We start from the raw sequence: 66,915 nt of genomic DNA, 5'->3' as shown, positions 1-66,915 counted from the left end.
ATCAAACACAGAGTCCGTAGTCTGCTTTTACTGGCTTTAATCTGTAAGTAGTTTTAACTGGCCCCAAAGAAAGCTACAACCTATATGGAATAGCTAAGTAAACACTCCTGCCCAGTAAATACATGAATTATTTTTTAAAACTTCTCTCCAAGAACAAGTGATCACATTCAAGTACAGTTGTTCTAACTCCTAATTACTAATCTTTGACTACAGAACTACCCCATTAGCCTACACAGACTTAATTTACTTCCTTGGTACAGCAAAGATTAATGTGGAAGAAAGAGCCTCTACTGTGGAAATAAAATGGTTTCTATAACATGTGAGTTAAATCTGCCTTTATAAATATTATTGTTCTCTCATGATCTCACTACAAACATTTTATTTCTTGCAGAGCATGCTATGTAAACATAAACCTTAGCAAAACAAAGTTTAATTAAGGATCTTCTGACCTTCAGTAGAACAACACACAAGCAACAGATTTTCACAGCAGTTCTGATCCATGTTATAAAAATAGCTGTATTGACAAATATGTGTTGGGAGGAAAGTATTGTAGTAATGGAAAGAAAAGTGCTACCTTACCAAGTAACCAGGTTTCTGGCCATGTTAAATACATGTTTACATGTACAACGATCTTTGCTTAGAGGGTGTGGCAAAGACTGAGTGAGGTTCTGCCAGTATTTTATATGATACAAAGGGGTTTTTTAAGAAGAAAAACAAATCTTCATTTTTTCCCAACATACACGGCATGGGGTCTTTGCAAATAGGCAAGTGTACAAAGCAGGCCAGAAAACATTTTAGATTTTTCAAATTCTGACAGAAGGTCAAATAAGAGAGAGGAGAAAAAGAGTTCTAAATTTCATACCTAACACTCCTCTAAAGCATTCATGACTCACTTATGTGGAATAATCTACCTATCCATGTCCTGTAAATCAAGGTTCACAGTAAATTAATTGGTAATCTTTAAAAAAAAAAGTCTGGCCAAATTCTGTCTTCTGAGATGAATGCATACCAGGAAAGAAAATGTAATTTCAGAAGTAGTATGTATGATAGTGTTAAGATTAAGGATGTAAATTCTGCACTGAAATACACTCAAGTGCAAGTGCAGTAAAGACAAAGGATTATGTCGTTTATATATCAGAATTTGTTCCTCATGCTTAACTGAAAACTATCTACAGAAAAGGATTTTTAACAACAGATTTTACTGCATCTGCAACCTTCCTGGCATCGCCAAAGTTAGGAAATTAGGACAATATGAGACTATTGTTCTAATTCCAACACTAAAGCAAATAACAGTTCTGACATAGGAGCCAGATTTCTGTTGGCTTTTACCATGTGGAGAGGCAAGGTGAGACAGTATTTTTGCCAATGAATTATTCACTTTGCTTCTTGGACTGGAATTTCATATTATCCACTAAGTCACCGTATCTAGACAATAGCACTGAGATACCATCAATTCCCCATCAATCACTCTAAATTTGAGATTTTAGGGTAAGCCTTTCACTCTCATTACTTACCCAGTCAGTCTCCAGCTGCTCCTTGTCAGCTAAAGATGCTTGACACGGTAGTTAATTCCCAGGGTACATTGATATTGAACAGTGTATTTATGTCATTCCAGAAAGGAATTGTTCACTAACCACAGCAAACTCTTCCTGTAAATCCTTCACAAATCCCAGAAGTTCCTTTTTAAGGACTTTCTGGATGAAGTACTTCTGCCCTAGGATCAACATCCAGTCACTTTCCAGACCAACATGTTCTCAGCCAAATTCAACTCAACTCTCTCAATGAGTTCTCAGCTGAGTTTTCACAGATTCTTTGAACACAGAACTTCTTAAATCTCAAAATTCATTTAGTAAATTCAATTATATTCCAGTAAGCAATTACTCTGACAAATATATCCAGAGGATCAGTACACCACATAGATTCAGTGAAAAAAGAAACAAATGTAAAACAAACCAAAAGGAGATAATGGACGTTTTGTGCTAATTACACGTTAGCATGTTTTATGTGTAATGTAGGACCTAGACAATACATAATTTTAAAGAGCACAAATTTTGCTACTTCCAGATCTTCATAGGTGAGATTTTCAATACTTGTATTATTTTTACTAAAGTGGTCCACATGAAAACATGCACAGCTGAAGATGTCCCCATGGATAGGGGTTTCACATCTTAAATGTGCATGTCAGCACTAGCTATGAAATTTTAACAGGTCCAGAATAAATAAATGAGTCTTACTGCACGTTACTGCCTTGAGTTATTCCTATCAAGTCTCAAATAAAACCTTCAGCTGAGGCAGAAGAGGAGTAAACATGAAAATTGGTATTCTTGGAACACTAGTTGATTTTTAACTGGTAAAAACTGAAACTGTTTCTACAGCAAGAGTGCTTTGGATCCTGACTTTCAATAGCAACAGAGCTTTTGACCCCTCTAAATCACATTATTCTCTTTTAATTGTTCATTTCCTCTCTACTGTTTTGTCCACAAAAATTGAACAGATTATTATCACTCTAAAGAGTTTGCTTTCTATAGGAATTCCTCAAGAATTTGTGATGCAAAGACGCATTTGCCTCTAGCATACATACAAATACTTAAAAGCAAGTGAAAAACAAAGAAAATTTATGTAGAGTTGCATGACATCACTTAAAAGTAACTTTTATACTAATGTGAAATTTTAAAATCATTGTTATACATGTTGTATTTCATTCCCTCACTGTTCTGTAAAGTTGTTGCTCCAACAGCAGCTGCTATGGTCCTGTCAACCTTCATCTGTGTCATCCTCATCCTTCATCTGCTCTTCTATCATCTCAACATGTCAAGAAAACTAATCTTGCAATAGTGATTGCAATGTGTCAAAATGATAGTCTATCCCATGATTACTTGTATTTCTTAGAATACTTCCTAACAAATGAGCAGACACTTCATTTTTAGTGCAAAAGCTGGGATTAGTTTTCCACTTCTTAATAAGTTACAAGAGAGCATCAGTGCCCTGGAGAGATTTTCCAAGAGGTTGAGCAGATCCAGCCTTTTCCAGGTTTTGAAGGACATGACCCACAAAGAGAAGTCTCCCTTCAGTAAAGCTGGCTATGTAACAACACGGTCTTTACTACTTGCAAGAATTTTTATAACACAGCATGAAGTCTTGCTGCAGAAAGAGTTATGTTGTGATTCACTGACCAATGTAAACACCATGTGATTGAAATGAGACATTGCTTTAAAAAAAAAAAATCCCCCACTATTTATTGAAAACAGAACACTTAGTATCTGCTGATTAGGCAGTTGCAGGATTTGTGGTTACATTGCTGATATCTTCAGTGCTTAGACAGATCCAGGTCTAATAATTACCTAAAAAGACAGCTCATAGCTTTAGGGAGCAATGGATTCAAAGCAATGGAAGTAAGAGGTGGTAATTTTCTCACTCTAAACAAATATATTAAATACCATGTGGAAAACAGCTCTTTACGATGGAGTTTTCTTATGTATCATTCCGTGTTATATTGTTACATACATTTAATTTACTATCTAGCTCTTTGGTACTACCACAAAGTTTGTATTTCCCTGTTGGGCACAACAGAGTGCTGGTAAAACCCAGGAAGCCCTACTTTTCCTTTCATCTCATATGTATTGCAAAGTCTGAAGTGACAATATCTCTTTTGAATGATATGCGAAGTAGATCATGAGTGGCATCCCTGGGTGCTCTGTTAAAAGTAACTCCAGTGCTTCATCTAGATTCATTTGGATAATTACATGGCCCTGATGTGAATTTAGCCTGTTAGTTTCTTCTCTAAGAGTTCTTATTTAATTCAGCCTGCCAGCCTTTTCATGTTTTTCCCCTTTCAGCAGTTACTGAATTTCAATGGTAGTTGAATTACAAATTTTTCTTTGGGGAATCAAGCACACAGAGGATTGTGACAGAGCAATCTACTATTTTAAAGTTGTGTCAAGCAGGATGAACCCGTACTTATTTAAGAAATGCATCAAAGTTGTATATTTTTTTCATACTATCGTGATTTTTTGCATCGTAGATTTTTGCAATTTAAAATACAGCTTTACTAGGACGGCAACTTTAATAGCATCACAGAATCATAAAAAAGGTTTGGATTGAAAGAAACGTTAAAAATCATCTAGTTCTAAGCTCCCTGCCATGGGCAGGGATGCCACCCACTAGATCAGATTGTTCAAAACCCCATTCAATCTTCCTTGAAAACTTCCAGGGATGAAGCATCCACAATTTCTCAAGACAACCTGTTCCAGTTTTTCACAACCTGCACAATGATGCGTTCCTTTCAAATATCTAATCAAAACCTACTCTCTTTCGATTTAAAGCCACTCCCTCATGTCCTATCACTACATGTCCTTGTCCAGCTCTCTTGTAAGCCCTCTTTAAATACTGGAAGGCTGCAATAAGGTGTCCCTGGAGGCTTCTCTTCTCCAGGATGAAAAACCCCGATTCCCCAGCTGTCTCAGCCTGCCTCTACAGGAGAGATTCCCAGCCCTGTGATCATCTTGCTGTCCCTCCTCTGGACCCACTCCAGCAGCTCTATGGAGCCCCTTTCCTGCTGAGGACCTCAGAGCTGGATGCAGCACTGCAGACAGAGGGGCAGAATCCCCTCCCTCCACCTGCTGACCACGCTACTTTGGGTGCAGCCCAGGACATGAATCAATTAGTTTTTTTTCCGCCACCCCCTTCCAAAATACGGAGGCGGTAGTTTATATCAGCGTGAGGGAGATAACAGCCTTCATCGGGCGCTGCCTGCCGCAGCGGGGCCCGCGCCACGCCGCTGCCCGGCCTCGCCAGGAGATGGCGCTGTGCCCCGCGGAGCCGGCGCCGCGCGCTCCCGGCCGGCCGTGCCCGCGCATCCCGGCGCGGTCCTGGAAAACCCGCGGGAGAGACGGACACCGAGGGACGGCGGGGGTGCCCAGCTGCCGCTTCGGAAGAACAGCTCTGCAGTGCTCTGCCAGGGCACCCGCTGGGCAGCACGGAGAGAGGCCTTCGCAGGAACGGTAAAATCGGGAAACAAAACCTGAGGCGCCGAGCCGGTGATTTCGGACATCGTTCCTGCTCCAGACGGATCAGCTCTAAAGGTTTAAAAAGACCAGGGTAATCGTTACTAAAACGTACTGCTGGACTGAATCCTGCTATAGGTATTTGAAGAGTACGGCACCGTAAGCATCAGAAGTGCCTGAGCGCCGCAGCACAGCACCCACGTGTAAATTTGAAAGCCGAAAATGAAGGGAGTTTGCGTGTTCACTTGGCATATTCCCCATGCTAGTAGCAAGGAGATAAGAAGCATTGCGCTAATTCACGAGCCCACGGGTGACAGACTGAGAGAAGGGCCTGAACAGAGGAGAGGGCAGGATGGGAAAGCAGAAATAGGCTCCATGGCTTCGTTATCAAAATCTTTCTAATTTCTTGTCCTACAGAGCAGAAAGGGATCCTATAGCCTCCTGCAGGATTTTGCATACAGCATGAATTTAAAGGGCATTCAAAGCATCTTTCGTGCTTCGTAAACCAGGCAGTTTCAAGTATGTTTAGCACAGACATTTGAAAGACTAACACAAGTGTTTCTGGGAATAGATACAGCTGTCCCACAGTGACTTGCAGTGACATGGTGACTTCTGTTTTAATTTGAAATAGAAGTATGGGTAAGTGTATATTTTTCTGGAGAGAATGGGAATAAATAAAACAAAAAGTGACAGATAGAAGTGATATTCCTGTACAGTACGTTTATTAATGAAGTGCAAAATTGAACTATAACAAGTCAGGCTATCGACACAGAATTGGGGATGGGACTACCCTACCGCCCATTAATTAGGGACAACAAGAGTTTTCACCAATCTGTAACAGCATAATATCAAAACTGGCCAGGAATACTGCTTCACCTCAAGGTTAAAGCTTCCTCATCAAGTGAATCATTTGCTAGCAAAAGAGAAAACAGGCAATGCTTCGGGTTGGTTTTATCACTATTTTGGTCAGTCATACATTCAGAATTGCAGTCTTAAATTATTTCTGGAAGACGGTTTAACAGGAGAAGAGCCAATAGTTAAAGTAGCCTAACTCTCCTTACAATACCCCTCTCTCACAATACTCAGCCAAACAACTGGCCATTAACATAAGTTAACATGAACTTTTAATGTCCTTACCTTCCAATGCAGCCTTTCTTAGTTTAAAATAAAATGGCAGCCTTAAAGCTTTAATTACACATACATCTGGTAATCCTGCCCTGCTATTAATGCAATAAAGAAGTCAATATCTGGTAAGCATTGAGGTTTAACTGCCTCTTTCTTCATTACTCCATTAGCAACCAAAGATCCCATATTAACTACGGTAATGGAACATATAAGGACGAGAGAGACACAACTCTGAACAGCAGCCAAACAAGAAGGGATAAAAGTATCTTATTTGATTATTTCTACCACTAGGGTAACTCTTACTGCACTAAAAAATCTTCACCATCAGTTGCCATAACACATTCTGCTTTACATTACCAAGCTCAGCTAGAGCAATTTTCTAGCAAACATACTAAAATTTAGAAATTATTTTCCCTCTTCATTGCACTTTTCTCTTTGCTCTTGTAAAATTAACTATTGACCTTTGTAGACACTATCTGCCCTGCAACTATAGAGTAGCAAGAAGATTACAAGCCAGGGGTTGTAGAAGCTCCTTCTCTAGAGATATGTGAAACCCACCTGGATGTGATCCTGTGCAACCTGTTCTAGGTGAATCTGATTTAGCAAGGGGATTGGTCTAGATGATCTCCAGAGCTCACTTTTCTTCCCAAACGTTTTGTGATTCCATAATTACACCTCAGAGAGCCTTAGAGGTCATCAGTCCTGCTTTGCAGACATATGCAGTAGATGAAATCACAGGTTCAAGCTGTTAAGCAACAGATGAAAATTACTGGGACAATGTGATAGCATTAATGATTTAGAACTGTCTTTACTATGCTGCTGGGGGAAAATAACTCTGCCCTCTGAAACGTGAGCTTTCATTGTAGCTCTCTCTGCACACTTGCATCTGACTGCCTGACATGCTGGAGTTGTCTCTGATGTGTTTGTAGGTCACCAAGATTGCAGATTCAGCCTTTCAGGCTCCCCCTTTTTGGGCAGAGATGGTTCCCTCCTCCCACCAATAACACGGTGACCATGCCCAAATTTCACGGATGCACAGCTTCTGCAAAAATGTCCAAAGCAATTGCTAACTTTACAGTTTAACTAACCTGAAATCTGCTCCATTCCTGCTCCCAAGATAATTAAACTTCTTTCTTCACTAGCTCCATGTTTCAATTAGAAGAAATACGGTTTGTACTTATTGCCACATATCCATTGGAAAAACAAAAGTATTGAACTTCCATTTAAATAAAAAAAACACCTTTCACATTATTTGTGTAATCATTATTCATAATTATAAACTGTATAATATTGCAATAAGAAGAGGCACGTTAAGGTTTTGCTTTTACTACTCCTGTATGAAAGCCATGCATGTGTTGAAGCCACTCAAGACTGCAGTGCTATAAATAGTGCTCTATTGTTAGTGGATAAAAGACGAAACAAGCCTCACAGCACTGGAACACAGGACACTGTATTAAATGTTAAGCTCTGCCTGTTCTAAAAGTGAAAGACGACATCAACAGATAGACTGGTCTGTGGGTAAGACACACGGCTGGGAAGAGCTCAGTCTGACTCGGCAGCTTCCCGACAGCAGGAGTAGCAGCCGATCTTTCCGCCTCAGCAATGGCAGAAGCTGTCATAAGACACTGGGTGGAAACTCCGGTACGCTACCAGGAGCAGTTTGTTGACCAAGAGCTGGAAGCACATAAACTGAACCACCTTTTATATGCTTTGCCGGGCCCCACCACCACTGCACCGAGCAACCAAAGGAGCGCCACAGAAAGCATGGCTGGGACCGGAACGAGTGGCCAGGAGGAGGAAAACACACACTTTCGGGTCTTGCTGGACGTTGTGCAGTTCCGCCCCGAAGACGTCATTATCCAGACTTTCGAAGGCTGGCTCCTGATTAAAGCTCAGCATGGACCCAGGATGGATGAACATGGTTTCATATCCAGAAGCTTCACCAGACAATACAAATTACCTGATGGAGTGGAGAACAAAGACTTGTCTGCGCTTTTCTGCCACGATGGCATTTTGGTTGTTGAAATGAAGAACTCAGTGGAAAAGAATTAGAACCATGTCTATAGTTATCGGTGAGATAAAATCGTTCTTAATGTAACAAAATAATATCAGTCATGCAATGCTGTTGGGTGTAGTAAACATGTAGCTGTATTTATTAAAGGAAATTCTTTGTATATATTTTTCTGTATGCTGACTTTACTGTTGGATGTGAAATGTTATACTGCTTGCCTCCAGCTACATACTTTTGAACAGTAGCAAACTTGGGCTAATCTCAGCAGGAGAAAAAAAAAATCTATTTGATAACATATTGAAAATAGAGCACAGTTTTGAATTAAGTAGCAGGAACTGTATTTCTATGGAATAAGCATTTGTCATACATAGTCATAAGAATTGAAGGAATGGAAAAGATGTGAATACTATGGAAATTTATGTACCAAAAAATCTATTTTCTAACTTTTGAGATTAAATTCTTCTCTCTGGGAAAGCACATGAAGTGAAAGATACCATCAAGAGAAAAATCCCTAATTCCACAGTTCGAGGTTTCATACCAAAACCTCTCAAGAGATTACTTTCTAGAGTGTGTTGCATGTTTCAAACTATAAGAAAAAAGAATTTATTTGCTTGACTTTATTTGCTTGGAAACACAAGGAAGAGAAATTATACTTTCTGACAAAGTAATTTGAAAGAAAAACTTTAAAGACATTTTAGAAAACTGGTTTTGTTTAACATAACAACTGAAGAAAAAAAATTTACTTACAAAAGCACCAAATTCTTCTTTGTGAAACCTCAGTAATAAAAAGACATTGCCCTTGCACAAATGCCTTTTTTCTTACACATTTTAGGTAGTCTTGTTATTTAATCAGACGAGTATTTAATTATCCATGTTGCTTGACAATTTAGGCTGAAATCCCACAACTCTGTCTTCAAGAGCCAAATTGTTCTGCCAATGATAATCCCCCTCCCCCCATAGGAACACAGGCTCTACATTAATCTAATTTTAAATGCAGGAGACTTACTACAGACACAGCTTCAGTTTCTGTTCCAGTGTCTCACATTTCCTGAGAGTGGTGAAGATGAAAAAATATCCACCTTCTATATCTAGTATGTGGTCTTCTTGATATTAAGAAGAAATAATGCTGAGGGTTTGAAAATATTCACACATTTAAGGGTAACTGCATCTGAAAATCGAACTGCCTCCTTTTATGTGTACTGGAGAGTGGTGTGCTATGAATAGTAAAAGAATGTGGAATGGAAAGTGCCAAGTTAAATACAGACGCTTTATCACAGCCATCTGCTGTTTGGACAAATCAAAAACATATCCAAATGAAACTGAATACAAATACAATTTTAAGAATACAAGAAAACTATGATGAACAAAACCTGGGCTGTCACTGGCTGAAGCTAGAGAGTTCCTTTAGTTTCAAATTAAAATCCTAAGCTTGTGTGTCTGCACATGTCCATTTATGACAAAGACTTACATTAGACTTGTTTTTTAGACTTCAACAAATTCGAAGCAGGTGATTTTAGCAAAGTGGGTAGTGCAATTCTTTTACCTGTTAATTGTGCTAAAACTCAGAGGAAGTATGAGTTTTAACAAGAAAGGCAGAATAATGTCTGAATTGTAAATTTCCATCACATGCAATTATATTTTTAATATACCAGAAGAGTGTAATGTTTTATAACAAAATAAACCAAATATAAAACATACATCTCTGCATTTCCACTCAACCCCACACTCTTCCCTCATATTGTCTGTGTTTAATTTGCATATTTGTTTAAGATCAAATAGCAAATCAGATCTAGATTTCTACATCTAGGAGCTTCATCAGACAGCAAGCTGGTAGAAGACGTAACATGGATTTAAGATCTAGATACAGGTCTGGATTCAAACTTTACAGGCCAGCTTTATAAAACCCGTACAAGCTTAAACCTATGGTTTCTACACCACCTTATAGGACAACTGTTGGGCCAGTGGTCAGGATCACAAGTTAGCAATCTGCTTTGGTGATTTTTGTTTACAGAGTTTTGTAAATTTTATCACTTAAAGTTACAAGTTATTATAAAAACTATTCTAGCTATGATTGCAGTGATGATATTCATAGCCCTGTAGACAAGAAAGATGTTCTAAAAAAAAACATAACTGATTTAATTATTTCAAATTAGATCATAGTTAAGCTACTGGAAACTTGGCAAGGAACAAGACCATAAAGCCAAAATCATATCATCTGTTCTATATATGTTAATACCATGGTTACTCAGAGGCCTGCTTATGTACACAGGCCTGCCTCACAAAACTGGATGGAAAATGTGACATCCAGCTGTTCTGTATTGCAGGTCTCCCTGCATCACTCTGTGCCCAAGTTTATACTTGCTCAAAATGTCATCAGTCAGAAATCACTGGAACACCTTGACCTAGACATGGCATGGTTGGACCCAGCCAAACTTTACCCTCTCTTGTAGACAGATCTTTACAAAAGCCTGCATCCATGCTCCTTGGTAAATGGGAACTTCCCCTGACCTGGCACCTGAGTGTTCATGTAAGAGACACCACACTGGAGTATGGACCTGCCACTGAATTCCTGCATTTTAGCACTAAGGAGAGCACATGAAAATGTTTCCCTTCTCTTTTTTAGTGGTGATTTATCAAAAGATCTTGGATGGATGATTTTTATGTGTTTACCAGAAAAACCTCAAAGTACTTGGCAGACTGTTTCTGAATAATCTGGAAAGAGCTGTTCTCACTTATTTTATATAGTATTTTACTTTTATAATGTGATTAGAACTGAATGTGAATGTCACACAGAAAGGTGCTAATATTGCTCATGGGCAGAAGACTGAGATATTAATCAAGAGCAAAGGATTTCAGAACAGCTACAGCTTCAGGCAGGTTTAAGACTTGCTGATGTGGTTAACTTAGGAACTGTGAAATTGGCTGTCTATAAAGTTCTGGCACAGAGTAAGTGATAAGCCTGTGCAAGCCTTGCAGACCAAGTGTTACCAATCCTTCTCAGTCCCCAACAGCGAGGGATTACCTTAGTAACAGATAAAACTGTTTTTCCAAATGGATAAAGATTATTTCATGCATGAATCTAAGCACTGTGAAAAAGGTCTTCATAGAGAAGAAAATCTATCAATATGGCCCTAGTCTCCAAAAACAAGGTTAAGAAAAGAAAATTTTCTTAAGATCCTTGAGGGCAGAAAGCCCAAAAATGCCTTTTGTTGCCTTGCTGCCTTTTATAGTTTCTCCTGCACCCAGGGCATTTGAGAGCTCTCTACAGAGTCCAACACTGGTAACACAGTGAACCAAGGCTGACATGATACCCACCAGTCACTCAAATAATGACTTAGCTGCAGCATTGGAAAAGAGAAAAGAAAATCTCTGGGGTATCGTGGTGGCAACACTCCTGCCCAGAGGGAAAGGTCTCACATTCCTTACTTCATAGCCAGGAATCAAAATGTCCCTTTTTAATCTGAGTAACAGTACAAGAATGGTTTTTAAAGTAAGTAGGAATATTTCTGAAAATATTAGGTACACTTTCTGTTGTTTGAAAGAGATGCAAACGTCCGTCTTGCCAACTACCAGAGACAGTGGCTGTGTCCTCTCACCCAGAGGACAGCAGCTCAATAGCCCTACACTGTGAACACAGAAGCTAAGTCTAAAGAGTTACTCTTGTACAATACATTGGAGTACTGAACCGGCCCTACTTGTGCTAACTCTGGAGCCAGAAGTACTGTCCCTCTGTGCCAGCTCAGGTCCAGAAAGCTCAGGCTGTCTACTGCTGTCCTCAGGCTGAAAAGTCATGCCTTATAAAAATAAAATGCTTGGGCATAAAGAGAGAGAGGAGAAACACGGCACTCCAGCTCAGGACTCCCCATTCAGGTTAGTGCTAGAGTGGAGATTTCTGCTGTCTGTGCCATGGTGGGCTGCATTTTCACCACAAATCCCATATATCTGCTTTAAAATTAACCCTCTTTAGCCACATGGTAATACTGCTGATGCCAGCCTTTTCAAGGGGAAGTATGTCTAGCAGCAGCTTGCACAAATAGAATTGATGCAAACAGCAAATAATTTGCAGTTCCTCTCATGCTTCTTGGTGTGTTTACTGTGCTTTGGGCTGACCCTGACCCCAGTGAGCACTGGTGATGAAGCATGCCACTGCTGAGCTCTGCTACGTGGCACAGAAGCAACAGCAGGCAGGTCTGTGCACGGAGAGGAGACAGAAAACTGTAGAACCAAGGCAGGTAGGTCTTGGCACACAGAGAGCAAGGAAGCCCACCAGATGTGTCTCAGGAAAGAATGAGGAGCAGGAAAAGCGCTCAATATGGTTCAGATTATGTGCAATACATGGTTTAACCCTACCTGGCAACCCAGCCCTGTCCAGCCACCCACTCACTCCCCTGCCATGGGATGGGTGAGAGAATTGGAAGAGTGAGTATGCTCATGGGTTGTGACACAGACAGTTTAGTAGGAAAGGCAAAAGCTGCATGCACAAGCAAAGAAAAAGGACTAACTGACCACTTTTCATGGGCAGGCAGGTGTCCAGCCACCCCCAGGACAGCAGGGCTCCAACACATGTAATGGTGAGCTGGGAAGACAAACACCATCATAACAAATGTCCCTTCCTCTCTCCTTCTTCCCATGCCTTTATCTGCTGAGCTTGATGCCATGTAGGATGGAATATCCCTGTAATCACTTGGACTCAACTGCCTCTGCTGTGTCCCCGCCCAGCTCCTCAAAACCCTTCCCAGACTCCTCACTGGTGGGACACGGTGAGGAGCAGAAAAGGCCTTGGCACAGTCTAAGCACTGTTCAGAGAGAGCTAAAACCAACAGTGCTACCAACACTGTTTCCAGCAAATCCACACCACAGCCCTACAGCAGTTACTGTCAAGAAAATACAGTCAAAACCAAGATATATATATATAAAGAGATTTGAAGACATAATATTTAAACCTTCTACAACAAATATTCAACTGTTTTGTAAAATAAGCATTTTGGGGGATGAGAATAACATTTCAAAATCACTTCAAAAATTTTTGATTGTTAATAGAAAAGGACCACGTACATGGACTGAACCCTTGGTATGCTAGGCTGAAATAGTACCTTCAGCTACTATTTTCAGCTACATTTCTTTCCAATTGCACATCTCTTAAATTTTCTTATCTATTAATTCTTCATTCCATCATGTAAGCAGATAGCATGTAAGAATCTCCAAGTTTCATTTGTTCTTAGCAGAGTTGGATGACATGGGGATGAAGGAGGGAGTGCCCTACCTGAACTAGCCACCCCAAATGTCCTAGTCAAGTCCTCATCAACTCAAACTGGTTTACTGAATCTGTATAAACTAGTTAACTTGTGCAGTTGTCCCTCTCACTGGTTCTGCATGGAGTCGGTTTGATCCAGCAAGACCTCCTAACTCAGGCGCCAATGTGAAGCCTCCAGGGCTGGCTAGAACCTTTTACTCTACCACCACAATAGCAGGAACTGAGCTGGCTGCTCCGGCAGCTGATTCAGACGCCCAGAGGGACCACATGAGTAGTTCTGTGTGTGTGTGTGTGTGTGTGTGTGTGTGTGTGTGTGTGTCTGACTTCCCACAAGAGGTAAGATGGGATCTGAGAATGTTTTGGGTCCCAGTGGCAATAACTTCTTTATTTTTAGTTCCACTCCTCATTTTCCAGGATATACCATTCTCCTCTCAGCCTGGACACAGGAGTCATTTGTTCCACAGACATCACAGTAGCACACTGGAGTAAGCACACAGAGCAGGCTTGGCTTGTGTATAGCTGTGAATAAGCTAATTTGGAATTTGGATGTTGGGTTTAAATAAGTCCATCTCTTAACTAAAAATTTTTCCATTGATCCTAGCTATAATGAAAAATTAATTAAGGGTAATGATTTTCAGAGCAGAGTGTGACTAATAAAAACATAATTCTTGCACTCTGTCTTACAAGGCAGACAGAAGTTCATAAGCTACCTGCTCTGGTGACAGCTGTATGCATTTTAATAACAGTTCAATTACATTTTGCAACTTTACCACAATTACCCAAGCACTGGCGGCATAATTAGATGCACTGCACAAGACACACCATAAATACAGTCTCTGCCTTAATGTATATATGGAGCCTCAGGATCTGATCCCAGAATGAAACTGAGAGACTCAATACGAATTAGGAGACTATGAGACAACTAAGTGAAGAAATATGAACTCTAGACCCTATCATAACAACCATAGCAATATTTAACTTAAACCTTCTAAAAACCTCAGTCTGAAATGGCTACAGTGTCAAGAGAGATAAGGTTTCCAGATTTATTTTATTCCAGATTTAAAGGTCAAAAGGATCAGTGATGATCCCTAGTGTGACACCCTGAACAGAATGCACATTATCTCACTTGATCATTTCCCCATTAAGCCAGCCCATAATATGTTTGAAAAAGAACATATATTTAAGTAAGGTATCAAATCTTTATTTAAAGACTTCAGTTGATGGAAAACTCATCACACCCCTCCATCAGTTATCCTCCATCAGTTGTTCAAGTGTTAATAATCATCAGCACGTTTTCCCTAGTCCTCTGAGATTTGCTCAGTGACCATTTTATCCTAAAACTAAAAGTAATATTCTGGACAGCTTTTGGGACAGTCTTTCTACTATCCTGTTTTTATGAGTTACAAAGATATAAAAGCATAATGCTTTCTACTGAACACCTTTATTAGCTACTAAGAGGACACAAAGGAATTCACCAACATGAAAAACTGTAATCATTTTTCCACATAGAGCAGAAATATATATTGAGTAATTTTGCTTTTATTTAATACCTTTGTACCTTATGGATACCTGTATCATCATTGGTAATTTTGCCATCTTATTTCCTACTCACTAAACTACTGCTAGGATTCTGTTTCTTGTTGAATGAGTCCTGACCTTCCACTGGCAATATAATTTTTAATACACTTTGAGATTTTTCTCGTATCAATTGCTATTGCTTGCTACCAACTTCTTATTTTTTCCATTTCCACTTTCACTTGCCCTTTTATAATACTATATTTTAAATTTGGATAATTCTGCTTATATGAGCACAGTTCTGTATTTATTGGTACCGATACTGATTTATGGGCACACAGAACAACCAGACCCAGGTTCTAACAGTTTCTCTCAGCAAATTATAATCTCTTACAATCTTACTAATGGTATTGGATGCCTAATATATTTCTGCATTGAACTTCCTCCTAAAACAAACGTTCAAAACAAGGCTGCACCATCTGTGACAGGGAATTCATGCCGTCCACTTTCTCACAAATAAATGGCCCTAAGCAAGCACAGCAAGAACTTTCTTCACCTCAATAGTTGCAGGCCTCTACGTTCTCCTTAAGACCAGCAAAACACAGAAGCTAAAACGCAGTAACATAGTGTCATTTTCAGTCACTCAGCTTCTCAGAACTCTCTATTACTTGAGCTGACACAGACAAATGAGTAACTCCTTTACCATCCTTTGAGTAGCCCATGTCCTCAAGCATCAACGTGAACAAAATTTTCCTCCTTGAATATAAAACAACAATCTCACTCAAATATTAATTAACCTTAATGTAAATGCCACTATCTCCTGACACAGAATGCACTGCATCAGTTTAAACACAAGCTCTGAGAAAATAAAAGATATTTTGAGGGTCAAAATGCCACCGACACTGGTCTGTTACCTAAGTCAGTGAGCACTTGTCCTGGTATCCAGGCTGAGACTGGATGAAGTCACTCTCATAAAATTCAATGATGGGCAGTAAAAACTCATAATGTAGTGGCAGGGCTCACCCATCCTGATCCATTGACAGGTACAACTGAGGATGCCAGTGACTAGTCCCTCATTCTGCTACCAGCCCCTGCACTGACCATAGCAAATGGTTCAGGACTGACCAGAGCAAATCCAGCCCAAGTCCTGTGGATTTTTTGAACCCATCAGCATTTATTTTCCCATGACAAATCTCAGATTAACACAAGCATAGAGCCTGCCAAGGAGGTCCTCTCTGCAATTTCTTTGTCTTGGACAAAGACAGGGACACTTGCATGCAGGAAATTATTGAATGCCCAGTTCTCCATTCTCACTATACTATGACTTACTCATACTATACAATCTATTTATTGCTGGGATAATTTTATTTTCATGCCACATTTATATGGTACATGGATATAATTCTGGCCTCAGCTACCTACTCAGCTCTCAGTCCTGCTTTTTATCAATTATTTGTTATCACTCAAGGTATTGGACTGATCAATAGAAGATTGAGATTATCCCTCAAGGACTTATGTAGCTCAGGACAAAGTACAGCAGGCTCATTCATCCTCTTGCACTGTCTCAGCCTTTATTCTGCAGGTAAATTCTGCCTGTACACATGCCAAGGTTCTGGCAGTTGGCATGGGCCCATTTGTCCGTAACCAGGAAAGACTCAGCACCATCAGAATGTCTACCTAGCCGTGCCACAGCACAGAGGAGCTGCATACATAATAGATTTATCCTGGCAGCATCCTTGGGTGGTTTGAAACATTATCCCTTCAGACAGCAGGAAATGGAGACAGACACGCATTCCAAGTAATATTAAATGGAGAGTGGAGAATAACTGAGTAACAGCCACCTATTACACAGATCGGGGCTGAGATAGCTAATACATATTGCAAAGCCAAGCAAAAATCTCCATGTTTCTGATCAATTTTCTCTAATTTTACACAACCTAGTTTGAAAAAAGCAATGCAACTTAAGTTCAATTCATGCTTGTGATTGAAAAACATTTTGTTTTCTTCTATATCTTGTTGCATCTTTTCCTAAATTTCAGTTTACAGAACACTAAAAAGTGTCTTAATTTCCCTCCATTTTATGTTTTCATAGACTTTATAAAACTTTATAAAACATTTCAAATAAAATCATATTCCATGCTCTTTCAGAAACTGAAAGAAATACCACTAGAATAATATTTTTGTCACATTATTGCTTTTTCTTTACTGATTTGATAGTTCAAAGTCTTTACTTGCCTTTAGCTTTTTACTTTTAGCAAGTTGAATGTTTAAACAATTTTGTGTTTAAAATCATTTTGTGCCCTCTAGTGGCAGCCCTGCCAGGCACACAAACTGTGACCCTGTCAGAGATGGCACAAAAACGGAAGAAAAACAGTTCATTCCCCTATTAAGTGAAACTTACTATCAATCTGTGTGGCTTCAAAAAATCACACTCAGCTGTATTTATGATGAGGTAGTACCACCAGCTGCAGATATACCACAAAACGCACAAAAAAATCACACACTGTGTAAGCATTTCACCAAATTTGCTCTTAGAAATTATACTGATTAAAACTGGCCTGTTTGTAGCCATTTCCTTGCCAAAGCACTGTTCAGTATATTTCCTATCAGAGTATTGTTCCATGTCCAGACACATGTTTTTTGCAGGTTCCACAAAGGAATATCATCCTAAAGAAAAGGCTTAGTGCCACCAAAGTTTCATCTTCTCTCATGAAAATTAGCTTTGCTTTTCTTAGCGAAACAGCAAAGTAATATCACAGAGGAACAGTAGAAAAATAAAGATGGAAAGATTTGACACCTCCAATGAAAGTTACACAGGGCAACATAAGCTTCCATTACATTTGAGCTTGGAGCCTCTATTCATTCACTTTTTCTTAATTCAAGATAGATTAAATCCATACATTTTCTCAAAAATGTTTAAATGTTTCCCAATTTTTAATTTTCTGCACCTGATCAGCAAAAAAATCATGCTGCTTTCAAACATCTCTTTTAGCACATATTAATGGTGTCTTGAGACAACTCACATACAATGAGATATCCCATATAAAGTCTTTGGTAGCCATTTGGTTTTAGTCTGGCTTTCAGCTTTACTCCTTCAAACTAGAGGTCCCTAGGAACAGAGTAAATAATAGACATTTCCTCTGAAATATTAGTTATATTAGGTTATTAGTCTTTATAGTAACATTCACTTTGCCTCTGAAAATTCAATTCCCAATGAAGATGGTAGAAATTTCCGACCAAGCAAAACATTGAGGTATACGCTTTGTGCAGCTAAAATGCTCTAAGTCATTGTGTGCCATTCTTTGAAACTGTTGTCCCTCCTAGTTCAAACAGTAAGAAACAAAGCTCAATAAATCCAGCTCTTCTGCTTGGCACTGCAGATGCTTATTGAGGACTTAGGAAGCTGGTTTTTTCAAGCATTTTAAAAACGTTAGTTAGAATGACTTCTAATTCTGCAGGTTAGTTTTCTTGAAAATAATAAATGATAGTTTAAAAATGTTTTTCATAATATCCACAACAGAGTGCCTCAGCATTGTGGTAATCAGAGTTGGCTCACTGGTGGGAAAGGATGGAAAACGTCATTTGCAACCTTTTTATTGTTCCAAATTCTCTTTGCAGTTTTGATGACTAGGAAAATAACATAGCACACATTTTCCTTTCATATTTGCACCTTATTGAAGGCATTGGTGCTGGAAAAACCATGACTCAATGTCACATAATTTAATTTTTGTTAAAGTCTTCAGAGAAAACTGGAACATATTAGAGAATAACTACTTAAAAATTATGCCTATGTAATTAAGAAATAATTTTTTCATTAGCTCTGTAGATCTTACATCTTCAAATACTCCTGGTAGCAATTTTTGTCCCTGTTGGACTTGACACCTTTGCTTCTGCTCATTTGAGATGCGAACATCAAGCCAATACTTACTAGAGAAAAATCAGGCAAAAAGCATTGAGGGGAGCAGGAGGAAGTAGGACAACTGACACCTCCACCAGACCCAAGGAAGTAAGACAGATGCCGAGCTCAAAGTTGTCCCTTTGTCTTGTCCTTGCTGTGACAGCCACAGCCTAAGAGGCACTGTCATCATGCAGGAGCAGGAATACCCCATTCCTGAACCAGTTCTGCATCTGTGCAAGGGATCTGTCTGTCAATCCAAGTTGTCTAAAGAGAGCAAATCTTAAATATCTATGTAAAACAAATCAAGTTGGTCAGCATTATGTCTAGTACCATTCATTCCATGTGACAAAAAAAAGAATTTTGTCAATTCAGAGAAAACAACATTAATCATCACGAAAATTGAAATTTAGATGAAAAGGAGTGAAAAGTTTAGGAAAGGAGTTGGATCAGGTGCAGTCAAATATATATAATGCAATAAGTACTATAGAGAAGGCAGATGAAGGGCTATTCTTCTGTAGTTTAACCTGTGAGGATTCACATGAATGCACAAGATTTCCCAGATCAACGTTAGCCGTAACTTTGGAAGGAATACAAAATCCCAATCACTTATTTTGATCTGCAGCTGTCAGAACTTGGGATGAAATCTAAAACCAAGGCAAAATTGATCCACATCTCCCGCCTGCTGGGTTTTAGTCCTTACTCTAAGCTGGCCACGTGGGTGGAGAGCAGCGCAGTGGGCCAGCTGCCACAGCAATCTCTGTGTTTCGCAGAAGAGAACAGGACCTGTGTGAAAGGCATACACTGCAGCTGCAGGGGCAGAACGCTGACTGATGGGGAAAAAAGAGCTTTGGTGGTTCTAAGCGTACCAGCAGGTACTGACACAGGCCTTGAGGATCTCCTCAGAGCCTGCTGGTCGGGGGTGAATTATCACGACCAGGTCAGGTCAGGGTGTTTCTACCAGCTGCCAGCTCTCTCTCAGGAGACAACTGATACTTCTCACCTTAGCACTGCTGTAGATACTCAGAATTGCTCTCTGCAAACTTGCTGCAACACAAATGTGTTCCACAGGGTTGGCCACTGGCTGTAAGGTGAATTACATGTTTCTTTGGGCATTGTACTCGCTAATTAAAACAGACTTCCAGATTTAAGCATTCAAGGAGCTTGGGGCTAACACGCCGGACGGGGGTGAGCTGACATACTTAAAAAAAAAAAGTTGAGTAGACAAACTGAGCAGCAGTAACAGGAAAGCACTGTGATAATATGCGCTGTAATTTTGGAGAAAACAAAGGTTCAAAGAAAGAGTGTATAAAGTAAACCCTAGGTATCAAACACTAAAACCAGCAATGAAAGGAAACACTGGGTCTTGTTGCATTCCAGTGAATCGCTCCCAGGTGAAGACAAATTATTTGCCACAAAGATCCACGAAGTAACATACTCCCTAAACTAAGGCAGAGAAACAAGCTAGAGATCCGGATGCTAATGGGAAAACATGAACAACTGGGGACCAGAAACTTGAACACCTCCTCTGAAAAACTTTCATTTGCTTGTGAACAGGTAGAAATTTTGAGAGAAACTTGTACCTAGGGATCCAAAGAGAGGCCAAAGATGTTTAACGGGACGGGATCCATATGACTTGACAGCACAGGACCAGGAGGAACAGGTGGGGAAATAACCACGCAGCGAAAAAAGCACCTCGACCGGTCTGAGGCTGTTCCACAGAAAACCAGCATCAGTGGCACGACTGCACTTTTCGCGAAGGCTAAAACACGCGTTATCCACGAGCAAAACGCACCCTGACATTCCTTTTCTCTGTCCGCAGCAGGCGGAGCGCCAGCAGCACCAGCGCGGCGGCACCGGAGCGCGGGGAGGAGACCTGAGGGCTCGGGAAGCTTCCCGGCCGGACGCGGGGAAGCGCTGACGCGCCTTCGAGGGGTCGGGAGGCGCCGGCGGCGATCAAGCGGCGGAGGCCCGGCGGGGCCGGGAAACACCGGGCCCGGGGGCGCGGGGACGGCGGGACGCGCCGGGCGAGGCCCCCCGGCCCCGCGGCCGGCAGGGGGCGTGGGGAGCGGGAGGGGGGGCCATCGATGGGGGCGGCCGCTCTGCGCTCGGCTGCTCCGCCCTGCCGCTCGGCTCTGGATTAGCGCAACTGGCGACGTGGGACGGCCCGGCCCGGCCCCGCGCCCGCTCCGGGAGCGGCACCGGGAGCGGCACCGGACAGGCCGCCGACGGGACGAGGAGCCCGAGGGCGGCGGCACTCTGGTGCTGCGGTCCCTCCAGCGCGACGCGGTGAGGGGCGGCGGCGCGGGGAGCGCCCCGGGGGGTGGCGATGGCGCTGCGGGCGCGGGCGCTGTACGACTTCAGGTCGGAGAACCCGGGTGAGATCTCGCTGCGGGAGCACGAGGTGCTGAGCCTGTGCAGCGAGCAGGACATCGAGGGGTGGCTGGAGGGCGTCAACAGCCGCGGGGACCGCGGGCTCTTCCCGGCTTCTTACGTGCAGGTGATACGAGCCCCCGCCGCCGAGCCGCCGCCGCCCGCCCGCTACGCAAACGTCCCCGTCGGCGGATTCGAGCCGCTGCCGCCCCCCGCCGCCTTCAAGCCGGCGGCGCAGCAGCCCCCGCCCGAGCCCTTCCCGCCGCCCCCCGCCGGGTATCCCTTCCCGCCCTACGGCGGCTCGTACCAGCCCAGCCAGGGCAGCGATGACGACTGGGACGACGACTGGGACGACAGTTCCACGGTGGCCGACGAGCCGGGCGCCCTGGGCAGCTCCTACCCCGACTACGAAGCGGCGGGCGGCGGCGCCCCGGGCCGGTACCGCCTGTCCACCCGCTCCGAGCCGTCCCTGGGCCCCCGCGGCGCGGGGCACCCACCGGGACATCCGCACCCGCCCGGCGGCGGCGGCGGCGCCAAGAGCTCGGCCACGGTGAGCCGCAATCTCAATCGCTTCTCCACCTTCGTCAAGTCCGGTGGAGAGGCCTTCGTGCTGGGCGAGGCATCGGGCTTCGTGAAGGACGGGGACAAGCTGTGCGTGGTGTTGGGCCCCAGGGGCCCCGAGTGGCAGGAGAACCCCTACCCCTTCCAGTGCTCCATCGAGGACCCCACCAAACAGACCAAATTCAAGGGCATGAAGAGCTACATCGCCTACAAGCTGGTGCCCAGCCACACCGGGCAGCAGGTGCACCGCCGCTACAAGCACTTTGACTGGCTCTACGGGCGCCTGGCTGAGAAGTTCCCTGTCATCTCCGTGCCCCACTTGCCAGAGAAGCAGGCCACTGGCCGCTTTGAAGAGGACTTCATCTCTAAACGTCGCAAAGGCTTGGCGTGGTGGATGGACCACATGTGCAGCCACCCCGTGCTGGCTCAGTGTGATGCCTTCCAGCACTTCCTCACCTGTCCCAGCACGGATGAGAAAGCTTGGAAACAGGGCAAGCGCAAGGCTGAGAAGGATGAGATGGTGGGTGCCAACTTTTTTCTGACCATCAGTGTCCCCACAGGCCCTGGGGCCAGCCTGGACTTGCAGGAGGTGGAAAGCCAGGTGGATGGCTTCAAAGCCTTCACCAAGAAAATGGATGAGAGTGCCCTGCAACTTAATCACACAGCCAACGAGTTTGCCCGCAAGCAAGTCACTGGTTTCAAGAAGGAATACCAGAAGGTGGGGCACTCCTTCAAGTGCCTCAGTCAGGCATTTGAGCTGGACCAGCAGGCCTTTTCAGCTGGCCTCAACCAAGCCATAGCCTTCACTGCAGAAGCCTATGATGCCATTGGGGACCTCTTTGCAGATCAGCCCCGGCAGGACCTAGATCCTGTGATGGATTTGTTAGCGCTGTATCAGGGGCATTTGGCCAACTTCCCAGACATCATCCATGTGCAGAAAGGTAAGACCCTTATGTGTTTTTTAAACAATTTATGTATCAGTGGTATGCAGCCGATGAGGGACTAAATTTGCCCTGTGTCTGGCTTGCTGGCCTTGTGTTTAATCTTCCTATGTTTACTCAGGTAAACTCTCACTAGAAATACAAAAAAACACATCGGTGGCAATTTTTGTTTTGTGCCAAAGGCCTAAACACAGTTGAGAGTTTTGCTGGTCAGGGGCTGCTGAGTTTGCCTGCATTATCTCTGAAAGAAACCACATCTAACTTGTTGCTAAACTGTCTATACATTGAAGATTATTGAGCTTATTTATAAACCCTAGAAATCAAGTGATATGGAAGCATCTATTTATCTGAGGTATGTGAGGCATCTTAAATCTCTTGCCTATTAGGTAATGAATATGGAGTAATATGAGGATGCAGGTACTCATCCGATTGACCACCCTGTTCAAGGTGCATGTGGAGGTGTGTGTTTTGCACCATCACTCTGATGAGTTTAAGGCAGCTGGGGCACCTTTGTTCAGCCATGCATCTTGTGGTGTCCTTGAAAGAGTAATGGTCAGCTGCTGAGTTCTTAGTTGGAGTTATTCAACCTTTTCCTTTATTGTCATGAACAGGTGCTGCTCACCTGTCATCCTTTCAGCATCTTTCTAGCTGAAACACGCTTTCCAGGTTCGGATTGCTGGTTGTAAGGTACTTCGTGATCTGTCAGAGAGAAAGAAACTCAAAAATGGAAAAAAAAAAAATCTGCTATATCACCAATAACACTTGTTCAGATAAACAGAAGTTTGTAGTGCTGTATATGTGGACATGCTGCTGTTAAATTATTGATAGTCATACATTCTTTACCATTGCAAGTAGGTAAGCCTATCATTAATGCTTTTTTCTATTATCTTCTTTACCTGTAGTTTTGAACTCAAAGTTGAGGAGGGTGTGGGGATTTGAGCTGTTAAAGAGGCCAGGAAAACATCACATATGCTCCGCAGAAACGGGTATCCATAAGTTACCCGAGAAAATGCATGAGCTTTATAGAAAATTACTTTTGAGATTAATAAGTAGTGTTCTACATCCCGAGTGAATTGTCACTCAGGGCAAATCAGTCTTTTTGTCCTTACGTGACATTTCCAGGGGTTTTGCATCTGGAAAAGTATATTAAGTTTGGTAAAAAAAAAAAAGTCGGGAAAGTTTTATCAACAGAGCAAAAAGGCAGGTGTCCAGAGGTATGCATTGCTGGAAACGTCTGAGGAAAGAGAGTTGCTACAAAGTGAACAATTTGTTGTTATTTAAGAAAATAAGCTTTTAATAAAAATTGCATGCATCAAAGTCAGATTTCCATTCTGCTGTCAAATATCAGAAATTGTGAGTGGAAACTTAAGCAATCCTAATTTTATGTTGAAGAAGAAAGGGAGGTGGGAAGGTTAAAATTGGAGGAGTTGCTTTGCTAGCTGCTGTGGTATTGTGCTTTGATAACAGCTTTCAAATATTTTAGATTTGGAGAGATGAGTGGCCTTAGCAATGCCTCATGTTTGGGAGCAGAGCATGTTAAAGTGAGTTGTCATCTAATAGGATTATCTGTAAGCTTCTGGAAAAAATAAAGGGACAGATATTTTCTATTGGAGGGGAAAATCCAGCAGACTGTATATACTATTTAAATAATACATCCTTAAGCTTTAATGTTACATGGAGGTCTTCAGTGAAGTATTTTTGGAGACAAGCCTTTGAAGAGAGAATTGGGAATAAGAAGATATGTGCTGAAACCATCCTTCTTTCTTTTGTAGTTCTATTTGAATTTACACTTACTGGTTAAGTTTATCTTGCTGATCTGCTGAAGGTTCATGTAAATAACTAGAGCAGTGCATGAACATGAAGTATGTAGAGCTGATTTGGGGCTAAAGCACTGTCCTAGAGCAGATTGGAGAAATGTCCAACACCACCTGCAAGCAGCTGTTAATGCTCCAGCACCTCTGAGCTAGCACTGTGTTCACAATATCATCCATTGTACATACTAGCCAAAGGACTATGGCAGGGGCTTGAGAGGTTGGTCTTTTTCATGTCCATGATCATGACAGGAAATGAGTTGTGTCAGTTGTGTGATTGTTGTTATTTCTGTTATGAGAGAGCAAACTAGAGGAAAACAGAGTCATGTTTTGAGCTCAGTATTTTGCTAGTTTATAACTCTTAAGGGGTACTTTTTAAAAGGCACAGGTTTTCAATTCCAATCTGCAAACTTCAGATGAAAATATGAACTGTTTGGTGTTCTTGTACTGTCTGGGATGGTTGCCAGTTTTGAGAAATAATATTGTCCCTATAGACTATACAAATATCTGTTTGTATAATCAACAGCTATGAAACTGTGTTTGTGATAAGAAATCATCTGAAAAATAGTTGATATGTCTTTCTTCAAGGGTTTTATTTTCTAGTGTACAACCTCATTAAGCAGTAAAATGACACCAAAGTGCCCTTATAAGTGGCAGAAGCAGTAGCCTGACTGATAGATTGGTTAAATGGCCATGCCTTTAAAATTATGAATCCTGAAATTAGGAGTAGTGCTCTTTTTTTTGCTACATAATGCAATATGTTGTATACTTTGTATAAAACCCAAGATCATATTCCCTTGGATGTGAGAAGGATGGAAGAACAAAGACACCTGTACCAAAACATGCCCGTGTCTGTGCATAGAGCTGGAGGACCATGAGTGGGAGAATGATCAAATCCCAGTCAACCGTCCCAGCTCGAGCTGAATCCCTGCAAATATATGGGGCCTGACAGGATTAATCTAAAAATTCTCGAAGAGCTGAGTGATGTCATTACAAAAACTCCTCTCAAAGATTTTTGAGCAGTCTTGGAAATCCTGAGAGGTCCCAGCTGACTGGAAGCTGGCAAACGTTGTCCCACTCCTCAAGAAGGACTCCTTCCACAGGCCTGTTAGTCTCACTTCAGTGCCTGGTAAAGTTAAGAAGATTGTTCTGAGAGGTGTTGAAAAACACCTAAAAGACAATGAAGTCCTTGGTCACATCCAGCACAGCTTCATGAGAGAAAAGTCCTGCTTATTGAGTCTTCCTTTTATGACTGGGTAATCCACACAGCTGATCAAAGAAAGACAACTGATGTGATCTTTTTGTATTTCAGTAAAGCTATCTCTCAGTGTATCCTTATGGACAGAATGTCCAGCTGACTTGGACAAACACAGTATGTATGGGATGGGTGAGAGCTGGCTCATGGGTTGGGCACAAAGGGTTACCGTGAATGGGCTGACATCAGACTGAGGACCTGTCACTAGGGGGGTTCCACAGAACTTCATCCTCAGCCCTTGGACACCTGCATACATACATACAGTCCTGGACTCAGGACTGGAACTGATACTAAGCATGTTCCCAGGTGATACAAATCTGGGAGGAGCTGTTTGTTGACTCCCTCAAAGGCAGGGAGGCCATGCAGAGAGACCCAGACAGACTGGGGAGATGAGCAATCACCAACCATGTGAAGTTCATCGAGGGCTGGTGCCAGATTCTGCACCTGGGCTGGGGCAGCCCTGCATGTACAGACAGCCTGGGGAATGAGAGGCTGGAGAGCAGTGCCATGGAAGGGGCCCTGGGGTCCTGGTCCGTGGCAAGTTGAAGACGAGCCAGCGGTGCCCTGGCAGCCAGGAGGGCCAAGCGTGTCCTGGGGGCAGCAGGGACAGCCTGGGCAGCCGGGCAAGGGAGGGGATTGTCCCCTCTGCTCTGCACTGGGGCAGCCTCACCTCCAGGGCTGGGGGCAGATCTGGGTGCCACAGTGTAAGACATTAAACTGCCAGAGAACATCCAGAAGAGGGCCGTGAGGATGTTGAAGATTCTGGAGGGGAAGCCTGATGAGGAACAGCTGAGGTCTCTTGGTCTGTGGATCCTGGAGAAGAGGAGACTGTGTGACCCAGTGACAGAAGCCAGGGGAATGGCCTGAAGTTGTGTCAGGTGAGCTTGAGGCTGGATATTAGAGGAGGTTCTTCACCCAGACAGTTTTTGGGCACTTGAGCAGTCTCCTGAGGGAAGTGGTCCAAGCACCAAGCTGGATAGATTTCAAAAAGCATTTGGTGCGACTCTTGGGGTGTCCTGCGTAGGGCTAAGGGTTGGACTCAGTGATACCTGTGGGTCTCTTCCAACTCAGCATATTCTATGATTCTGCAATTTTAACTGTCTTGTCCTGTTATCCTTTTGCTGTACTGCAGTTAGCTGAAGAGCTGCCGAATGTTATTTCTAAGTGCATTTTGTGCTATCAACTGAGGACTCTGCATGTCTGAAGTTTTGTTAAAAAACTTTCTGCAACTTATGCAAAAAGAGCCACAGAGATAAAAGTTTCCCTCCATGTGGGCTTTGTCTTTTTCTCTTGAATTATGACCCAAAGCCGTGTAAGCCTTGCTGTTGCTTTGTCTGCATCTTACTAGGAAAATGTGTTTACTATTGTGCTTTTAATTGTTTTGGAATTCATGTCTTTCTGCCTTCTGTGCTGAGGACATCCTATGTGATCTGATTTCTGTAATTTGTGTAAAACATGTACCAACAGACGGTGGAAATACTTTCAAACTATTATCTTTATTACATTGTTAATTGATATTTTATGAAATGGCAATAGCTTCAATAGGAGATTTTACAAGAATCCTTTTCCTCTTTTCTTTTACGAGATTTCTTTCATCTTGAGTTCCTAGTGTTTAAGGAATGTTCTGCTAGGAAGGAAGAGTTAAAGTTCCTGCTACAGGAGAGACAGAGGAAGTATTTGAATGCTTCTACACCACATGCCAGTCGAGGATCAATGTGTCAATACTTTGAGACCTTTCTTGATTTCACATGTGCTCTAGTCCAGGTCTGATGCTTGATTGAGCCCTAGAGCAAAGAATGTACCCAATTGGAAATCCCACATTTCCACCTGGAAATACTTGGTTTGAGAGTCCCACTGAGGCTGCATAGAACATATCTACCAAGGCATACCGCGGCACATGTCCCTTACAACAACTTGTTGTTCTATAGGTTTTGTTTGGAAAACTAAGTGATTAAGGAATACTGGTGCCTGGATAGGGTAAACAATGGCAGAATGGTGTCTTAAGCTTCTAAACACCCCAATACTTTCATTAATCTAGCCCTCAATGTAGGTAAATGCTTCTAATGCGTTTGCATAAAAATATTATTGGGGATATACATGGGGTTTTGGAATAGAAGGTGCATATTAGACAGGTAACACTTGTACACAGTTTTCTTTAGCCTCTGGCAAAACATTTGCAAAAGAGGGATATTAAGTTCCAGAGGCTAAAAAACTAAGTTGTATTTTGTAATTTTCTATTGTAGAACTGGCGTATCTTCAGATAAATACTGATTCAGTTTTTTTAATCTTGAGAAGCAAAGCAGCTTCCCATTTGTAATGGATACTACCTTCTCCTTTATGCATTTAAGGTCTACTTGGGGAAATTCCCTAGGCATTCTTGGTGAAAGCATTTCTACATATTACTTGCTAAAGCTTCACTCAACTTGATGCAATCTTCCTACTTTTGTAATCCTCAACACAAATGCTCATTGCAGGTCCATGCAAGTTCAGGTTCAGAAAATTCATGCACTTGTGGGAATTAGAGACAGCATATGCTAGTTTCCTAGCTCATTCTTGTCTGACTCTCTTGTCTTCCTATTTGCTTAGCGAGAGTAGAGAAGTTGGGGGAATTTTGGATTTCTTTCTTTCAAGTTTTGTTTCAGGAATTATTATTAATTGGCCTCTTGTGATTCATGAAAGTGGAAGACGTACTGACTAACATGCTGCTTCATCTCTGCTGTCCAGATTTCTTCTCTCTTAACATTATGATGTTAATGTTTGACAAACTTACGGTCATGGTTTTTACAAAAGAGATCTGAAAAAGTGGTCTAAATGTTTCCCGAGATACAGACAATTCCATTTCCTTTGCATGCCAGGATTTAAGAGAATTCTTTTTAAATATACCTAAATTACTTATTGTTTCTTGGTCACTGTTTGTGAAAAGTAAAATAATGCAAATGGTCTTATTTAGCCAGAGCAAACTTAATTCTAGACATAGGCTTTAAATAATGCACTATGTTTTTAGAATGTCTTACAAAACTGTATGTGAAAAATCTATCCAGACAGAAGTGCGTCAAAATTTAAAGCACCAGAAAACCCAAACAGCACTGAAACCTGTAACACTAACATTTTTAGCTTCCTTCTCCCTCTTCCCCCCAGGGGGAAGGAGTGGTATTTAAATTAATGAATAAATCAGATTGGTTGATATTGGCACCTAAAACTTTATATCACAGTATAAAAGCAGTGCTTTTCTCTCATGTTTACTTCCTAAGCTCTTCAATTTGTTATACAGACATGGTTTTTCTCATAACTGTTTTTCTTTTTATCTGCCTTTTAGGGTTTTTTTTTTTTCCTATCCCTCAGGGGCATACACTTTGCATGGGCTTCAAGTCAGGTAGCTGCTGGGTAAGAGTTAGGCATGTAATCCTAGCCAGATGACCCTTGCAGCAGTAAAAAGAGATGGGCACTTCATCTCTGTAAGAGCTTCAGTGAGAAAGGATGTACTGCTCCAGGATGACTTCTCTTTTTTGCCATGTCAGCCTCCATGTCAGCTGCTACAGTGATGATGTAACACTGTCTGCTTGCTGCTGCATTACCCAATATTGTCTCTCAATATTTGAAGGTAACCTTAAGGAAATGGAGCTAAAATGTGAAAGAATCTTCATATTTAGGAACTGTATAAAATTGCACCTGCCTTTGTGTGAAGTCAGGAGGACCGGAGTAAAATTGAGCAATGGCTTTACTTGAAGAAAATTAAACAGAAAGAGGAAAAAAAAGGACTTCTATTCCCTGACTATCTGAAAGGTGCATGGGTCTTCTAAATGTATGATTCTTTTCTCTTTTCTGCTCCCACACAATCTCTGTGGCTTTCTACGGGAGCAAGATTCGTGCTGTTGTGATGGGTCCTTTTCCTATTACCTTTTGAAGCTAGTCTGGTATCATACATCTTCGGTAACAGAGAGACATTTCATGGCTATTGAAACACCAGTGGGTTGTTTTTTTTACAAAACCTGCTGGTATCAGACGAAGACTGAAGCCGTTCCTTCCGTGGGAGAGACTACATGCATTAACTGCACACCAGAAAGTCTTAGTCCTAAGAGGAGAAGTTTTGATTGGAGCTCACACCTCTAGGTTTGACTACAGGCAGTGCATAATTAAGTAAATGTAGAATTTAATGAGGTTTTTCAGTCAGATCACGGAAAAGCCCCCATACTATGGGCTAACCACAAGCCTTGTCTACTGGGAAGGCCCTTTGAGCAGCTAGGGAGTAGCAGAACAGTGTAGACATTGAAGAATTAAAAATTATATTGTAGAAAGAGCTGTTTCAAAAAAAAAGTAATGCCTTTTGAGAGACATCTGAGGAATCTATATAGTAGGATGGTTTTCCTAAAGCTCTGGGCACTCCTAGTCTGGCTGATAGCGCTTCCATCCAAACACGGTAGACAAGAATTGGTAGACTGAAAATGGAAAAAAGCTGTCTGAGCTTTTCCAGTTCTTTGTTAGCACATTATCAAAAACAAACAAGCTGACTGACTTTTAATTTGTAAGTCACCTTTGAAACAAGGACACGTTTCAGCCTTTGCAACATCTTTCCATGACTTTATTTTTAGACTTCGTTTGCACAATTAAAATGCTAAGTCAGTAAGTGCAGACTGTATAAACTTATCCAGTTGGCACTTTATGTATTTTAAATTTCCTGGTTCAAATAGCACAGAATTTGAACATTTTAATTGAAAAAATAGGAAATTACATTTGGCTGAGTCCCCAAACATGAGCCTTATCAGCAGACTAGAGCAAACAAATGGCACAAGCTTTCTTATGCAATCTTGTTTGTATCTTTCATGAAAGCCATGAGGACTTAAATAAAATGGAAAAAAAAAAAAACAAACCAAAACTCGAACAACCCACCAGCGTTTAAACAATCTTTTCAGTTCTTGCCATGACTGTGTTGTTATTGTAGCAGAACAGGAAGAAGTGTGATGTTTTCAGCCTTTGTTTTAAGTAGGTACACATCATGGGTGGACAACTTCTGTAATCATAATGAACTAAGCTACCCTTTTTATGCCTGTATGCAGTTCATTCATTAACAATGTGAAAAGCAGGTTCATCCTGTGATTTGGAGTTTACATTGCCTTGTTGTCCCATGGTAAAAGGCAACTTACTATTCTAATTTTTTTTTTAGAATTGTTGTGATTTTGACTCTTTATATGCATGAATAGCTATGCTGCCTAACTAACAGTATGTTAAAGAAGCTTTTCTTTCAAATAATGTGAGTGTAGTGTTATAATTTTCACATGTTCTACTTCTGTATTATATAACATATATTAATTTGTTGTAATAATGATGACTTACCTTAAATATGTTTTTCTGCAACAGGTATTCTACTTTTTTGTGTTCTTACAGAGAAACTGCAGCATTCAGGAATCTAAGAGAGGGCAATTAAAGGGTACTGGGATAAAGTAAACCAGTTATCTGCGTTTCATTTGCATCTTGTTTCTTTTCATATGAATTTATGTTAAGCTGCCTATTTGTGGGGGTTTTTGCTCATCTTAGGAGAGTAGTGGAGCTAAGCGGGTGATAATGGACAAGACAAACGCCGTAAGTTTTATTTGTTGTTTCCCTTTTAGCCTTACAGAAAACAGCATCCAAAAGCAGATGTTTCATTGTGCCCCAATAAAGCAGTAACGCAAGAGTCAGTGGAACTTGCATTTTTACTTAATTCTCTCAGTTACAGTGTATGGATGTTGATACACAGTGTTGCTGGTCTTCCCCTGTCCATCCATGTCCAATGAATCTTAAAAAATTTTTGAAAGGAGTCAGCATTTAATGTAATAGTGCTTACATCCATTCTGGAGAGAAGGAAGAGGAGACATTTCTGCTCCTTTGTTGTTAAAATTTTCTACTGAAAATTAATTTCTTTTATCCATGCACAGCATAATTTCTGACGATTGTTGTCTTGAAGTGAGCAGTATGAACAGGGTGTTTACAAAAGCTGTTAAAAGTCTGTAATATCTTGCTAACATAAAATGCTTGTTCCTAGCATCCTAATTGGGAAAAATTAGTGTTCAAAACCTGTGACAACCAAACTATTGGGGACCAACTCCAATTTTGGAAAAGCAGAGTTCTGAGTTAAAGAGCTTGTTTGATGCCCCAGTTAGATGTAACCTTATGAGAAATACTGAAGATGACTGAAAGGTTTCATCTTGGTACTTCTGCAAATTCCAATTGCTTAAATTTTCAAGTGTGGTCCTGAAAAACATGACTAACTTTCTAATGGACAAATGTACTGTGTTTCTGGTGACCAGCCTAATTTATGTTTCACTCTTTCTGTCCCCCTAGTCTGCACTGCCAGCTGAAACCACACCAAAAAAACCCTCCTTTAAATGGTACATGTTAGTGCCAAAAAGTACAGAGTGCCTTAGAACTGGACAACCCTAACATTTGCCTCTCAGGCTGTGGTGCAGAATATTATATTTGTGATAACAGACAGCTGTACATATAGTGTTAGTGTAACTGAATTTTACAGTCAAATGATTCCTGGTGGGCCTCCTTTCAGACATCACTGTAGGTGCTTGTAAAGTCAAAACTATGCACCAACACAGTTTAAACATGCTTTAGTGTCTAAAATAAGGTCATTTGTTTACTTAGAAGACTGCTAGTGTACAGTACATCATAAGGTAACAGTTTTAATGTCTCTACATTCAAGATTTGAATGGAAAATATTCATCTCATTTTACACATTTATCTATGTGGCTACCTAGCATTATGTTTTGTTGGAGTTTTTAAAAATTTCGTTAAAGGCATTATGTGGGACGGTAGATGCATTAAAATGGTAATTCTGTGATGTTTCTCTCGTTTGCTTGAAATGAGCACCACATTGCTCTCATTTTCTGATATCAACTCCTCCAAAGGCAAACTATGGCATCTGCTCCACATAGCAATGTGGCGTAGCATGGCCCAGCAAAACATTGGTACTGGAGGTGCTACACACCAAAGCTCGTAGATTCCTCTGGGGTACTCTGGAACTGAAATGCGCATTGACAGTGTGGACATTTAAATATTTCTTCACTAGTGTGATAATTCTACACTCTGAACATGCACAGGTATGATTACCATCCTTGTAGATTTGGATAAATAAATGTATGCTCTTCCTCTGTGTGTGTACACTTACTGACATGTATGCTCAATGAGTCTAATCAGATCTTAATAATCATATTATTTAAATTTTAAAAAATATTAGTTAGACATTAGTTAGACTACCAGTAACCCTAGTAGTTTTGAAAAATTGACATGCATCATTGTTAATTTAGTTTATGTTAATTAGATCAATTTATAAGTTAATACCATCAGATGAATCTACAGCTAATTAATGTTCTGAAATATCTAGCAAAGACTGTTTTTTGTGTGAGTTCTTGAGTTGTGTAGCTTAAACAGCATCTTCAATTTGAACTGAAGAATGTGGTTTTTAGTGTCAGCTTTCAATAAATTTTGCAACAGGGTTACAGAAAAGAACAAAAAGTTATATCTGATTTTAATAACTCTGTAGTCAGTCAGTGTTGATCTTGATGTCAGCAGAGTGCTGTAATTTATAAACCTAAAGTTACAGGATAGTACTATGTTATTCTCAGCGTTTTTTGAGCAATGGGCAACAAAAATGAACAATAATGAAAAATAAAGCTCATTTCTTTAACTATTGTTTAGCTGCAGGTTCTAAAAGCATTATAGCCATTTTCATGTATCTACAAAAACCTCTATAATACTGAAGTAATTGATGTATTTGAGTTTTATACTTCTGACATTTCACTATGGAAAAGGGAATGTTGTTTAAGTGGGTTTGTGCCCTTAGGGAAAAGAATATCATGTTTTAAACACGAAGACTGGGTTTGAAAACTATTGTGTTGGCACTTACCAAAAGCAAATGGCAGAATTTTGCCTTTGGTTTTGAAATCACTTGCTTTTTTTGGTGTAAAACTGTAAAACTAGAATTTTGAAAAGCAAAAACATTTCAATATTAAAACCTGTAATGTTACTTTTTCCCTATGACATTTCGTTCGGTCTCTACTGAAAAAGTCTTCTGGTTTTAATTTCAGGCGAATTCCTATTATGCTTTTTTCCATTATAAATCTTGGCCAGAAAATGTAAAGAATTTGCAGAATCTCAGCGTAGGCTTCTTTTGTTAATCAGTGCTCAGAGCATTCTTAAGAAAATAATCTGTCAGTGTAGCAAAATCTCTGTTCTGTTACAAACTATTTCAGTTGAGAGGGAGAAGTTTGAGGCTTTTTTCAGAGTTGGATTTCACGCTGTGTTATCTCATTGTCATGGTTTGAGCATAGCTGGAGATTAGGCACCACACAGCTGCTCGCTCAATCCCTTGCTCTCTCTACCCCCACCCCAACACCAGTGTGTCTTGGTTTGAAAAGACAGGTATCTGCTAGGGAGAGGTGGGGCCTCTCTAGGAATGGGGAATTCCAATCCCTTCCCTCTGTGTTATTATAATTTGGAAGATTAAAAAAATACTTTTCAGTCAGAGCTATGGGAAAAGGAATAACAGTCCTTTACTAGTAAATATAACGGGACAAACAAACAACAACAACAATAATAATAATAATAAAACAGAACCAAGAACCCCGAGGGGCTTTGTCTCACGAGCCCTGGGCAGTCGGATCCCTTGGGACCCCGAGAGCACCAAACCGAAACAGTGGAACCTCGGGGGCTGGTGGCTGGAAAGGGTGGGGTGTCCCGGCAGGCAGGGGGTGTCCCGGCAGGCGAAGTGAGCACTGCTGGAGAAGCTGCGACAGCTGGACCCGGGCTGACCCAGCTCCAGCAGGGCAGGCGAGGGGCTCCGAATTCCTGGGCGCTCCAGCAGATGATAGAATTCCCAGGACCGAACCCCTCCGCTAACCGTGGAATCCACGCAGACACCAGTCGCTCGACCATCCTCCCCGGAAAACCGAGAGCCAAAAAGAACCACCAGCCTCAGCTCCCAGGAGCCTTTTCCTCCCACTAAACTAAGTGATCCACTTCTTTTGTACGGGTTAAGCACCCTTTAACTATCAGTATTTAATCTCTTAGCAACTTATGGGGGGAAAAATTCCACAGGAAAACTTAACTCCCAACACAGTGGAACGGGGAGGAGACTTGAAGTAGAACTTGTATGTTGAGATAAGAACAATTTAATAATTGATTGATTTTACTAATGTAAAATTCAATAATAAGGGTAAATACTAATAATGATAATAAAAAGGAAACAATCAGGTGATGCACATAGCAATTGTGCACCACCCACTGACTGATGTCAGATACCGCTTCCCGAAACCAGATCTGCTGTGCTTCTGGGTAACTCCCCCCAGTTGATATCCTGGGCATGACTTCTGTGGTGTGGAGTATTCATTTGGTCAATTCCAGTCACCCGCCCAACTATACTCCCTTCCAGTTTTCTTTTGTGCACCTCATCACTGGCTGAACAGGAGACTGTGAGGGAGGAAAAAAGAGTCTTTGACTTGGAATAAACGAGCCTTAGCAAAAACCCAAACATCAGTGTGTTATCAACATAATTCTTGTTCTGAATCCAAAACACAGCATTGTAACAGTACTGGGAAGAAATTAACTCTATCCTAGCTGAAACCAGGACACTCATGAAATGCTTCTGCAATTTCCCTTGTGTTGGAGCTAATGATTATGTAACCCAGGGCTGACCTGGATCACATAGCTAAGCCTTTGATAAAGCTAGAGCATCATCTCTCTCCCCAGGCCACTTGCATTCTTTTATAGGATTGGTCATTTGAGACATCCTGTAACAACATCTTTGCTAGTTCTGGAGTAAGAGGGACAACCATGTAGACCAACCTGCTCTGGCCGTGCTCTACTGGATTAGAAATAACATTGTTTCCATGCACATGAGCTACCTAGGGTTCGCTTTTTCAAATCTTACTCAAAGATCTGTAGTTAAATAATCTCATCATTAAGAAAAAAAAATATTTCTAGTTGCATTATCTGCTTTTACATTGTTTTATGAAAGCAGCATCATGAATTTTTTTTTCCTTTTCCATTAGAGATGGTTTCTTACATTTCGTGTAAGAAAAGTAAAGCAGAGGGAGTTGTTTGACAAGTTCACAGCTCTCCCTTCATTAGGATGCTTTCAAGGATGCATCATATTAGAATATTTAATATGCTGGACAGATGAATGGTGTGGAAATGTATGTTGTTTTACCTTCTAGTAAGTAGTGCACTAAATGTTATTTTGGAGCTTGCTGATAATAGAAAGATGAAATATTTATTACATGCATAATTTTATTTGCACAAGATTGCTGCTGAGAGATTGTAAAAAATTGTTTGCTCCATTTTAGTATAATTCATCACTGAAGTGAAAGAGATACTTCAATAGCTGCAATGATAAGTGCATTACAATCATAGGCTGTAAAAAATTAATCTGCTGGATCTTACAAGCTGGGTGAATTTTCAAGCTCAATATTTTGAAGTGAGATATATTGATGACTCGATATATTGATGACTTAATGGATTCTTGAGACTGACTGTGAATTTCAGATCTCAGTGATTTCAGCAGGTGCTTACCACTGCTTCAGGTGCTATATTCAGCAGTGTTGAACTGAAGCTGCTTTGTGTTTCATCTATATGCAGCATTACTGCACACAGTTAAATGCTGCTGTTGCAGCAATGTACTGTTTGTGTTTTCTAAGAATGGAGCAAGCCTTGCCATGAAACAGATGTCATTGTAGTAAACACTGTGCAAATAGAGAGCAAAAAAGGGCTCCTGTGCCGAAGAATTCTTTGTGTGGATTAGTAGCTTCAGACACAGCTGATGTTTCACTGCAGTCTCTCGCATGCAGCACTCAAGAGCTGATGTTTGGGTGTTTTGAGAAGAGGTGGAAAGGGGAAGATGGTACATCCCGCAGCAGGTAACAGCTCTTTGGCTTCTGATTGCATGTGCTGGCAGGCACAGGGCAGGCCTGTCTTCCTAGGGAAACTAAGGAGTTGAGTGAAGAGCAGTCTGGATTGCAGTCTGCAAGAGAGGAACCCCAAAACTTTTACCTTCTGGCAACATTGCAGGCTGCAGCTTGGACTTGGAGACACATACAATCAGCATGGGATCATAGGAGTACAGGTGTACTTCCTGTGTGGAGGATGATTGAGTGTATGGATCCAAACCCATCCTTAGTTGACACTTAGACAATCCCAAAACATTTGTGACTGCAATAAAACTGCGGATGATGTGAAAATAGATTGTTTGTCCCAAACCTAAGTGCTTTCAGGTTCAGGATTGTTATGATGTAACTCTACCTCATAGCAATTTCATGCTTGCATGATTACCTAACTGTCTCAATACACTTCTTTTTTTTCCTCATAACTCCTCAGCACCACTTTAAGCTGCTGTTAGTAAACTGTGTTTTGTGGCTTGAAATTATTTATTTCTCTTGAGAACTCTCCATTGTCCCTGTTTTCTTTGCTTCTAACAGTGCACTAGCACAAATTTTGGTAGCACAAATGTCCCTTGTTAAATGTGTTTATATCATTTTGTGTTGTCTAATCTCATATTTCAAAACAGGGACTGAAATCTGAATCTCTTTTAAACACTTAGCCGCAGTTAGCACCGGAGTCTGTTTACTGTAAGGCCTTGGGCAATGATAAACAGCATTCATATAAGCCTTTCCCCACCTTTAAGAACAGAAATAGATGTAGCAAAGTTTTTTGCCTAATTTTTAGTCACTTGTTTGAAAGCTTGTCCTGATCACTGGAAAGTGACTCCTGACAGAAGGTCTTTAATGCATGAGCAAGACTGAGCAGAATCTGTACATCTGAATCTAAAAAAAGCCCAAAATTTTATTTTTATGTATTCCACCCCCCTGGGAACAGTGCAGTGGTGTATATTTATCCCAGGCATGTACTCTGCAGTAGGCTTCCTTGAGCTAATATGTGTTGGGAGGTGACTCCTTCTGTTTCTTTTTCCTGAAATATCTATTAGCCTTTTCTCAGACTGCTGTGATTCAGCCTTTTTTTTTTTTTTTTTTTTTTTTTTTTTTTTTTTTTTTTTTTTAATACCTCTTGCTTTTTTTGATTCTCCAAACCAATACTAGATACTCAGATAATTAAAGTGAGAAACCAGGAGAAATTTCTGCAGGTGTACTTCTAGACTGGTGGGCCTTGCTCAGCCCAGCAGCCCACAAGGGTGGCAGCAGGAGCTGTGAGGTGCTGGATTAGGCACTGAATGTGATGGATTGGCTGGTGAGGATGGAGTTGGAAGAGTTCATGGTGTGCAGCTTGGGATGCAGCAGATCCAGAGTTGTGAGCTGGGAATCATTAGGGGTTACCATCACCTAGTGAGGCATCTCTGCACAAGACCCTTCTCTTCAAGACAGATGTACACAAAGGGCTGCTCTCCAGTCCCCAATTTCTCTGTCCTTCTCCTTTTCACTATAGGATGAATCGCTGAACTTTCCACATCAATAAATCTCTATTCCAGCTCAGGATTTTGCTCACATAGATTAAAATGTAAGAAGTGTGGATTATGGAAAGGTGTTTGGAGAAAATTTATGAGTTTTTTGTTACTTTAATCTGCTTTTAAAGCCATGAAAACTAATAACTTTCTTTACTTGGATTTGCTAAACTGAGTCTTGCAAACTTCAGTAGATGCTGAACAGCTTAAAAATAACATTTCAGAACAAGGAATTAATTTCTTCTTAGAATGCATGTGGGTTTGGAGGGGTTTTTCTCTGTGTTTAGGGAGAATTCTTTGATTGTCCTAAAATAAGATAAAAATTCCCCTCTAGGCAGTTATTTTAAGATTAATTATATTACTAATAATTTAAAACCATTTCAAAAGAAAACCCCAAACAATATAAAAGTATAGCTTTATACTTAAGGATATGTATGAGCTTTGTCATATATTAGTGACATCTGGTTATAGTCTGTCCGGGTTTTAAAGGAAATTCCACTACAGGACCAGTATGATCCATATGCATCAACAGAGCAGTGTTAATGATTGTACCATACTTTTCCCACTGGATTCCTTCACTAATTATAAATCCTCTCTCCTCCCTCATCTCTCCCCACCTGTCATGTTTGGTAATGTATGTTTTTTATTGATGTTAAATAATCTGAAGATTATACATGCTGCAGAGCTTAATTATGCTTTCAGCTGCTGATGCTGTGAATTTCAGTATTTCTTTTCTAGTTTGGTCATTTTAGAAATAACATCTAAGGCTGTTTCCCACATCACAGCTGAAGAGTTGTCATGTTTATTTAACCAGCTACATCTGGTTTCCAGTAAGTCCCAAATTTCAGTTTTTCACAGCTGTGCATGCATTCCTGTCATGCCCACAGAGAGCAGAAAAATTTTTGCTAAACCTAAATTTATTGAAAGAAGTGTTCTTTTTGTAGGAGAAGGGATTAAGTGTTTTTCAGACCATACCTTACCTCACAGATTCCTTACTCCTTAGAGGACAACTTAGAGATCTTCTGGCGCAGTGTCACTGCTGGCACCACTGCATGTGGAAAAGGTTTTTCAGTGGTGTTTTTGGGGCCAGGCTGGAGATGATGAGGTCAATTAGCCGAAGGAGAAAATGCCAAGCCCTTAGCCATCCCACTGTCATGCCATGGGAGCCAGGGAGGTGTGGAATGCTGCCTCTGCTACACAGCCCCCAGAGGCAGACACTGCCCTTGGCCTTCAGGGAGCACACTCTAGTCTCATGTTAGAAGTGTAATCTGAAAGGAGAGTTATGACATTAAAAATATTTAAGGGAATAAGAATCTAGCGGGATGACAAAAGCTGTACTAGTCTGATTTGGTTTAGTTATATGGATTAAAGTGGTATGTAATATTCAAGGCAAAGAATTTGCTCTGTGGGAAATTGAGTCCAACAGTATGAAAGTCTTAAGATGTATCTTGGTATTCTATCATTCTTTGGGTCTGCTTTGGGTAGGTCTGTTTTAGATGATACTTTGCTTTTGTAGGATATGTGCACTTTAATTAGGAGAGGGAGGATTGTCAGTTCTGTAACTGCTTTTCTACTACCTTTTACAACACTACATAAGCTTACAGTCTACCTGGGCATATGTGACTTTGAGATAAACCTTTAGATTCTCTAGTAATTAAAAATCGGTTTTGGCGTATCTCTGGTGTAAAAGCAAAAACATGTATTGACAAGTTTTTGTGTATTAAGATACACTTTTGACATTTCACAAGGATTGGGAAAAGGGATATATCACACAGTCCAGTTCTTAACAAGGGTTTTGGGAGTTTTTTGTTGTTTATCTAGGCTTTAATTGATCTGAGTAATTTTCTCATGCTTTCACTTACTCTTCTACTGGTGTAATGATTACTTATTCTCTGAAAGACATCGTCTGATTTTTAAGGTTGTGAAATAGGATGTTTTAGTAAATTTTGCATGCTTGAGCCTTAAAAAAGTGTTCAGTTGCATTTGTCTGTGATTCAGTTTCATCAGTCTGTGATTTTTCTTACATTAAAAAGCTTTTTTTTATTCCTTTTTGTTCACACATATGTATATGCAAAACTATGAATACACTGAGAATAAGCCTTATACAAATCCTTGTTGTTATTAGATGACTTGTTAAAGTTCAGTAGTTGAGTCTACATGGTCCTCACAGTTCAACTGTTTCGTTTTTTTTTCTTTACACAGGAGCCCTTACCAAAGTTAAGGAGAGCAAGCGGCATGTGGAAGAGGGGAAGATGGAGCTCCAAAAAGCTGAGGGCATTCAAGAACGTTGTAACATTATTTCTTTTGCGACCCTTGCAGAAATTAATCATTTCCACAAAATTCGTGTGAGAGACTTTAAATCACAGATGCAGCATTTCTTGCAACAGCAAATACTCTTTTTTCAAAAAGTGACACAAAAGCTAGAAGAAGCTCTTCACAAGTATGACAGTGTTTAGTCTCTGATTTGTGGACTTTGCTCAGCAAGAGCGCGATCCAGGCAGCAGAGCGAATGCTGCTGAAGAGCTCTTGCCAGTGGTAGATGGCGGTACAAGGATGGGTTTGAGTCCACCTGGAACCCAGGTTTAATCTCCGATTATGTAGAAAGGAAACAGTTATAGGGCTATGTAGTAGAAACAGTACCATGCATTGTAACTAAGTTATACTGTGTATGCCTACACCATTGTAACTCTTTTGAAATAATGAGTATACTATTTGCCTTATTGCTTTTTGAAATACGGTATCTTAGTACATACTTCGTAGACCTCAAGGCCCTTTGGGTATTTAAGGAAGTTGGCTAGATAAATGCCTGCTTCAGATGCCTTTTTACTTTCCTAGATTTGGATTTCCTAAATTCAAACAATTCTCTGTTTACAGACTCCTACTAGAGCAGCTATGTGATTCTGTGCCTTTAGAGTCTATTTTTCCTTTTCTAGTAAGTCACATTTTTATGATTAAATGAATGAAGGGTTGATGACTATGATGGGAACTGATGATGAAACCTCACACTGACTGGAAAAAAATCAGCTGCCATCCAGTTTGCATAGCAAGTACTTTCTTATGACAAGTGTTGGCTCCAAAGGGGAAAGTTAAATTTATTCACACTTTCCCTGGAAATGGAGACTTACTTGTTACATGTACTAGGATGTTAAGCACATGTACAAAAATACACCACTTAATTCCCTTTCTGAAATAAGTAGTACAGTGAGGAGTGGGGTTTTTTTGGGTTTGTGGTCTTTTGGGGTTTTTTTTTTTTGGTATACAGCATTACTGTAAGTAGAAATTTGAAGAGTTAGTGTAATAAAAATTGCATATATCAAGGGGATATTAATGCAAGCTATGTGGCTGCAACAATTTTTTTAAGTTTCACATTGTTTGCTCTTTGTTCAGTTGCTGATTCAGTTTAACTTCAGACTTGTATCTGCATTGCCAGTTGTCTGAGTTGAAACTCCACTGTGATTCATTACTTTACTAAGTTAAAAGTTTTCGGGGATTTTCAGTAATATAAATGATCTGAAGTCTTGGCTGAACTGACTTGGAAAACTGCTGGCATTTTATGTTTGTAACACTCAAGAATTAACAATTGTCTTAATTTTTGTATAAATATTTTTGACAAGCAGGGTGCATTTATATATATGTAAACACTATCTTTTAAAGTGGTTTATGGCTTATTTCCCTTGAATTAAGTCTGAAGTCTGTATTCCTTACCTATTGGTTTTCTTCTTATAGGTCAGTGTGAAAGAGGGGTTTTGTTTATCCTGTCTTTTTTCTCCTAAACAAAAATAACAAAACTTTGTGAGGAAGCAAAATGTTTATTTTTTTTAATTCAATTAATCAAAAATAGCTTAAAAAAATGAAAGCCTGGAAAAGGAAGTTGAGCAACAGTTACAGTTAAGTACAAATCATTCCTCACCTATGCAGCAGAAATGTGCAGTTCTTTCACATGATCATGTGAGTTTCTGTAGTTCAACCCCACACCTCTGTTTCAGAGGAATAACATGTGAGAATGTAGTTTTGGTTTTAAGATTCATCTCCAAATGTTTGGAGATGGTTGTTTTGCACAAGCTGTGTTTGGCGGTGCTTCTAGTACATACATAAAGCAGTAAAATACAGAATAATGAAGAGGGGAAAGCAAGTATTTGTAAAAAAAAAGGACAATCAGTGAGGAAAGACTCCATTTCCAGCCTGTTGAAACGGTTTTGCAAACAAGAGTGACCATAAACTGTGGACCACAGTCATAGGGCTGACTTGCTCTTTACCTTCCTCGTGGTGTCTCATTCTACATTCAAAACTCACCACTTCCCCTAACAGCTCTTCCCAGCAGTACTCCTGCTTTCCCGTATGTCATTTAATTATGTGACAGGGTGATGAGCTAGGTTTGAGCTGAGTTCCATGGCTAATGTTTGCTTAAGCCAGATACTGTTTTAGTAAATGTCTTTACAGTAATTAGATCAGACTACAATCAAACTGATTCTACATGAAGGTATTAAGACCTGTTCAGAAATTGATCTTGGTTCAGTTGAAGTATTTTAGGAGGTTAGTAATGATGACATGTTCATGTCTGGGAAGAAATTAGGCTGTGATATGTATTCATACAACATTATCAGACAGGTACAGTTTTCCCTAATAAACTGTCATGGCCTTCAACTTACTTTCTCATTTGTGAATTTATTTGGGCACAGGAAAAGTAGGTGTAATAATTGGTTAACTTTGATGCACCGGAAGATCATGAGTGGAATCTTGGTTTAAATTGTTGCAGAGTACAGAAAGGTTCAAGTCTACATCTATATTAGCATTTTCCTCTTTTCCTCTGTCATTGTAGAGTTGCAGTTGAATTGGCTGATGGGCGGAGCACAGGGAGTTACAGTAAAGGGTGTTGCATCAAGCTGGTGACCAGTCACCTCTGGGGTTCCACATAGGTCAGTCTTAGGCCCTGTGCTCTTCACTGTCTTCATAAATCACTTGGATACAGAATTCAAAGGGGTTCTAAGTTTGATTATAAGACTAGGTTGGGAGTGATTGTGGACTCCCTTAAAGGCAGAGAAGCCCCACAGAGAGACATGGACAAAGCAGGGGGCTGGGCAATCACCAGCCATGTGAAGTTTAACAAAGCAAAGTGCCAGATTCTGCACCTGGGCTGGGGCAGCCCTGCATGTACAGACAGCCTGGGGAATGAGAGGCTGGAGAGCAGTGCCATGGAAGGGACCCTGGGGTCCTGGTCCGTGGCAAGTTGAAGACGAGCCAGCGGTGCCCTGGCAGCCAGGAGGGCCAAGCGTGTCCTGGGGGCAGCAGGGACAGCCTGGGCAGCCGGGCAAGGGAGGGGATTGTCCCCTCTGCTCTGCACTGGGGCGGCCTCACCTCCAGGGCTGGGGGCAGCTTTGGGTGCCACAGTGTAAGACATTAAACTGCCAGAGAACATCCAGAAGAGGGCCGTGAGGATGTTGAAGATTCTGGAGGGGAAGCCTGATGAGGAACAGCTGAGGTCTCTTGGTCTATGGGTCCTGGAGAAGAGGAGACTGAGGGGAGACTTTGCTGTGCTCTTCAGTATGCTCATGCGGGGAAGCGAAGGGCAGGCACTGATCTCAGCTCTGTGTGACCAGTGACAGGACTCATGGCAATGGCCTGAAGTTGTCAGCGGAAGTTTGGGTTAGATATTGGGAAAAGGTTCTTCACCCAGAGGGCTTTTTGACACTGGAATAGGTTTCTGAGGGAAGTGGTCATAGCACCAAGCCTGACAGAGTTCAAGACGTGTTTAGACAATGCTCTCGGGCACATGGTGTGACTTGGGGATTTCTGTCAGGAGTCAGGGTCAGGAGTTGGACTTGATTATCCTGATGAGTGTCTTCCAGCTCAACATATTTTGAATTTATGTTGTAGGGAGCCTGAACTCCATAAATGCTTACTGCACTATACAAGAACTACAGTATTAATTGTATTTTGAACAAGGATGGCATTGAGCACTTACAACTGACTAACTGCTGAGTGGTGTGGTCTGGGATCCAAATGTGCTCTACAGTAATGTGAATGTATATTATTGGGACTATGGAAGCACCAAAGGAAATCTAATAATATAAATAAATAAATGTGAAAGCAAATTTACTCCGTATCATAAACACTTTTGTTTCATGTGATTCATGTAATTTGTTTTCGATGCATCACAGTGTTTGTGTTGATAAGTAGTAAGAATCTAGTATGCTTGTTGGGGTTTGATATCTGCAAGAGGATCCACTGAGGTATTGGGTTTTGTTGAAGTGCTAAGCCCTGTGAAAACTGGAATGAGCCCATCAGGGTAATATATCTATGTAGAATCACCAGCAAGTGGAGTGTGAATAATATTTCTGTTCAAATTGTAGGCTTTATAGTTAGAAATTACCAGCATATTAAAATTATTAGATGTTTGATTTCTATCCCTCTTCTTTTGTGATACTTGCAGAAGAGAGTTACCCCTATGATTTGTGCATGTTCTCTACATTCTCACTATCTTATTTCAGGGGCCAGTTGTATGGTACACTTCATTTATATGTGTTGTAAGACCCAGCTTAGAGGGGTCAATAGAAGAATTTTGTGGTAATGAAACATGCAAGACAAGCACCAACAGAACCTGGGAAAGAAAAAAAAAAAATTAAGGGGGGAAAAAAAAAAAAAAAAAAAAAAGACAAGAATATGTTGCGAATAAAATTGACTTGGTTTTAAAAAACTTTAATAAGCTTCCTGCCCTGAAAACATCTACACTATTTGGTGAGGCACAGGTATCTTTTTGATGAATTACAAGATCTGGTTGGCAGTTCCTGATTATTTTGTCAGACCTTCACCATTCCAGCTAGCATCTTACATGCTGGTTATCTGCTGCAACCTGAATTCTTCTGGGAAGCTTAAGTGAGAATTGTTCAGCTATTTCTCAAAAGGAGTTCATAAAAAATTTAAAAGGGGAGGGGTTTTTTTAAATTCTGCAAACAATTTGGCTGGAAATCTTTAGTTTTTTTCGTATCTTGGAGAAAGGACTTGATATTTGGCAGACTCATTATCTTTTACAACCTTACTGTGCTTTCTGCATAGCCTGTGAAAATTTGTCTATTTCCAAGCTATACTAAAGTTTCTCTAGGCCCTGCTATGCTCAGTCTTGACAATCTGTAACTCCCCTTTTCTCCAGACAATCTTGATTCTAACCTTAGTCAGCAGTGGCTAAGTGGGGCTTTGTCTAATTCTTGCTCCCTGTCATTCAGATGGGGCTGAACCTCGCAGACCACAAGCTGAGTGAAGAAGCTGTTGATAGGTGCTGCCAGCTCTTTAGGTCTGGCCATGGGAGAAGAGGAGCAGCAGCCTGGAACACAAGTTTGATGTTATGCCTGTCAGCTACAAGGTGGATGTCAGAGATGGTTGAAGAGGAACAGGAAGATGAGAAAATGGTGAGGAGAGAAAACCCTGTGACTACAAAAGCCTGTTCCACCAGTGCCTGTTTAATACCTTGGGGCTTCCAATGCATTCGAGGCCTTTTGCTTTTGTAAATAGCCGTGATGACCAGGCAGAAAATGGGTTACTTCAGTTCTGCTGGTGGTGAGGACAGCAACCTTTTGTTTCCATCATTAGAAGTTACTTTATTTGCTCGATGGTCTCATGGGCAGTTGAAAACTGTTGAAGAACTAGATTTCAGAGCTGAATGAGATGCCATAATTCAGGCCCAGTCAGGCAGCACAGTGGGTGTTGGTGTGGCCATGTGTTCTATCATATGCCTTTTTCTTGGGAAGAGGAGGTCAGTTTAGGAAACTGTGCACATAAAACCCCCCATATTAAGGAATACTAAGACTAATAATTCAGTAAAAAAGAATACCAATAATTTAAAAATATTTCAGAATTAAAGTTGCATGTGGTAACTAGTATTTTCAAGACACTTCATGAGACATGATCAAAGAAATTTTGCACTGTTTCCTGCCTGATTAAGTGTGCATGATATAAAGCATTGTCCTAATCAGCTTAAGGTCTTTCAAGGAGGTTGTTGTCTGGCTAATCCTTACTTCTTTTGCAGCATCAGTTGTACTCTGCACAGTGAGAAAGACCAGCAGAGTGAAGATCAGGTACGGGGGGTTGTCAGCCTGCAGAATGGTGTTCAGAGAACTCGACTCTGTCCCTGTCTCTGCCCAAACTCTATGCAATATAAGCCACGTGAGATAAATCATTTATATGCTCTCCATTTTGTGTAGTCTGAACCCAGGATTTACACTGAACAAAGTGCTGGGAATTCACAATTTCCACTGAAGGTTATGCACATTCCACCTTGGATAAAGGAAATGCTTCAAAATGTGAAGTTGTCTGGAAAAAAAAAAACAGGTATTTCTTTAGGAAGCCCAGCACAACCTGGAGAACGTTTGTAATCCATTAGCAGCAAAAGAGGAATAGTACACACAGATCATGTTCTTGGAATGTTGCAAATGTCAGTATAAACTTCTTGAAATTGGATTTAGATATTGATTTATTTTTTTAAAAAATCCCTCCTGAGAAAATTAATATTTAGCCTTCAGAATGAGGTGTGAATTTTAGGAAATAAGGGATGGGGCCACATGTAGAGTAGCGATTCTCAGTGAGGTACTGTTCATGCCATGAATGTAGTGATAAAGGCCTTCTCAGATTAATCATAGAGTGATCATGTCACTGGAGGGTATTTCGGATGTATATTCACAGGAAAGCTGAATTAGCCACTAACTTATTTCTGGCATTTCATAAGGAATGAGGTGCCAGTAATTTCTCAATGTAGCACAGTGCAGTATAGTATATGTTATACATAAAAAAGTAAATTGTGTAGTATATGTAAGTAATGTAATTTCAGTATACTTCAGACTCATGCATTTGGCAGCAAAGCTCAGGCATGCCATGAGTTAATTTAAATACAAATTACTTTTAGATAAAGTAAAACTCTTAATTTTCTGAAGTTAAAAGGCATCTCCTGTACTTGCCACTTGGCAATTCCTTTTAAAACTAAGCACTCCATTTGGTCCCAATTTGAAATCAATGGGATTTTTTTTTTTTTTTTTTTCTTGACTCCACTGGGAAGAATATCAGGCTCAGTGAGTTGAAATTACATCCCTCCATCAACCCAGAAGTGTTCAGCACAGCGTATTCCCTTCCTCTGCTCATTTACAACTGAATCTAATATACAGAATTTTGAAGTTGCCTGTCAAAAAGCTCTATCCTGAAATTTTAATCAAAGCCATCCCCTGTTTTGGGGAATATGACATTATCATTTGAAATGAAGAATGGTACTGCTTTTGGTTTTAAAAGACATTCCAAAAAGGAAGAAAACCTTCTGTGAGAAGATAAAATCAGGAATTTTGAATTTCATGTTTTCTTCCTTGAGCATTTTAACTGGCGTTAACAGCTAGGTTTTTTAAGGAGAAAATAATGCTGCACCAGAGGAACAACACATAAATACATTTTTAAAAAAAAACCATTAGAGCTAGGTGAGGCAGTACAAAGGTTTATTTCTAATGAGTTAAGGCGATTGTATTTTTGTTGGTACACCCCATGCTATTTTTAAAGATATTTTCTTCGGGCAGAAAAAAAAAAAAAACCAACGAAAAACAAAACGAAACAAAACAAAACAAAAAACAAACAAACAAAAACAAACAAACAAACAAAAAAAAACACCCACAAGAGTCAGTTCTTTAATTAAAAATAAAGGTGGTGGAATAATGTTGTAAGAGTATCCTCACTTTGATTTTTAGTCACTAGCCCTTAGGTAAGAGTTGCAGGAGACATTTAGTTCCTTGCTGTCCTTGAGGGGCACTCGGCTGTCTTCCTGTCCTGCAGGAGGCTGGAATACCCATCACCTCCACCCCAATGCCTCCTAAGGTGACTGGGGAAAGAGCCACAAATTGCAGTTCAGTTTCTCCAGCAATTTCTGGCTGCAAACATGTGAATGATGTTGCAAAACAGCACTTAGACAATGATAATTGTCAGAGTCCCCCAGTGCCATCCTGGCAGGGTGCTGCCACATTCAGTATTTGTCATTTTGCTTTGCTGAGAGGAATGTTGCTGGCTAGAAGACTACACCGATTTTTAAGTCAAAGGAATTTCAGACCATGCTGCTGATTCCATAGCTTGTGTCAAATCTGTGCCAGTGCTTACCTATCAAGGGTAGGTTTCATTTCATATAATTGTAAGAAATACAGGAAGTTTTACAGAACTTTAGTAAGTGTTGGGAAAACCTTGTTTGTTTACATTGATATCCAGGCTCTGTGGAGCAAGCTAATCAGTGGGAAGGTCCCTGCTGTCAGTGTGGTACCAGGTCTGCTTTGTGGCCCTTGGTAGCTGCTGTGTAGAAACAGTTTGTCCAAAAGATTAATGCACACCAGACTGAATGTGCTAATAAAAATTGCTAATTGGTAAGAAAAACATGCCTTCTCAAGCTCAGTTACCTTCTCTGGCAGAGTCTTTAATTTCAAACATGCAGTGTATGCAGTTTTATTTCTTTTCCTTGCTGCTGTCTCTGTAGGAGTCACTTGTGAATAAGCATAGGCAGTTGCTCTTGGACTCTTCCATGAGCAACACCCATTCAGAAGCTGTAGCTGAAAGGCAGCTGTATCTCTGCTTTAGGGTAAATAGTGTGGCAAGGTGCCTTTAAGTTCTGTTTTGAGTGACATGAAAGGCAGATGTAAAAATGAAGCTGTGATGATACACATTAAACCCTGCATAAGGATGTGGCCAGTGCATCATCCTGCAGTGGTGAGCAGCTCAGTGGTGATGTCCTATTCTGTCAGTCTTTTTCCCCAGGTGGTTGTCAGCAACAACACTTCAGTCTGCCAGTGTCTCAAATAGACACGTTTCTGTGCTCTGCTGTCCATGCCACCACAGCACATGCAGCAACAAGGAAGTGTGTCTCAGTTCAAAAACCGGTTGCTCACACTTTGAACCACAGCTGAGGAGCATATTTGGTTGAAGGAGTTGAGCAATATGAATCCCTGTGCCTGGGAGTAGGGAGGAAAGTATTTTAACTGCTCACAGTAGTAACCAGATAAAGGGCAGACTCTGCACCTTGTAACATTGCTCAGTGTATCAATGTGGTAAGGAAAGCCTGGAACTTGTTAGGACAGGAAGATGAGAAGGAAGGAGGAAGTAATTGTCTCTTTCCTCATAGTCCAAGTGCAGACTGTGGAGCTGTTTGTTGACAACCAAAGAGGGAAGGTGAAGGATGCTGCAGGTTTCCCTTTAGATCATTCTGAATCGTGAATGTCCAGTGGGTAAAGCATCCTGCAGAAGGCAGTTGTGGCTATTTTCTCTTTAGAATCGTTATTCCTTGGTCTAAAATACGGGAGCAGCCTGACCAGGGTGGAGCACCAGTAAATGCTCAAAGGGTTCCACAGCCTCCCTTGCATTATTCTGCATTTGGAGACAAGGAAAGGACAAGACTTAGCTCACACTTATCATAGATGCTTGTTCCTGAGACATATGTTCCTAAATCTCTGAGGCCAAAGGAGCTGGGGATCCCTTACACGTGGGTGAAACTATTTGAATGCTATCCATGATATTGTGCAGGAGGCAGTGATATTCACACTGGCACCATTGAAGGCTCAGTATTACCTTGTTCCTTAGCAGGACACACTGTAGGTGCCCACCTCCCAGAAAGTACTCTAGTAGACACCAGGCTACAAAAACTTTCATCTGAAGCTATACACGAAGGACGTAAGCTCTTGAGACGCTGTGTGTTCGTGACACCAGTGCTCATTCCATCCACTGACCACTTCTATATGTTCTTTTGCTTCTCCTCCTGGGAAATGTGTATGCAAATTGTTCAGGGAGTCAAGTCACCCAATGCAGAGATTCTCCATGAGCCAGGCACCTTGAACTAAGATCTGCATTCATTATGGGCTTTAAACAGTTATCTGCTTGGATAGTCAGGAAATTTCATTCAAAATAGACCTAAAGTAGATTAGCTAAACCACATTAAAACCTTTTGTTCATGTGCTTGTTCAGGATTCATGGTATTCTCATTTAGCCTTATTTGCTTACGTACTCAAATAAAGTAAATCAAATTAGGCTTAATACTGAAAAAGAATGCCCACTGTTTGCATAGGGAGTTATGCAGCTCTAATACCTAAATAAATTCCCATATGTAGCTGACACATGCAAACTAGTCTGAAAATTTTTGCACAGAAAAGATGGCAAATAATTTCCTGTATATTCTAGAACTTGTACAAAATCTGAACAACTTCTCTCACTCCTAGCATCTTTTCTAAACTGAGATCAGCGGCCAACACTGCTCTAGTACAGGTCAGGTTCCCAGTAAGAGCTACAGCTGCCTATCCACAGGAATCCCAAAACCAGGAGAGGCAGAGTGAGAAAAGGCTTTTCAAGCCCACATGGTTCTCAGTGTTGCTTCGATACTCTCCCCTGTGCAAGGCACAACATGCTTTCTGCCGTTCACACCGTACCGTGCCATTCTTCTGCTAACAACCCTCTGCTGGGCCATATTCCCACAGATCAGTCACTGTCCCTGCTGCCTGAGGGAAGAACAAGCTTGACAAAAGAAAACAGGCGAAAACAGGTTGATAAAATTAAGCTGTCGAGCAGGGTCCGTGATCTGTAGCAACTGGCAATGTTGTCTACATGTTTATGTGTAGGGGTGACTCAAATTTTTTCTTATTATTGGTGCATCAGGCATGTTCTATCTGAAACAACTATATTTTTGTATAAACTTACTATACATGTAGCCTTTCTACATTGAATCTTTACTCCAGTTGGACTGGCTGTATTCTTAGAACTTGTATTAAAAATTCATGAAAACTTTTGTCAAAATTTTACCAGTCAGATACTTTTTTCTGTTGTGAATAGCTGTCACTGAAATATTGTTTCAGTGGTTAATTCGAACTCTTTCTGGCTCATTTTAAATTCTTGCTCAAATGTTTGTAATTTCATAGTCTGACAGTGAGCAGAACCTAATCTCTATCAGTGGAGAGATAATGTAATTGGGCTTTTCCTATCTCAGAGTCCGGATGAATAACACTGAGAAGCCCAAAGCAGAGGTATGTCCCAGAGTGTAGAGAAGCCAACATATGAGCTGCTGCCGTGAGCTGCAAAACAAGAACGTTTGGGGCTACATTCAAAGAGGCATCTAATTCTCAAATTATATATTTAAAATACCTTCATCAACCACCACTCAAACCTGAAAGTGCCTAATTCCGTAACTACTTACATGTTTATGGTTTTGGAACTGATGGAACCCAAGTGGACTTTGCATCTCCCTCAAGGTGCATGTAAAATTCATCTTCACAGATTTATTGGACTTTGCTCTACCTGAGTGTCTTAGAGTTGTGATGGTATTGCCAGAGGTCACCTGAAGGAGATCAAGGTCTAGATTATATCTTATATATATAAGTGCAGTGTCTAGAAACAAACCCTAAACTGTGTTCCATTTCTTGTGATTGATCATGCAGGCTTTTCTCTGGCAGGAGAGTTCATGGTTCCAGAGGGTTGAGTCCCAACACTCACATGCCAAGGGTGAGACCCAATACTTACCAGCTAAGCTGAGAGCCTCTCTTTAGGAATTCAGAGTGCAAGGTGCATTTGAACTTATACTCATCCAGAAATGCTGAGGTTTGGGGGTTTTTTTCTTTAAATAGTCTTTCACAGAATCACAGATTTATCAGGGTTGGAAGGGACTTCAGGAGATCATCCAGTTCAAACCCCTATGACAAGGCAGTGTCACCAAGAGAGGTGACACAAGAACACATCCGGGTAGGTTTTGAATTCTCCAGCAAAGAAGACCCCATGACTTCCCTGGGCAGCCTGCTCCAGTGTCACCCTCAATGTAAAGTAGCTTTCTTCATGTTGAGGTGGAACTTCTGGTGTTTTGGTTCATGGCAATTGCTTCTTGTCCTGTCACTGGGCACCACCAAAGAGAGTCTGGCACCATCCTCTTGGCACTTGCCTTTGAGATATTTATGTGCATTTATAGTCTTAGATGTATGTGCTTCTCAGTCCTCTTGCTTCCAAACAGTCCCAGCTCCCTCAGTCTCATAGAGAGAGAAGCTGCAGACTCCTCATCATCTTTGTGGTCCTTTACTGGACCCTCTCCAGTAGCTCGTCTGGTACTGAGGATCCCAGAACCGGGCTCTCCAGATGTGACCATACGAGGGCCAAGTAGGGGCAGGATCACCTCCCTTGACCTGCTGGTCACACACATCCAGATCCACCCCAGGATCCCACAGGGCCTCCTGGCCACAGGGACACACAACCAGATCACTGTCAACTTGTCACCAACCAGGACTCCCAGGTCCTCCACAGAGTGCCCTTTAGTGGGGCAGCCCCAGCCTGAGCTGCTATTTGGGATTATTTCTCCCCAGGTACAGGACCCTGCTCTTGCTGTTATTGAAGCTCCTTAGGGTTCTCTCCACTCAACTCTCCAGCCTATCCAGGTCCCACTCAATGGTCCTGTACGATAAAACACCCAATCTTTCATGATTGAATTGTGGTGATCCTGCATGGTGCTAGCTCAGGCAGTAAGCACTTCTGAAACTGGTGACAAGGTTTTGAGTGTCACAATTACTAAGAAATGAGGCTGAATTAGGGTAAACCACAAACAGCAACACAGTCTGTCCCACCTTCTTCAAGATATTACTTTTAATGTAATGGAAGGTTAATTATCAGCATATTTTGAAGTGAATTCTATGCCTGTGTCAGTCCTTGCTGATATAGGTATCACTTAGTAACAGTAGCAGACATCTACTTTCAGGTTGGAAAAAAAATAAATCATAACACACTTGCTCAGTTCTTTAAAGATTTATTTTTCAACCTATATAAGGAAACTGGCATTCTTCAATAAAATTAAAATATTCAATCCTATAAATCCTGTTTACAGCAGCATTATTTGTAGGATATTTATTGCCCACACTGATGGTAGGCAGCAGATGCCTACTTTTTTCTTACTGACACACCCCGGGGTGGGGGGGGGGGTTAAAAAAAAAAAAAAAAAAAAAAAAAAAAAAAGCCAAACTGACAAAACCTACAAAGCACAAAGAAAAACCCCAGATATTTAAATGAGTCTATAACACACTGATGTGTCTCTTCACTGAGGTTGTAATTTCATGTGTTAACTAGAATTGTAAATACATCAGTGTATCTATACCCCCTGTTCAGTGCTGAGTATTTAGGTCATTTTGTCATTCTCTTCTGCTAATTGTTTTGTGATTCACAGACTTTGAAGTAGCGTATTTTCTCTCTTATTGTACAAGCTGGAAGAGTGCCCAAAGCATATTAGCTCATCAGCCAGCCATTTGTACCTGCTGCTCACTGTCTGCTACTGCTAAATATATGCTAATGGTGCTATCTGAGCCTTGGGATGAATTTGTAAATTGTGCTCATGGCAGGGAAATGAATTCTACTTACAAAGGTGACAAAAAAGCAGCTGCTTTTAGATGAGATGATTCACCACATTATATATTACACTAGGGTAATAAATTATATTTTCAGTCTTGAATTCATTTTTGGAAATGTGATTTTAGGGCAACTGTAGTGGGTGAGAAACCTTTTAAAATCTTGGAGGGTGGAATAAAGAGAGCATAATAGGTTTTTTTTTAAATGAACTGATGTTTAAATACATATGAATCTGTTACAATGTGAGTTTTTTAGAGGTCTTTTCACATCTTGTGTTGTAATTTAAAAACTGCAGACTTTGAATACTTTATAAGGGTTTTTTCCCTTCTTTATGTTACTTTTCAACAGGAGTGCACAATGTTCAGCATGTCTGAATTACTTACATAGAAGATATATCAAAACCAGAGGAATAATATGAGAGCAAATCAAGCAAATTTGAAATTCCAATGTGCTGTAAAATAATGCAGCCTCTGTTAAATATGTTTGGTATGAAAGAAAAAATTAGGCCAACTGTAAGTACAGCTGGAGTTGGAATTGTTTTAACATTTTTGAAAGATTATTAAGACATGTAAACAACTGTCTGAAAACTTGGGTTCTGCATTTGACAAAGATGCAGTGAAATAGAGGTGGGGATAATTTTGGAAAGCACTGCAGTTCCTCTTTATTGTTTTTGTAGTGCCAGGACAGGCCATGCCAACACCCTTCCAAAGTGCCTTTTCATGCCCTATCCTATCCCCTCAAACTAAAACAGGATCAGAAGAGGTGAAGAGAATCAGCCAGACACACAGCTCTAGTTCTTGAACCCTGTTCACATGAAGCATCCTAAACATGCTGGATCAGTCAAACTGATCAGACAGTCTGAGAAAAAACAAAGTCTTAATAATTTCTGAATAAGTCATAGAATTTCTTTCATATGCTAAACCACTGAAAACAGGAACTTTTGAATTTGTCCTTGCTAAAGATGAAACAACATGAATTTATTTGTAATAATATTTATATTTATTATTTAATATTTTAAAATATTTATATTTGGCCACAGTAAAATACTTATGACAAAGCAGTGGTCAAAAATATGTGCAGGAAGTCTGACTGAGAAATACATAAAACATCTAAAGAAGTAGACTCAGGACATCAGGTATTTCAGCCCCACAAATATCCCTGACCATTAGAGCACCACAGTGGCAGTAATCATTTTAACCCACAGTCATTCTGGCAATAGGAGCTGTGCTTAACCTCTTATATACAGCACTGAAATTCACCATATGGCTTTTCACAGAATCACAGAATCACAGAAAATCTTAAGCTGGAAGGAACCCACAAGGATCATCAAGTCCAACTCCTGGCCCTGCACAGGACACCCCAAGGGTCACACCATGTGCCTGAGAGCATTGTCTGAACACTTCTTGAACTCTGTCAGGTTTGGTGCTGTGACCCCTGCCCTGGGGGGCCTGTTCCAGTGCCCAGCCACCCTCTGGGTGAAGAACATTTTCCTAATATCCAACCTAAACCTCCCCTGACACAGCTTCAGGCCATTCCCTCAGGTCCTGTCCCTGGTCACCACAGAGCTGAGATCAGTGCCTGCCCCAGCTCTTCCCTTCACAAGGAAGTTGTGACTGCAGTGAGGTCTCCCCTCAGTCTGCTCTTCTCCAGGTTGAACAGACCAAATGACCTCAGCTGCTCCTACAACCCAGCAGCTTTAAAAAAACCCTAAGCTCTCCCAGCCCCTGCACATACATCATGGCTGGAAAACGACTCTGAAATGCTTTGAGTTCTTTGTGAATGTATTGCTATTAGAGAGTGATTATGGAAACCTAAATATCTCCAGAGACAGCACCTCACAGCTGTGTAACCCTGTAGCCCTGCAATGCAGTGCTGCCTTCCAGAAAGGACCCATGAACTCCATAGAGGCTTTCCAAGGCTTCAGGACTGAGATTCCTTGGGTTTGCTGTCTGAATACCTCTTGGCTTGCCTGCCGCTCCATTTTGCTTTGTTTAGCCCCTCCAGTTACCAGGGTACCTACGGCTAATTCCCTCTACTTGTGTTTATCCTTGCGTGGTGCAATCATGGTTTTATATAGCTGGCAGTAGCAAGCAGTGGTGCTGTGTTAAATGAGATGTTTAAGACTCTGACACACCATATAGAACAACAAATAGAGGTGTGCTATGACAGCAGAGGATTTGAGAAGTGGAGATACAGAGTGCTTATGGGAATGGAGCAGTAAGAGATGGGCCACAGGCCTGGCACTGGAGACTCATCAGTTCTTCATTTTAGAAATATGGATCCTGATCTGGACTAATCTAATTTTACAGCTAACAAATGAAACAAGGAAATAATATCTAACATACATAAATAATACTATATGTAGTAAATACATTTGTAAAATGAAGCTATAGACCAGGAAAGCAAAAGAAAGGTATAAAACTGCTTTGGAAAAATATTTAAAAAAAAAAACAAAAACCTTGTCACAAGTGCATATTGGGGAAGGAAGAAGAATCCAACGCACATTCCTCACAGTGAGTGACTTCAAGGGGCTAAGATTGACGCTGTTATCCACTCTAGTTGGTATAGATTTCCTGAAGGTCCAGAGGAGGGTGGAAGGGTGAGCATATGTCCAAGGAAAGGAGGAGAAAATATTAAATATATGCATGACAATTTTATTATTGCTATGATTGAAAGTTTTCCTATGCAGAAGTTCTCTAACTGCATTCCCAGTCTCCCTTCTCCTGCAATAATAACATCTACATTCTTGATTTTTAGATTAATTAATAATTCTTGAAGTAGAACATTAAGATTTTTGTTGCAGTAACAACAAATTCTTGGCTATTTATACATGTGTCATGCTTTCTCTTAGTCCATAAAGAAGATTTTGAGCATAATGGTGAATTATTTCCTGCACAGAAGGCAAAGAAAACTTAATTGGCAACTTGGGGTGCCTAAGACAAGGTAGGCCAGCGCTCTGAGCTCATTGTCCAGTACTGACACTGACTACACTGGAGCTGGTACCCTTTAGAATTGACTTGCCAGGTTGTCGTGGTGCCTTGTCGCTTCGCACAGACCACAGGCTAGCTCAGGGGCACTGCGGCTGGCGTTCTGTGGGTCGGGGCAGCAAGGCACGCAAGCCACCTCCTCCCCGTGGGTGCTTGGTTCCCCCGCAGGCGACAGGACTGAAGATGTGTTCACGACTATGGCGGCAGGAAGAAGTCGACTCTCGAGAGCAGTGCAAACAGATGGTTTATTTAGGGAGCACAAAACGGAGGTCTACCTCGGAGGGCGACTGCTCTCAAAGAGCCCCGAGCAGAGCTGTGCGAGAACTTTTAACCGGGGGAGGGTTCAGGGGAGGCGACAACGGGTCAGCCAATGGGAAAATGAGGGGGTGTAACCGGGGGTGTTGACCATAAGATGGGGGTCCAATCCCAAGAGGGAGGGAGGAGATTGCTCGGGCACCCACCATTCACTCGACGCCCTTCCTGGATCTTTCCAGAAACCAGGGAAGGGCCCCGAAGTGACGGACAGGGCGCCCAAGGGGAGAGAGAGGGGATTGACAACCGGGGTAGAGGGGGTAGGGATGATTGGCATTTAACGAAGGGTTATATAACAATAACAGGGTTGAAACCATCGAGGGAGAACCGGGGGGTACAAGGAACAAACCAAATTACAGAAAACTTTAAAACATACATGAAACTCATTACTAATTCAACAAATCTTGAAAACACGCCGCTACACCAGGTCATATTTTAAATTTCTAAATTCTTTTGAAGACACTTTTTCCTGAAGAAACAAGATGTTTCCAGTCAAGAGCCTTGCTGGCAAGCCACAGCTGTTGCCTGCTTTGAGTGAGCCCCCCCCTCTTGCTGAGTCCTGCCTGTCCCATTTCTGGCCCTGCTCTGTGTCTCTGGTCTATCTGGGTTATCCCTAACGCTGACCATCAACCCTGGCCCCTATTGGAGTAAAAGCCATAGGAGAAAAGGACAAATCTAACTTCAATCATTTCAGTAAGAAAGCAGACATGATAATAACCATGTCAATCCCTGTCTGTGGGAATGGGAGGGCAGAGATTTGACTGCCATGGGAGACACCTGTCGTTGATCTCCGAAGGCAATGTGTTTTGTTTTTCCCTGCCTCAAGAGCTGTTACCCACAAGAGTATCTCAAGGTAGAAAATACAACTTTCTTACCAGTAAAGGCACTATGTTGAAGTCATGTTAGGGTCACCCAAAGGAAATTTTGACCATGTATGAAAGATTTGCACCTCCATTTCTGGAAATTATGTGTTTATATGTTAAACTGAGATTAACTGTGAAAAACACTGCTGTGGAGCCATAAGCATCAGAGGACCAGGGAAGAGCTTGAAACGTCAAGGAACAGTGGAAAAATCCTTACCATTTTGGTAGAAGGAGATGGATGTGGAAAGAGAGGATTTAATTACAGATACCATCTGACGGTAGTTTTACCAGGAAATAACTGTATATTTATATTTTTAAAGGCAGGTTTCCAGCCTAATAATACTACTCTTGCTGTCTGCTGAGACTTGCTGTGCCTGTGGGAGTCCCACACACCGAGCAACTCGTCATAAAGGAGGAACTCTGCTACCATGCAGAACTGAGAGCTTTACTCAAACAGATAAGCTTGGATTGCTTGTAGGCACATGGAAATGAGCATGCAGAGATGTTAGCAGGCACAGAATAAGGTTGCAACGGAGTAAGCCTTTATTTTATACTGCTTTTTCTGTTGCCTGAAATATCAGGACCATGATTTCAAGTTACAAACGCCTGTGTAGTTACACACACATCCATACATTCACATTCATGCTCTGTACTTCGAAAGGTAAGTGTTTCATGCAAAACAAACTCTTGTGCATAGTAATTATCACCAGAAGATGCACACTATTCTACCTACTGACTGGTCACAATTAAATGTCCTGCAGCATATCCACTGCACAAATTTTCTATTTGGCTCTCTTCAAGTACACACAGTTTAAATCCTGTACTGATTTACAGTTTCCTAGATTCAGAAGTTAATTACACCAATGTATATGTTGCCATATCTTGTATGCACAGTGCTTTGAGAAAGTATCAGAATTAATAGCAGTATCTTCAGAGTCTGCTCTGAGTGTAGTGGGTTTTGATGTATTTCTCAAAAAAATTCCATTTGCCTTGGGATTTGATGCAAAGGGCTAGAATACAGACGGTCTAGCCTGAAACTTGTAATCTGCATCTATATTGATGCAGATTTTCTCTCTTCATTTTAGGTGCCACATCCAGGCACCTCTTGAACACTTCCAGAGATGGTGAGCCTACCTGGATTGGAGGGCAGTTCACCTTGGTCCAGAGCACACAAGAGCAGCATAAGAGAGACCCCTTCCAGGGTCTCCACAGTTGAAACTGTTCTCTGCTGCCAGCAGCTTCTGGAGTCTGTGAAGGACGCATGCTCACAGTTTACAGGGTACATTCTTTTTAAAAATAATAGAAAATTTTGACATGTTAAAGTTCAAAGATTGATGGTGGTAGTATCTGGCTACAAAAATATACTCAAAGCAATATGTAGGCAAGTTCTAATCACCAATAAATGGTCCTGATAATAATTCAGCAAACATGAATTGCAATTCTTACCCAATAGGCATCCCTTTGGGGAAGAAGACAGGTTCACCCTGTTAACAGATCGCAGAAGTTATGATGGAGTTTTCTTTTACTTCTTCCCATTTTTAACTTATTTTTATACTGGTTTTGCATTTAAGGAGAGCTTGAGTGACTCGTTATGCATCATCTTCACTGGTGGTTGCACTTGGGAAATGGGTAATCCCATTCAGGGGGTAGCATCTGCATTTCCCCCTATAATTTCTGTACTGACTTTTGCTAGAATGTAAATAATACTTCCATATTTTCTCTAATTTTAACCCCAGTCATTTTCCCACACCTCCTCTGATGCAATTTAAAGACATTTACTCTTATCCTTTCACTTGAGACATGGCAGAAGAGACTGACCCCCACCTGGCTATAACCTCCTTTCAGGCAGTTGTAGAGAGTGATAAGGTCTCCACTGAGCCTCCTGTTCTCCACACTAAAGAACCCAAACCACCTCTGCAACTCCTTACAAGACTTACTTTCTAGACCCTTCCCCAGCTCCGCTGCCCTTCTCTGCACTCACTCCACACCTCAGTGTCTTTCTTGCACTGAGGGCCCAGACCTGGACACAGCGCTCGAGGTGTGGCCTCACCAGTGCCCAGCACAGGGGGACAATCCCTGCCCTGCTCCTGCTGGCCACACCATTGCTGATCCAGGCCAGGATGCCATTGCCCTTCTTGGCCCCTGGGCACACCCTGGCTCACGTTCAGCTGCTGGCACCAGCACCCCCAGGTCCTTTCCAGCCACTCTGTCCCAGCCTGTGGCACTGCCTGGGGCTGCTGTGACCCAAGGGCAGGACCCGGCCCTGGGCCGTGTTGAACCTCACACCATCGGCCTCAGCCCGTGGATCCAGCCTGGGCAGATCCCTCTGCAGAGCCTGCCTGCCCTCCAGCAGAGCAACACTCCGACCACCCATTCTGGTGTCATCTGAAAGTGAGGGTGCACCCAACCCCCTTGTCCAGATCGTTGATGACAGTAATAAACAGGACTGGCCCCAGCACTGAGCCCCTGGGGATCACCTCTAGTGGCTGGCTTCAAACTGGATTTATTTACACTGATCACCATAAAATCTCTTCTCTTATGGCTGATGTGAGTGTATTTTTTATTTCTTACTGAAACAGCAACCCTCCAAATTAACCTTTATTTAGGGCCTACTAGTGATTTCTCTATGTGGACAGGTAAGTAATCCCTGAATTTAAATTAGTGTTTTAAACAAGAGACACAAAAATGGTCTTCTGTCCTTTTTGTAAACCTAATTCAAGAAAGCTGGGGCGAATGGATGTATTCCATGTATTCCACGTATTTCCACTAGATTTGAAAGACCCATCCCATATCATAATTTTGAGTCCCTAATGCAGTGTCATGATGGTCTAAAATAATAAGAAAGTCAGTGTTCATAAATGTAGCAACTAACACTAGGAAGAAAGGAAACTGAACAACAACTTGTAAGGTTTGGGATATGAAAAACTTTTTCAGCCGCTTCTTCAGGACCATAGCGGGGATAGTTTCATACCCAGAAGTGCATGTTTTTCTCCAGTTGCATTACTTTGATAATTTTTTTCAGCTCTTCCCTCCTTGTATCTCAAAGTGGTTTTACACCTTGTTCATTTTTTGAAAGATTATTACCCAAAAGGTGTATATCAGTAAGAAGATTTTGTCTTTCTGTTAGGTGTAAAAGTATTTGAATCTCAGCTAAAGCAGAACAGAATTTGAACAGAATTTGTTCTGAAGCACAAGACAGGGAGCTGCCACCACATGATAATACCAAGTAAATCACAGAATCTAAGAGTAGCCTGAATTGGAAGGTCCCCCCACAGATCATTGAAGTTAAACCCCTGCCCTGGCACAGGGCAACGCCAAGAATCACACCATGCGCCTGATAGCATTGTCCAAGTCTTATGTGGGATATAGTGCTGTATTGAAAAGTTGATATGCTATTCCATAAAGATATATGGGAATAGGAAAATGTTATGTTGAAAACAGATTATGCCTTACCATTCCACTTCATTGCTTTTCTGAGCTAGCCTGGCTTTGAATTCATAAAGGTTTGTACTAGCCGGGTGTCTCAGTGGATAACAAGGAGATGAGGGTTCAACAGTGACCTGTTGCACATATGCACAAGCAGGTTCTCTTTCAAAACAGTACATTTCCAGGGCCAAATGTACATATGAGGTATGTGTTCTTGGGCTGAAGACAGTTATAAAGATTGGGATGGTTCTTCAACAATGCAGAAATCTCAGGCTCTGCTCAAGGAGCCTCATTTTGCTCTCCTGTGAGTCACTATAAGAAGGGGGCAAATCTGCTCCTAGGGAGGGAACTGAGCTTGAGGTTTATATGAACTGACTCCAGTGCCAGCAGAGTAGCTATGAATTAGCACTATAACTGAATGACAATTTGCAGCTGTGATGGGTCATCCCACGAGCTTTGCATTGCACAGACCCTGTTACTCAATCATTGTTGAAACTGTAATAGGCTTTTTAATATATAAACCTTATACATAAGGTTGGTGTTTGGAGCAAGAGAGGGAGGGTATGTTGCAGGCTGAACCCCAGTGCTCTCTACCTCCTTACCAGTGTATGAAAACAGTCAGACATTTAATTGCTGGTTAACTAAGTGAAATGTAAAAAATTTTTATACTTCTACCAAGAATATGTACTTGCAGTATTTTTCCTTTCAATACAAGTGTTTCTTGGAAGTACCCGTTGTTGCTGTAAATAGAACAAATACACCAAGACAACCAGCAGACTAAGGCAAAGCCTAAGTATGTGATTACAGCTTTTACTGTGAACTTTGCTGACAAATAAAATGTGTACTTTTTGTGACTAAATAAAAAAGGAAAATGTGAGGTCTTCACCAGTATTGAAGTCAATGTACTGGGAACATTTTAATGGAACTTGAATCTTGCAGGGACTAGCAAATATTCTGTAAAAGCTGACCAGTTTCCTGCATTAATAGACTGGCTGCTGTCCAAACTGAGGCTCCTCTGTGAAAATAAACACTGTTTTAAAGAGATTACTCAGCAAATCCTTAATTTTTAAGAATTAAATTTTAATAATTAAATAAACAGTGTAACCAAGAAACATCTTCCCAAATATTTGCAGTGTTCATGTTACGATAGCAGACGAGAGTGTATGAGGGAAAATTACGTTCACAGACTGGGTTCCTGAATGTACAGTTATTTCAGCAGGAATTTATATTTTGTGTGTTGGCTATTAAGGGGCCTCTAACTTTTTTTCCCTAATAAAGGGAAAATCTTGAAGAGATGTGTTGTTTATGAAGCACGGATTTGACTTTGTATCCTAGACTGAGAATTTATGCATTATTTGGAAAGTGATTGCACAAGGGTGGAGGAGGAAAGCAAGGAAAGAAAAGGGACAAAAAGAGATTCAGAGGCAGATATTATTCAAAACCACAGTCAAGGACACAGAGATAGTAGGTTAGATATTAACAGGCTGCTGGATAACTTTATTGCTCCAAAATGCCTGTTAAGAAATCACATTTTATTCTTGCCAGCAGTTACTTACTTCCCACAAAGAACATTTTCCTGAAACTTTCCCTTACTTTATAATCACTGAAATAAGAAGAAATTAAAATAAAGAAGTAGGAACCTTCCCTTGTTGAGGTAGCTGTCAATATATCCAAAACCAAAAAGTTCAATGCTCAGGAACTGAGAATCTGAAGTTGAATTTTTCAGATTAAATTTACCTAGCCAATACCTCAATCTGAAATCTTCTTGAATTTTTCACACTTTAAATCTCTAATAATGTGTTAAAGAATCACTTCAAATTAGAAGTGCAGAAAGATCATAATGTTTGGCTGTATTGTGAGTTAAAAAAAAGTGCTAGAGGCAATAATTTTGTATAAAGAGAGATACATTTCTGTACATCTTACATTAGGCAATCTCTTGTTTTTTCCCTCATTAGCAAAGCCCTATTTTGCTACATAGATGAAATTATTGCCTGTCCAACACATAGCTGTGTCGTTTCAAGTAAATCTTCCTCTTAAATCTGAAAGATAATTGCAAACACATTCATGTTAGATTTTAAAACCTGCTATTTGTTCTAAAAGTCATATTGCCAGGGCTAAAGTTATTACTAGAAAACTGGATACTTTGGCATGTATTTGTAAGAGACATTACTAAATCAAAACAGCTCTGGCCAAATTTGAACACTACATTAAATGACTTCTTGATGTGCTCAAGCTGGCACAAGAAGGAATTCTTTTGGCTGGTTCCAGCATTAGCTGGGGGGAATGAAAACTGTATGCCAAGGCAATAATATCTGTCCTTGCAGTCAAGGATGCTCTCTTAAGTCTTCTTTCCCTGCTCCTTTCCCCAGGTAAAGCTGCCAAATACCGCAGAGAGCACATCAGGTTACAGTGATCTTTCCACAAAGGGAATGAGCTGATAAATGCTATGAGCTGAATGTGTTGTTGTGGGTAAGGCAAGTTACCATGCAGGTGGAAAGGCAGCTGTGGGGTGCCAAGGCATGCAGTTGTGAAGAAAGCAGCCCAGCTGGGCCCCGCACAGGAAAGTAGTAGGTCAGTGACAATCTGGTTCCAAAGCAGGCAGGCTGGAGTCAAGCAGATCTGCAGGTCAGAATGGAGTCTGCCCATCTTACAGGAACTGCTGGTCAAAACGGTGCCAGAAAGGCAATTTTTCCCTGCTGATATCAGCATTCTTCTCCCCATGGGGAGCAGCAGCTGGAATGGGACACAGGATGGGACAGCCAGGTCTGGGGGCAGCACAGTCCTGAAGAGGCGGCTGGTGGGTGCCTTTTGCACATCTGCTCACACAACTGAGCTTCCAAATAATTCACAGACTTGGTTTAGAGCTGACCTGTTTAAAGAGAAGCAAGATGTGACTGCATGACCTGCACAAACAAGTGCTAGCACAGTTTCTTTTCTCTTTTGCATAAAAGTATAACTAGGAAGAACAAATAATTTCTTCCCCCAGTTTCTTACTTTTAGCAATCAATAAGGGAAATGGACATGCAGTATAAGACAAACCACAGTTTTTTAGCTCCAAAACATGCTCCAACAAAAGCCTGATACACAGGGATGGATTTGGATCCCAGGATATGTCCCAAAGAAATAAAAGCTAAATACAATTTTTCTGTATGTTATCCCCAATGCCTTGCACAATAGCTCTAGAAAACATGACATGCTAAGTGCCAAACTTTGCCAATCAGTACTTCACTCCAGGTCACATCCATATAAATGAGGTACAAAAAGCATTTAACCATGCCTATCCTACCTGAATGCCAAGAACAATATACCCTTGCCTAAATGGGGTATATGAATCCCTTTAAAAGATTAGAAGACTCCAGTCATTCAAAAACATTAAATTCCTTGAAATATTCCCTATTGATGTAGAACAGAGAATACACCGGAAATCAATTCTCTCACAAATGTGTATTGTTTGGAAGGACAGAACTCTGAGTCCAGGAACATGGTTTACTGATGCACTTGGCAGTTCTGCATTAGTGGCTGGACTCGGTGATCTTAAGAGTGATCTCAATGATCTTCCCAAAGTAAATTATTCTATTCTCTTCTAATTATTTTCACCACAAGTCTCTCAAAACAGCTCTAATGTGCTGAGAACATCCATGGCCAGAGACATGGAAAATATCAACGGGGCCTTGACACTAACACTTCTGCAAGAGATGAGTGATGGAAGAACTGAGGAAGCCCAGTAAATTGGAGGGAGTTTGTTTATTTCCAGGCTTGGAATAAATTGGAGCTTTTCATCTTCAGGAGTAACTGGCCACTGGCAATAGGTATAAAGCCAATGAGTCAAGAGTGCCCTAGGATCAAATCTCACATGCAAGTGCGATCTAATTAAAACAGCTCACCAGACCCAATGTGCATCAGATTGTTCCTACTGAGCAAGAATAAAGGTAGTATTTCCTTGGCTCTTCTTCATTGTCTTCAAAACTAATTAAATCCTGCTTATGGTAGACAAACCCACTCAGCTGAGCAAACAGCTATCCCAGCCCCTCTGAAACCACTAAAATCTTTCTGGCTGGCAAGCCTAGCTAACGTAACATCTGGTACGAAAAAGAATCCGTCACATAAGCAGAGATGAGGCATGTCACTGCTCAGAGACAGATGGGATCCATTTCCCCACAGACTGTGAAAGCCCTTTTTCAACAGTATTTGATTGAGATCACTTAACTGACAATGCATCAGACAAGATAAATGGTGGCCTATCAGCTGTCTCGCACTTCATCCCTGCTGCCAGCTCAGCAGGTCAAGCTGCAGCAGGACCGCTCTAAGGAAAAAGGGCACATGTGGACCCATGCATCCAGCTTGCAGAGCTGTGGAGCAGTGTGTCACTAGACTGCAGGACTGCTGTCTCCCCCTACATCCAGACACAGAGCAGGATGCTGCTGACTCAGGGATCCACAAGGAGCTTTGCATGGCTTAGCTGGTGTTTGTATTCTAAAGCTCTCTGCAACTGTTTTGCCCACACAGCAAGGCAGCAATTAATAACAATAGTAAAAATGATGAGCCATTAATCCATCCTGTTCCTGCATTCCACAATGTGGAACAGGAGAAAGAACCTGGGAGAGCATGGTCACAGACATGCAGTTGGCTTGGCAAGGGCCCCGGTGTGCACCAAGGCGATCCCAGTGATGGGGAGGGTCAGTGGGTAATGACACTGCTCCCACAGTATACCAAATTAGTCAAAGATCAAAGAAAGCCCCGATGTTCCATCTAATTCATACTCATTTAAAGAATGTTTCTATGTGGTTTTGGAAATTAATGCAATGAGCTGAGTTTTGAGGAAAGACATTGTAAAATGGCTCTTTTAAAGGACTTTATTGGTCAGGTTTTTGTAATAGCACCCAGAAGAGTTATTAAATACAGAACTAAGTACAGATGATTCAAAAAGAAGTTTGGCCAGTGATCAATAAAGACTATCAGTTAACATTAAACAAAGGTTGATTTATGTAATTGTTAACATGGCTTGTGCAATGCTCCAAACAAATGAATAGAAGTCAGAATGCAGCTGCCTTTTAAATCCATGCCCCAGATAGGAGGCAGACACAGGGGATTTTGTGATTTGATCATGCAGAATAATAACCAGCTTTTGGCAATTGGATGATATGTTGTTGATTATGTGTACTATGTATTTGTTGAATGTTTGAAGTGTCCAGGCAGGGAAGAGTTTCCATGTAATTTTTATGTATTGAATTGGTATCGGAGAAAATACTTAAGAGAAACAAGACCAGCAAAGAGCACAAACAGAAAATCATCCTGTTGATGAATCTGGGCTTTGCATTTCAGAGCAGATTAAAAGTGTTTCTGCTCTATCAATTGAGAGTCTACAGAGGGAGATTTTAAAAGATGTGGAACACAGATTTGTTTCCCTGGAGCCACCTTTATCATGCAAAAAGTCTGCAAGCACATTTAGTGGGTAACATCAGAAACAATACCCCATTATATAAACCCAGATGTGCAGTGCAGTGGCACCTTTTCCAAGGCAGCACTGTTCATCTTGGATAATCCAGTGCTACACACGAGTATCTCTGAAGATTTGATTGCTCTTTGTGGCTACTCCAAGGTACAACAGCTGCCAAAAGCACCCAGGAAGGCTGCTGCACAGAGGCCCCTGTAGAATCTACACATGCAGGCATACTCCACTCTGGAAAAGGATGCCATATGAGGAGGGAGAGTGGGACAAGGGAGGGTTCTTGTGTGTCGTACACCACTGCCACTGCAGCATCTCCATAGCAGCCGTGGGGTGGTGCATGGCTG

General features: G+C 41.2%; 2 protein-coding genes across 2 annotated transcripts; both read left to right on the top strand.

The window, feature by feature from the left end:
* The first annotated feature begins 7,557 nt into the window (after positions 1-7,557).
* On the top strand, positions 7,558-8,874 carry HSPB3 (heat shock protein family B (small) member 3). Its single transcript, XM_040091281.2, has one exon. It carries the CDS (start codon positions 7,731-7,733, stop codon positions 8,178-8,180), a length of 450 nt encoding a protein of 149 aa, XP_039947215.1. The 5' UTR covers positions 7,558-7,730; the 3' UTR covers positions 8,181-8,874.
* A 12,258-nt stretch (positions 8,875-21,132) lies between these two features.
* On the top strand, positions 21,133-44,367 carry SNX18 (sorting nexin 18). The gene is made up of 2 exons (XM_040090906.2): positions 21,133-22,678; positions 40,377-44,367. The coding sequence occupies exons 1-2, from the start codon at positions 21,133-21,135 to the stop codon at positions 40,628-40,630; spliced, it is 1,800 nt and encodes a 599-aa protein (XP_039946840.1). The 3' UTR covers positions 40,631-44,367.
* Positions 44,368-66,915: the final 22,548 nt, after the last annotated feature.

The sequence above is a fragment of the Hirundo rustica genome, chromosome Z (genome assembly GCF_015227805.2).
Source record: "Hirundo rustica isolate bHirRus1 chromosome Z, bHirRus1.pri.v3, whole genome shotgun sequence".
Classification (NCBI taxonomy): Eukaryota; Metazoa; Chordata; class Aves; order Passeriformes; family Hirundinidae; genus Hirundo; species Hirundo rustica.
The sequence above is the reverse complement of the archived record's forward strand: the minus strand, read 5'-3'. Positions and strand labels throughout refer to the sequence as shown.

Bases quoted from the DNA above. Each gene is read 5' to 3' on its own strand.
- HSPB3 (XM_040091281.2), top strand. From the start codon at position 7,731: ATGGCAGAAGCTGTCATAAGACACTGGGTGGAAACTCCGGTACGCTAC.
- SNX18 (XM_040090906.2), top strand. From the start codon at position 21,133: ATGGCGCTGCGGGCGCGGGCGCTGTACGACTTCAGGTCGGAGAACCCG. The intron at 22,679-40,376 runs GTAAGACCCTTA...TTCTTTACACAG, and splicing joins CATCATCCATGTGCAGAAAG to GAGCCCTTACCAAAGTTAAG.